This window comes from Lathyrus oleraceus, chromosome 6, assembly GCF_024323335.1.
Source record: "Lathyrus oleraceus cultivar Zhongwan6 chromosome 6, CAAS_Psat_ZW6_1.0, whole genome shotgun sequence".
Classification (NCBI taxonomy): domain Eukaryota; kingdom Viridiplantae; phylum Streptophyta; class Magnoliopsida; order Fabales; family Fabaceae; genus Lathyrus; species Lathyrus oleraceus.
The window spans coordinates 415,113,144-415,185,232 of record NC_066584.1 but is presented as its reverse complement, the minus strand read 5'-3'; the positions used below and the strand labels follow the sequence as shown (position 1 = coordinate 415,185,232).

Sequence of the window (72,089 nt, the reverse complement as noted above, 5' to 3'; positions counted from 1 at the left end):
ATTCAAGGAGTATGTCATCTGATACATGGGGTAGATTATGAAGAATATTATGAAGTTACTAGCTTGGATATGGCTATCTTTATTTGATGCCTTGCTCTTCATCTTGCTATTTGTGTATTGATATTGCTTGATCCTAAAGTCCAAGGGAAAATGGGTTTCTATATGACATTCTTGTCTATTGGATTGCATCCCATTGGTAAGATCTTTTAAACTCTTAACTTTTAAATTTTTGCTTAGGATTGGTCTCTTCATCTCTTCCACCTTATTAAATTTCAAATCTCTCCCTCTCTTCAAAATCTTCTTTTCTTGTGATTTCTAAACTTAGACTCTTTATTACAAATTAGAAACTTTGGCCTTATGTCATTGCATTTTTAAAATCCTTTCTTAAATCAAACTTGTAAATGGACTTAACCATATTGACTTAAACTCTCAAAAGACAAAAAGAACTAACACTCATTCAAACTCTTCTAGGCCTTTTGTGCCTCTTTCAAACTTAAATTTTTTTTAAAAGTAATTCATTCACTTTGAAATTGATACCACGAACTACGAGGTTTTGATCCCTCATTTTTATGTTGGTACGTAGGCACAAGTTTGAAGGTCTTGTCAAACACAAAAATATAATCAATGAATTCTTTTCTCATCCCCACACTCCATTTTTTCTCAAACATCATTTTATACCAAAAAAATACATACACACATAAAAAAGGGCTCCCTAGGAGTACCTAGAACACTTTGGGTGCTAACACCTTCCCTCTGTGTAACCAACCCCCTTACCTGTAATCTCAGGCATTTTATTAGTTTTGATTTGAAAACTTCTTATCTTTGGGTTTTGTTCGTACTTTTCCCTTTTCCTTTGGAAACAATAAAAGCGCGGTGGCGACTCTGGTTTTATTGACGTTAAGTTTATCCATAGCTTAATGGTCATGAATTTACCGCTACACCTTCTGAAAAAGATATGTACTTTTTTTCAAGCAACTGTTGAACCTTGGCTTTGAAAGCATTATAGTCTTCAGTCGAGTGCCCTATTGATCCAGCATGGTATCCACATTGTACATCGGGATCATACCCAGGTGGGTATGGTTCCGGCAGTGGCCTGAGAGACTTGGGCTCCACCAGCGAGCTTTGAATCAGACATGGCAGAAGTTGACTGTATGCAATAGGGATTGAATCGAGAGGAGCATTCCTTCTTTCCAGATTGTTTCGAGGCCTGGATTGGTTCAAATGCTGATTTTGATATCCTCGACCATGAGATCGTTGATTTGCAAAAGGAGCAGTCCATGGTTTCTTGAATGGTGCTCTAGGCGTTGCTGGTTGCCCAACATCTGTTATGACTGCATTGGTTTCATCCTCGTCTTCCTTTTGGGAATTGCTGAGGGATTCTATCTCGCTAGCTTGGCTGCTTGAGGCGCCTTGGATTCTTCCGCTTTTTAGGACACTCTCGATGCGTTCTCCAATTGTCACTAAGTGGGCGAAGTCTGATAACGCATTGCCTACCATCCTTTCAAAGTAAGGACTCTGCAAGGTATCCATAAACAAGTCAACTAATTCCTTATCCAAGAGTGGTGGTTGCACTTGGGCTTCCAAATCTCTCCATCTTTGTGCATATGCTTTGAAAGATTCGTTGCTCTTTTGGGATAAGCTTTGCAGTTGCCTTCGGTATGGAGCCATGCCCAAGTTGTAGTTGTACTACTTCAAAAAAGCATTGGATAAGTCCTCCCATGACTGAATATGGCTTCTTGTCAATTTCATATACCATCTCAACGACGCTCCAATCAAACTGTCCTGAAAACAGTGAATCATCAGCTTGTCACCGTGAGTATATGATGTCATTTTTTGGAAGAACATCACCAAATGATGCCTTGGACAAATATCCCCTTTGTAATTCTCGAAGTTGGGGAATTTGAATTTTGGAGGGATCATTAGGCTTGGCACTAAGCACATATCGAGCCTAAGATTATCATGTACCTCCATTGCTCGTACTCTCTCTTCAAGGGCACAAAGTCTTTCAACATCAGGATTGCTCAATGGTATTAACTGGGGTTGAGTAGGAGTGTTCACTTGTGGAGGATTATAGTCAGGCAGGGGGTCATACATTGGGTTGGTAATTATAGTAAAGCCTGATGAGGAACCAACATTCTTTGTGACGCCATGTTGAAGATTGTTCTTTGACTGAGCTAGCATAACTTCCAACGTTTGGTCTACCTTGCCTTTCATGTTGCTCATATCTTTTCTCAGCTCAACTTAATTATGTTCCAAGTGCTACCTTGTCTTTTAGTAGCTCTCAAGGGTTCAATACAGATGTCGGGTAATCAGCCTGCTCGTAATGGACAAGAGAATGAGATGAGTTTTTTTTTTGTATTTGGAAAATGATATGCATGCTAATGGAATGCGGATACATGAAATGTGACGCAATGTTTAGAATCACAGGAATAAGTAAGTTTGTAGGTTAATTAACAGAACAACGAGTAAATAGCCTGGTATCTCTGATTAATGGGACTCCATAGGTAGGTTCTACAGTTGGTAGGTTCCCAGAGTCATGGATCCTTTTTGAGAACGTCACTGCCGTGATGAAGGCTCGTCGGGCAGAAATGCCCTTAGATGATCTCGTCTAGGTGAGGTCTTCGTATTGTCCCAACAAGAAAGGCTCCTTGGGGGATTCTAATACACAACTCTTGAGTCCAAGGTTCTAACAAGGTTCTCCGAGTCATAGATCGAGGTTGGAAATATTACTATACAGTAATAATACATCAAAGGGATCTCATCTGATTGGGGCTTTCGTATTAACCCAACAAGTCTGAAACTTCGTAGGTTAATACTACATAACCACCGGATATAGGGGGTTCAAAGGTCCCTATAGTCATTGATCCAACTTGAAAATACTATCGTCGTGACGAAGGCTCGTCGGACAATGATATCTCAAGAGAATTTACTCTAGGCAGGGTCTTTGTATCGTCCCAACAAGGAAGGCTCCTTGTGGGACTCTACTACACAACCACCAACTTAATCCTATGGTTTTTCTCAGACTCAGGTAGAGAGCCTATCTCACGAAGTGCCAATAATCAGAGAGCCCCAATAGCAATAATGAGAATAAACAGCTGATTACAAATAACAATTATACAATGAGATCAAGAAAAGAAGATAGAAGAAAGCAAGTGAACAAATCTAACATTCATCACAAATCAAACTAAATTAGGCTTAACTCTCTCTTTCTTGGAGCATATGTCCCTAGCAGAATCGTCATCTGTCGCATCTCAAAAAATATGATTCTTCGCGATGGTCGTGGGAAAAAATAGTTCGAACAAAGTCACCACCGAACTTTATTTATCCCAATTAAGGAATAGGAAAATAACGATAAAACCTTTTAAATAGAGAATAATGGTCGTCGCAACCATATTCGGGTTCGGGAGTCGATTACGCAAGGGGAAGGTATTAACACCCCTCACGTCCGTTGTACTCAACGGGAACCTTTTAGTTTAATTTGTGATTTGAATGTTAGCTAATGCTTTTTTTTATTTGAGTGATAAAAATATTGAAAAGAGATGGATGGAAATCTCATAAGGGAGGAAATGGAGGTTTTTTATTAGTGTGCTCGCCAAGATCTCGCATCTCGTGCCTACGTATCCTTATAGGGCAATAAGGAAGTCAGAGCATTCGTAGTTCGGGGAACTACGGTTGGTTGGTGTCTTTTAGTGAACAACTGTTTAGATCGTATTCTAAAGGCTAAACATTGGCTTGTTTACTCTCGGCGGAGGCTTAAGCACTAGTTTATTACACGCGTTAGAAAGGGTTAAATAGGGTTCTTTCTGAAAAGTGCTTTGATCACACGAGGGTGATAAATTGAGTTAATATGTTGAGTGTTTTGTTTGATAGGTTTCGAACGCATGTGGGCGAGGAAAGAGATTTTATGTGTTGAGATATTTTGTTGGATGGCGATTACTCGGATAGTTGAGTAAGGCAACTCGTATGCTAATAGTCGAGGAGAGGAATCGAAGGCTCTAGACCATCTCCCTTTTCATCCTTAATTATAAAAGGATTTGATAATAGTTAAGGTATTTTGAATGGATGAATAATACTCGGATAGTCGAGTAAGGAAACTCGTATCCTAATAGTCGGGAAAGGGAATAGAAGGCTCTAGACCACTTTCTTTTTCATCTGAGTGATTATGAAAATAAGCTTGTGTATGGTTGATGTGTTTCTAGAATAAACGACAAATACTCGAATGACTGAGTGAGGCAACTCATATCCGGGTATTTGAGGAGACGAATCGAAGGCTCAAGACCATCTCCCTTTCCATTCAAGTTATTCTGAAAATGACTGTTTTAATCGGGTTTAGCAGTTTTTAAAGGAATGATAATTGTCTAACTAACTCAGTAAGAAAACTCATATTCAAACAATCGAGGAGAGGAGTTGAAGGCTCAAAACTATTTCCCTTTTCATTTCTTATTACAAAAATGATTTGATTTAATTATGTTTAGGCGGATGGAAATGACAATTATTTGACTAACCGAGTAAGAGAACTTGTTTCAAATAATCGAGGTGAGGAGTTGAAGGCTCAAAATCATCTCCCTTTTCATTTCTACATGGCATTTTAATTGTAATTAGGTATTTTAATTTAATTTGAATGAAAATGCTCGATGTTGGATCGAGGTTTGAAATTTGTGTTTGCGAATAAATTGGATTATTTTGGTGAATCAGTCATCTACTTGATTAATTAAAATCGAATAGGTCTCATTGTAAGAAAGCCCAAGAGTAAGCTATGTGAGGTTGATGACAATGCTAAAAGCGATCGACTTACAAAGGTATGGAAAATGATCTCAGCATTGAATCGAGAGTTGTGTGATTTTAATGGTTTAACATGGTTTTGAATCGATGAAATCGAATAAAATCAAGTTTGTTTTATGAAATAATATTGAAAGATGATGGTGAAATTGTGAAGTCGGTCAACTTCTAGTTAGCAAAATTAATTTATTAAAATTTGATTAAATTGTCTAATTAAGGTAATTAAAAGTAATTATCCAAATTATTTGATTAAAAATTAATATACTCAAATAGTTAAGTTAATTAAAATTAATTGACAAAATTATCTAATTAATCAACACTTTAATTAATTAATTGATTTAAAAAGAAATAAGTGACAATATTGAATGTTAACTAATTGAATTGAATCGGCCGTCATGTGCTCATAAACTGGTTTATACATAACGACAATGGAGTTGGAGTGTCGTATTTAAGGATCGAAACACGGTGAAAATACACAATCGATATATAGAAACTTGGGGCGGCATATTGGTATGAAATTGCCAAATCCGTTGGATAGAAAGAATCCGATAAAAATGCAATGGTAAAAAGTAGCAACCAAAACATTATTACAAATTTATTAAAATATGGGGTGCAAATAGGATATGGAAGAGCAAAGTGAAATGGACTCTAAATTTTCTACTTTTCATCCTAATAACCATAAATCCCTTTATCCTAATTTAATTAATATAGGTAATAAAATCATGAATTTGTCATACCTCATAACTAATAAGAAATTAAGACAAACTAAATTAAAAATAAGATGAGGAAGCCAACGCCCCTTCTTCATCTTTTTCTTGAATTTGTCCCATAAATCAGTTCCGCTGTGACACATGGACATGTTATTTGAAATCATAAAAGTAAAAAAAAATTAAAATGAAAGAGAAGGGAAATAAACACGAGACTCGTTCAATCACCCATAACCTTCCAGTCAACAAAAATAAATTTATTTGTGATATTTCCAAAACAACAAGCAACCGAAAATAAACACGATTTTGCAACAAATACTCACATGTGCAAACGAATCAACTCATTTTTAAGCTATTGGTCTGAGTTTGCCGCAAAATGAAAACGCGGTATTTGCAACTTGTTTCCGATCCTGCGTGAGTGAGTTCAATTGTTGTGTTACCGAGTTTGAGTTGTAACCGCATTTTGTTGTCGGAGCGGATTTAAGCAAGGAGTTGTTGTTGATGAGTGGGAGGCGATTCCGGAAGGGATGGTGGTGTCGACAATGTCGTGGCCGGATCTGAAGCAGGTTTGGAAATATTGGCGAAATGAGTGAGTTAATCGATATGGTGTTGGAGTTATTTTACCGGATCGAAGGATGTTGGGTGATTCATAAAGGGTCGTGGATGATGGTGGTTCAATGGCGGATACGGTGGTTGTGTGGATCACGACTGAGTTGGTGGTGGTACGGTGGTGATGCAGTATTTAAGTGGTGGCGAGTGGATGCATGGAGAAGAAGACAGAGGGATTTCGGTTTGGAAGCAAGGTTATTTTGGTGAGAGGGATAAGAAGATTTAGTGGTATGTGAGGGTTTACGCCGTTTGTTGGTGGTGGAAGTTAGGAAGGAGGTTTCGCCGGCGACAGTTGGGTTGAGAGAGGAAGGAGATGCGGTGAGTATGAGGGAAAGAAGAAGACGATTTTTGGGGAGATGAATTGGTAATGGATTCTCCCAGCGGGTTTTGTAAGGAATAAGATGATCGCCCTGTGAGAGAAGGGCGAGAGTGATTTTTTTTCTTTTTTCTAAGAGAGGGTCATTTTTGGGAAGACGAAGAGGTTGGCATGTGGGATATTGTTGGTTTTTTTACGGTGGCATTTTAAGTTGTTGTTGTTCAACTTCAATGTTGAGGTAGTGATGTTGTTTGCATCACCGATAGAGGAAGTTTGGGGAAGTATAAGAAGTTGTAAAATGGTTGTTGGTGGTTTATGGCAGTAGTGTTTAGGTGTCTCACGGTGGTGGTTTAATGGAGGAGAAAGTGGTGAGTGAAGGAAGAAGAAGGTTAAATGGAGGTGCGAGTGGAGTTTAGACAGAAAAGAAGAAGAAGGATTTTTGTGAGATGGTTTACGATTTAGTGGATATGGGAAGGTGAGAGGAAATCCTTTTTGTTTCTTTTTTCTTTTCGGAAGAAGGGAAAAGCCTCCTTTTTGACAACTCCTCATTGACTGTCATTTTCTCTCTTCTTTTATTACCGTTAGGAAAAAAAAGGGAGCGTGTCTTTGGATCCCCACGCCTTTTTCTAGTGGACACATGAGCAAAACAAACAATTTTTCATTTTATGGGTGGGCCACACGTTTCATTCCAAATGGGGGAGAGAGATTTTAATTTTTCTGATTTTCTTTAATAATATTATTAATTAAATCCCAATTTTGATTGGACAAATGGAAAAAGTGTGGATAACTAACATGAGCCATTGATTAGTTTGAATCGATGATTCAGATTAAATCAAAGAAGCACAAAAAATTCAAAATGGCAAAGTTACCTCTTCTAGATGATTTAATTGATTTAAAATAATTTAAACCAATTAAATCAAATAGAATTCACAACTTCTAAAATGAATATGATAAAAATAAAATAAGAACATGAAAAATTCTATTTAAATAATTCGAATATTTTGACGAAAGAAATAAAATAAAATGACTGATTATGAATAAAAGTCGGGCAAAAATTTGCTCAAAAAATTAAATCGGACGCACTAAAATGATCAGCACGAAATAAACTTATTGAAAAAAATACATTGTTTCTTTTAATTCTGAAATAAATTTTGACCGGTTAAAAGGCTCAGGCGGACCAAAATGCAACTGAAAAAGTCGCCGAAAAATATAACGAGCACACCAGTTTAAACTATGTGAACCGTAGATTAATAAAACTGACGTCTGCAAGCTTGACTTCGAAACTTTTTACCTGTTGATTTTGCACGTGCTTGAGGAATGATTTAACCAATTTGTCTGTATATTCCAGAATTTATTCCGACTGATATTTTAGGTATTATTCAGGATGAAATGCATGTCATGTTATGCATATGATGCAAACTGACATTAAAATCGATTTTATGAAAATTTTGAATATGCCTAGACAAAATTGGGGTATGACAGGGAATCATAATAATTCTTTGTTTAGTTCATGAGTTGCCATTGAAGAAAAACTCTCTTTTGGGTTCATGAAGAATAACCAGTGAAAAATCTTCACAATAACTCTTAAGCTCAACTCGATCAAAATCTCTATTGGTTTGAGATCATTCTGGTATAAAATCATACTTGGTGTCTGAGTTCAAAATGTGTAAAAGCTCAGTAGGTACGAGATCATTCCAAGAAAAATCTCTGTTTGATTCATGGTCACCCCATGTAAAACCTCGATTCAGTTTGAAGGATAGCCAATTCAAAACTCCATCTTGGTTCGAGATCAGTCTGTACAAAATCTATGTTTGTCTTAGAGACTAACCGATATAAGTTATGTTCAATGTTTGGTTTGGAGACTAACTGCTTCAAGCCTTAGGTTGTTGTTTGGTTGGAAGTTAGCCGGAAAATTCATTTTCTATATATGGGGGTTCGTGGACTTAACCTTATAAAATCTCTCAAGCAATAGCGGATACTCTCAAAATCAGTTCTTAGATAAATGAGTAGCTCACTTCATTAGACCTAACCTCTACAAATCTCTAGTGTTGTTCTCTATTCCCTTATCTCTTTCGCTTTCTGTTTAATTTATTTGATTTTAATTTCTGTTACATATTCAAATGTTTTTGTTAAATATTTTCAAACTCAGATTTAGAAAATGATTTTATTTTGAATCATCTATTTCCAAACCTCTACAATTCACCCCACATGTTCAACAACTACAAGGGATTGTGAGAATTAAAAACCCATATTCATGGTCATTTAATCATGGGAAAAAAGGGATAATCTGCTCACATCAAAAGACTTAATAAGAAATTTGATGGTAATTTGGAAAGATCTCGTACCTTAGGGACTAGTACCACTTGGCATGGGTTTCTATGAATTTCGTTTGTGATCAACAAAAGGCTTATTTTGTAGGTTCATAGAATTTATAGTCGGGTTTGCTTAGGTTATCATAGTGGGAACATGACTTTAATCCATACATCCAAATATAAATGTGTGTTCAATCATGGGTGATATTTTAGAACCTACCTTAAGAATATTTGAGGTTTCAAAACCTATTTGAAACTACCGGTGGAATTTGTTCACCATTGATGAGAGATGAAGTAAAAAAGAAACGGTATTTCAATCATTATGAGTGAGTCTTGGTGGACTTAGATCTATCACATTGTATCTTCCATGAGATAATGGTGGAACTGAACATGTTTGCATTCTAAGTCGATGTTGTTTATGAGAGTTCCAGTTTTCTTCACCATTGTTTCACCATTGGCTACTCGATCAACGTCTCTATCAAATTACAGAAAAAGTAACCATCATATAAGGAAGAAGCTACTATTAAGACACAAAATACGAGGGTGACTCACTTTGTGGAATATCAAGATATTGTTGTAGATAACATGGGAAACAGTAATACAACACAAAATTAAAATACTGTTGCATATAACACGGGAACACGAGTGTCGACTATAATTGGGGAACACTAAGATACTGTTGCAGATAACATGGGAAGCACTAATACAACACCAAATACAAATATGGTTGCAGATAACACGAGAATACGAGTACTAACTATAATTACGTGGCGAAAATACTCTCAAGAGAACAACACGAGAAACATGTATGCAACATAAATTGTTATGCAAAATAAAAGTGGAATGACTAAAATTGTGGATCAGAGGGATGCTCTGAGAATAACACGGAAAATAATAATGTAGATCCATATAATTTTTCAAATATACATATGATGGATAAATTTGTGGAACACATTTATATTGATGAGGACAATGCAAAAAACACTGATGCAGAACTGAATAGTGCAAGTGTAACTCATACACACATTGACAAACGAAACATGAGGTAAACCATATATAACATTATAAAAAACGGAATTGATTTAGATTGTTGATCATGTTGAGAATATTGAGGGAATAAATACATTTGAAAAGTAAGAAGTTGTGCGTTAGAAAAGATTTCCAAGTCTCGATTCTTCCTCTGAGTGAGTGGAGTGGGTGACGGGGATTAAAGGATTGCCAAAAATACAGGAAGACATGAGGAAGGTGAGTAACCAACCTATTAACAATAGAAACTTGTCTGAATTTGTCCCAGATACCCTTGAATATGTAAGAATATTCATGATTAACACCCAAAACAATCCACTTCTTAAGGTAATGCAAAAAGACTAACAAATTATAACTAATGCATAGGAATATGAGATAGAAAGGGAACAAGAATACACACAAGTATCCATGCAGAATAATAATAATAATAGGAAAGTATCAAGGAATACTCGATTATCTTCCAATACATGAGTATCTTCTCAAACTTCCTTCCCATAATCACTACTACCTATGAAAAACTTAAAAAAGGGTGCTAAAGTGACCTCTTTTTCCGAAGGTTTCTCTTGTTATATCTCAACTCATAAATAGGAAAAGGCTTGTTTAACAACACAAGACTTCCAAGCTCTTGTGAATTTCGTCATTAATGGTTTTTCATGATGAATCACTAGAAACCCCACCAATGACTCTATGACAAGTTTTGCTTGTTTATGGGAAATTAGAATTTTGAGAAACTTTGAGCTTGCACATGGGCAGGTTTTTCTTGTTTAATGGCTCAAGTTTGTATGGGAAAGAACTTGATTGAAAGACCATTTACATTTAAATTGAATTAAAAATCATATGAGTGGTAGTGATATCGTTGGTAGGTGCATCCTGTTAGAACTTGGAACCACAAAATTAGTGAATAATGGAGAAATTATAGTATGTAGAGGGAAAGAGGAATTGAGAGAGAGAGAGAGAGAGAGAGAGAGATAGAGAGAGAAATAATTGAGGGTGAGAATATTGACCCATAAAAGTATGAAAGGTCTTTGAACCATTCATATAATAAGCATAAATTTGTCAAAAAAGACTCAAATAGGAAAAGCACGTCTCCTCAAAACTTATCTTGTCACTATTGTTGCAAGAAAGGTCATACTATTGAAAAATGAAAGTTTAGGAAACTTTTTGTTCCTAAAGGAGATTTTCAATGTTTCCCAGATGCAACCTTGATTTCACTCACTCTCAAGGACCCAATGAAAATTGGGTACCTGTTTCCCTTGTTTAATTATACAGGTTGAATGTCTTGACTCTACGGAGAAGATGTGGTTTCTCGATAGTGAATGCTCAAGACATATGACAAGTGACATATCTCTATTAATTGGATTTGTGCCAAAGAAGAAGGGTTATGTTACTTATGGAGATAACTACACAAGAGAAATACTTGGAAAAGGTAGTGTAGGTGATCCCCCGTCTACTACTATCTCCAATGTTATGTTAGTCGATGATCTTAAAGATAACCTCTTTAACATTAGTCAACTATGTGATAAGGGATTTAAAGTTACTTTTACAAAATCCTATTGCTTGTTTGAACATAATGAAAATAAGGATTGTATTTTTAAAAGCTTGAAGGTTAATAACATTTATATGCTTAACTTCGATGATGTATCGTTGGTTAGAACTAAGTGTCTAATGACCACGAGTGAAAGCTCTTGGTTATGGCATAGACGCCTAGCTCATGTCAACTTTGATTTACTAAACAAAGTGACTTCAAAATATTTAGTAATCGGTCTACCAAAAATAAAGTTTTCAAAAGACCATTTATGCGATGCATGACAAATGGGCAAGCAAATGAGAGTCTCATTTAAATCGAAAAACAGTTTTTACTTCGAGATCTCTTGAGCTTCTTCATATGGATTTATTTGGTCCCTCAAGTACCAAAACTATAAGTGGTAACTATCATGGTTTTATGATAGTGGACGATTACTCGAGATTTTGTTGGGTCATGTTTTTGTATAGTAAAAACAAGATTTTATTAGCTTTCAAACAATTTGCTAGATTATCCCAAAATAAAATGAATTTGAAAATTGTTGCTATCTGAAGCGATCAAAGAGGTGAGTTTGAAAATCATCTCTTTGAGAAGTATTGTGATAAACATGGCATTAAGCATAACTTCTCTGCTCCTAGAACTCCATAACAAAATGGTATTGTGGAGCGGAAAATTCGTGTTTTAGAGGAGTTATCTAGAACTATGCTCAATGAAGGTAATCTACTTAAGTATTTATGAGCTGATGCCATTAGCACAACATGTTATGTCTTGAATAGGGTACTAATACGTCCTATCTTATACAAAACTCCCTATGAATTTCTTAAGGGTAGAAAGCCTAATTTGTTACACCTTCATGTTTTTGGATGCAAATGTTTTGTTTTGAACAATGGAAAGGATAATCTAGGTAAGTTTGATGCAAATCCGATGAGGGTATCTTCCACTAATACTCACAATCTAGAAAAGATTATATGGTTTATAACAAAAGATTACTTATTGTTGAAGAGTCGGTTCATGTTACTTTTGATGAGTCTTACCCGAAAAATGTTAGGAAATATGTTTCTTTTCATGATGTAGGTGTATCTTCACAAGATATTCTCAACGATCTCGAAAAAGTAATTGATCAGCCTAAAGTGGTGGAATATAAGAAATAAGAAGATAACGATTGTGAAGAGGAGAAGTTTGAAAGTCCAGCTGCAGTGGACGGTCTACCTTTAGCTTAGAGAACATCCAAAGATCATCCTATCGACAACATACTTGGAGATATTACAAAACTCGTGGCAACACGCTCCAAGATATGTAACTTTTGTTATCACTTTGTGTTTGTTTCACAAGTTAAACCTAAAAATGCTAAAGATTCATTACTTGATGAGCATTGGCTTATGGCCATGCAAGATGGACTAAACCAATTTAACAAATATGATGTTTGGGACCTTGTCCCTCATCCCAAAAGTCATTAAGTAATTGGCACTAGATGTATCTTTAGAAACAAACTTGACGAAAACAGAGCGATAACTCAGAATAAAGCCCGACCAATGGCTCAAGGTTATAACCAAGAGAAGGGCATTGACTATGAGGAGATTTATTCTCTGGTTGCTCGCCTCGAGGCTATACACCCTCTACTATCTTATGCTTGCTCCAAAGATTTAAAATTATTTCAAATGGGCGTGAAAGATGCATTCCTTAATAGCTATATTAATTATGAAGTATATGTAGATCAACCTCCCGGTTTTGACAATCACGAGTATCCTAATCATGTTTAGAAACTAAAGTGAGCTTTGTATGGTCCCAAACAAGCATCAGTGCTTGGTATGAGCGACTTAGTAAGTTTTTAATCAATAAAGGATACTCTAGGGCAAAGGTAGATACTTCACTTTTCATTAAGCGTCAAGGAAAGCATACTCTTCTAGTTTAAGTTTATGTTTTGATGATATCATTTTTGGATCCACTAACATGCAACTTGTCAAGGAGTTTTCTAAGCTTATGAAGGGTGAGTTTGAGATGAGTCTTATGTGGGAGTTTAATTACTTCCTTGGGCTTAATAAGGCAACTCAATGAAGGGACCTTTGTGTGTCAAACCAAATATTGCAACAAACTACAAAAGATATTTGGTATGGAAGATGCAAATTCGATTGATACCTCAATGCCTACTAATGGAAACTTGGAAAGGAATGAAAATGGTAAGGATGTTGATATGAAGAATTATATAGGTATGATTGGTTCTCTTCTATATCTCATTGCATCTAGGCCGAATATTATGTTTAGCATGTGTATGTGCACTCGTTATCAATCGACTCCTAAGAAATCTCATTTAAAATCCATAAAACACATTCTTAGGCATCTTCATGGTACTTCTAAGTATGGGGTTTGGTATTCTAAGGGAAGCGATTGTAATTTGGTTGGTTATACCGATTCCGATTTTTTCGGTTGCAAATCAGATAGGAAGAGTACTTGTGGAACTTGTCACATCTTTTCAAATTCCTTAGTAACTTGCCATTGCAAGAAACATGTTTTCATTGCTTTGTCAACTGTTGAGGCGAAATACGTAGCGGTTTGTATTTGTTGTGCTCAAATTTTGTGTCTCAAACAACAACTACTCGATTTTGATATTAAACTACAACGTATTCCTATTATGTGCGACAACACTAGTGCTATTAATCTAACCAAAAATCTGGTGCTACACTCTCGAACTTAGCATATTGAGATCCGTCACCACTTCCTACATGATCATGTTGAGAAAGGAGATGTCGTATTTGAGCATGTTGGTAGAAAAAATCAACTTGCGGATATCTTTATAAAACCTCTTGTGAACGAACCATTTTTCAATATTCGAAGGGAATTAGGGATACTTGATATCTCAAATCTTGCCTAAATATGATTTATTGCATGCATTTTATATACTTTTACTCTAACTTTCCTTGGTAGTTCAATTACATAAGAGTGCATCCGTCATCAATTCATTACCGAGGTAATATTGTTCCATTTTCCTTTTTCCCTTTTGTAAGTAAGCTTTTACTTTTGCATGTTGTTTATATTCCAAATGATTGATATTCTTGATGTACGAAATAATACATGCATGTTCAAATATGCTCTTTGTGCATTGGCTTGTTATATTCCAAAAATTTATACTGATGTATGTCAATTTATATGCTTATAGTGACTTTGTGTTATTCTCTCTTCATGCTTTAAATATGTTCTTGGTGCATTGGCTTGTTATCTATTCTTGCATGAAATGTGGTTGAACATGTTATAATATTAGAAAAACTCTTATTGTGTGTCATTTTATGATAACATTTCAGTTTTTGGTTCGAGTGATGGTAAATCTATATATCTCCTTGCTAGAGCACATGCGTGTGTAGTATTTCGGGAGCACCAAAGGCATATGTCACGTAATTGTGTTGTTTTTGTAGCAACTCAAGAGTTTTTTATTACATTGTATATTTCATCTTTCATGTTTGTGTTATGTTATTTGGCATAAATTGTGGCAATCATATTATATTGTTGCTTTATATGCTTTTATTTATGTTTAGGCATTCTTTTTTAATATGTACATCATTCTATGTGAGTGATATGGTATTGATGTTCTTATCTTTGCAAATCTTCTGTGTGTGTTATATTGGTTTATGTGTGATTTAAGATACTTCTCGTGGATTATTTTGCTTCTTTTTGATATTGTCAAAGGGGGAAAACAAGATGAAGTTGGGATGCATACATTCAGAGGGAGCCTTTCATTGAAAATTCGAAATGTACCGTCTCAAGTTTTTCCATAATAAAAAAGGGGGAGTATGTGAGTGCAACTTTCCATTAGATGTGTTTTGTATGATGTCAAAAGTATGATACTTTAGTGTTAATGTATATTGGACGGTATCCTTTGATTCTCAATATACATATTAGCATTAGAAAGCATAAAAGTATTTAGAAATAAGTTGAAAAAGGTTTCATGCATAAAAAATGCATTAAAACAATTTTTGTGGAAAAAATGAACTATAGGTCGACACATGCATATTACAGGTCGACACATAGAAGAATTCTTTTCTGTGTGTTGACATATCCGCTATATAGATTGTCTCATTTACTGCATTATTAAAGCCTATAGGCTCTGTCAGATGTACCGCTTGTACAAGTCGGCACATAGGCAGCACATGACCTTTACAGGTCAACGCATGGCCTATACAGGACGACCTATGCGTCGAACATGTCGGTACATGGCTTTCACACGTCGACCTATGCAACAAAATTTTCCAAAAATTCATAATTTTCTCAAATCTTTTGCATTCCTTTTGCCTCCAACCATGCATACATATAAATACTTCATACATGCATCATTTTCTAGCAAGGTTTCTAGAGAGTAAAACCTATAAGAAACCAGGACTACAAAGCATCATCATCATCTTCAACCTTTTCTATGCATACACAATAAAACTACACATAATCATTTTTTGATTGAGTTCCATCTAGATTATGATTGATAATGTCCAATTTAGGTTTGTTGTATTGTAAATTGGGTTGAGAACTTTGAGGGTTCCAAATCAGAAAACTGAGTTAGGGTTTTCCGTCAAGATCGTTTAGGGTTTGGAGGTTTTAGACAAGATTACGCAATCTATATCTGATCGAGTGAAGTCTTTGAAGAATGAGGGGATCTTGCAAAGGAAGAGCGTGGAACGGTGGATCACATTGGTAAATCTTGGGTTTCAACAAGTGCACATTTTGGATTCAATCAAGTGAAAGATTTGAAGAATAAAGGGTTTCTTGCAAAGAAATAGCGTGAGACAGTGAATCGACGCGATGTTTTTGGTTACTTGATCAAGTTTTGATCAAGGGAAGAGAAGGTGTCAGAATCAACATCAGACTTAGGGTTTGTATGGTTGGACTACTACATCTCTCTTATATACATACATTTGCAAAGTAAGATATATTACACTATCTCAATTTGCATTTGAATTGAGGACAGACGTACCAATAGAAAGTTCAATTGGGGAACTACCTAAACAAATTCTTGTGTACTCTCTCTCTTTCTCTCTCTCTCTCTCTCTCTCTCTCTCTCTCTATCTATCTATCTATCTATCTATCTATCTATCTATCTATCTATCTATCTCTCTTATTTTCGGCTTGTAAATTGTCGATTTCATTGATCGTGCGATCAAATTGTTTGGATAATAATTTTGAACACAATTTGAAATTGGTGTTGTTAAGTTTATCACAGCTCCTTAGGTTGTGATCCAGTTTTAAGATCAACAATAGCACACAAAATTCCAAACAATATTTATTGCACACTAGGTGTTTGACAAACTGATTCAGTTGATTTTTTGTGTGAATTATTATTGGAAGTAGACTTTCTCTATTGCTTTGCATTCAACTAGCGGTATTTAATTGTATTCGATCAATTGGTTATTCATTATCATACCATTGTCACTATTACGCATATCCGAGCTTTTTGATAGTGGGATCGATTAGACGATTTTGATCTGAGATATTTTAAACTTGCTTCCATGTCATAAATTTTTCAAATCTATTTTTGTCAAAGTTTTAACTCGGGATTTATTCACCCCCTCTAGATCTAAGTCTATTGTCTATCACACTTGATCCACTAATCAAGTGATTCTTGTTATGAAATTGTTTATTGTCTAATTTTCTTCCATTTGAATCAATTCAAGTTGACGCTTCTGAGTTTGTAACCTCATCACCTTCTCCTTGTCAGCCCATGCGTACGCCTTCCCCATGATTTCTCGTGTTTCCTTTGATAATTCGCAATCACTAACTTTCTCAAAGTTGTCACCATCCACACATTGACGGATCAAAAACAACGCCTTGAAGTCTTTCTTCTTCTCTTCCTTACGAGTTGCTTGTTGTGCATCTGTTGCACCTTGGATAAGGGGATTCACCTCGTTCTTGATCACTTCAAGAACATCTTAGTAGACAAATAACACTTTCATTTATTTGCATCATTTTTCGTAGTTCTTCGCATCTATGATGGATAGGTTTGTAGAGATTCTTTCATTGGAGACAAAATTCATGTTGCACACTAGGTGTTTGTGGATCAGAACCGAACTCTTGATTCCAAATGTTAGAACTTGGAACCATAAGATTAATGAATAATGGAGAAATTAGAGTGTGGAGAGAGAGAGAGAGAGAGAGAGAGAGAGAGAGAGAGTATTTTCATTAGCAATAGATGAGGATGCCTCCAAGGCATTTATACAAGTATTATACACAATGATTTAGACACGTTTTACATAAGTCAAATAATAGAAAAATCAAAAACTCGAGTCTGTAATCGATTACACAAAACCTGTAATCGGTTATAGCTAAAACAAACTGAAATTAATTAACAGGGATAACCGGTTACTACGAATGCGTGACCGGTTACACCAACCTCACAAGCACTATTCTGCTCTTTATTTGACTTATTCTGACACCTATAACTGATTACACCCCCCGTATTAACCGGTTTCAGCATTTGAATTACTAAAAAAAACTCTTTTAAGACATCCATAAAAAAAAATCTAGGGGTCAAGTTCAAATCCTCTTGATTCAAAATATTTCTTTTGAAAATTTTAAATAATTAATTTAAAAAACAATTAATTAAATTATTAATTTATTCGATTAAAAAAATATTAAAATAAATGCAATGATAACTATTTGTCTTTTTTTATTTTTAAAACTAGAATGTCAGTTATCCTTTGTTTTGCTGTGAAGATCCATGAAACTCACACAAATTGAGAGGACACAAACATATTCCAACCCCCATTCAAACACTCATACATACAAATTTACAAAGTTGTTGCACTATGCTACATTAGATTATGTATATAAACATATTCTCCTACTACCATTATTTAACTTTGTAGTGCAATTTCAAGAGATACATAAAAGCACAGCAGAAAAAACAAAAATGGAGTCTAAAGCTCCCACTCGAATCCTCCTTGTATCTTATCCAGCACAAGGACACATAAACCCTCTTCTTAGACTAGCAAAGTGTCTTGCTGCAAAGGGTTCCTCCGTCATTTTCACCACCACAAAGAAAGCTGGCAGTGAAATGCAAACTGTTAGCAACATCACTGACAAAACCGTCACTAAAATCGGTGACGATTCACTCAGTTTCGACTTCTTTGACGACGGTTTGAATGACGATGATCCCATGAGAGAAAACCTGAGTGACTACACATCACAGCTTGAGCATGTTGGGAAACAATATGTTTCGCAATTGATCAAAAATCAGGCTGAGTCAGAAACACCAATTTCATGTATCATAAACAACATTTTCATTTCATGGGTTTGTGATGTAGCCACAGAAAATGAAATTCCTTTTGCTATTTTGTGGAGTGAATCTAGTGCTGTTTTAACTATTTACTATAACTATTTCCACAAACTTGTAGCTTTTCCTTCAAAAACAGAACCTTATATCGATGTTCATTTGCCTTCTGTTATCCTTAAACACAATGAAATTCCTGATCTTTTGCATCCTTTTAATGGATATCATTTTAGGACAGTTCTAGTGACACTCATTTTAGGACAAATTAAAAACTTGTCGAAAGCGTTGTGTGTGTTAGTGGATACCTATGAAGAACTAGAGCATGATTTCATCGATTATATTTCGAAAAAATCAGTCATCATAAGACCCATTGGTCCTTTGTTTAAGAACCTAAAAACTAAAGGTGATTTCGTTAAGAGTGATGATTCTTCTGATATTATAGAGTGGCTAAACTCAAAGCCAGAAGATTCTGTGGTTTATATTTCATTTGGGACTATTGTGCATCTTCCACAAGGACAAGTGAATGAAATTGCATATGGGCTATTGGATTCTCAAGTCTCGTTTTTGTGGGCATTGCGGCAACAAGATGATTTACCTAATGGTTTCTTGGAGGAAACAAATGGGAGAGGAAAAGTTGTGAAGTGGTGTCCACAAGTACAAGTACTTTCTAATCCTTCAGTGGCATGTTTCATAACACATTGTGGTTGGAATTCATCAATGGAAGCACTTGCTTCAGGAGTTCCGGTGTTGACATTTCCAGATGTGGGCGATCAAATCACGAATGCAAAGTTCTTGGTTGATTTTTTTCGTGTAGGGATTAGATTGGGTTACACTCGAGCTGAAAAGAAATTGGTAACAAGAGATGATGTGAAAAAGTGCTTATTGGAAGCAATGGAAGGGCCAAAAGCAGAAGAGTTGAAGCAAAATGCGATGAAGTGGAAGAAGGCGGCAAATGGTGCGGTGGTGGCAGGTGCTGGATCTTCTGATCGGAGTCTTGATGCATTTTTGGAAGATATTAAGAGTTGTGGTGCTGTCAATATTCAAAACATATGATAAAGTCCTTTGATTGTGTGCTTTTTGTTATTGTACGAATTAAGGGCCATCAAACCCTTTCTGTTTTTGCTTTGCTTTATGAAATTTTCTATTTTATGTACTTTGAATAATTTGATTCAATGAAGTGTGTTTGTTTTTTCCTTTCTAAATGTCTGTGTTTACATATTGAAATTTCTGCCTTACATTTTTATCTATCTTTTTTATTATGATAAATACTTTCAAGAGAAGTAGAGTATATAGGGAGAGTTTAATCACTTCAATTATATATCTGTTTGTTTCTTTTACCCGAAAAATGCATTTTTATTATAGAAAAGGAGTAGAATGTAGATCTATGTTTGAAGACAAATATATATATATATATATATATATATATATATATATATATATATATATATATATATATATATATATATATATATCTATGCAAGACTTATTATTATTACTATTATATTATAACCTATCTATTTATATATATTAAATTTAATATATTTCAAACAATTTTGTGACATTTAGCACCGACTTCTTCGTTCATGTCATCCTATTAATTTATGTTTACACTTTTTACAAAATCATCAATCAAAACACCACTATCTTTCAAGACCTATTCTTTCATTTTTTTCTCTATCAAAATCCTCTTTTCATCTTCCCTAATTCTTCAATACCACATTATAATAATGAATATTGAATGATAATATATTAACTAAAAATAAGAACTCATTTTTAAGTATTTTTAAAATCACTTACTCATGATTTTTAGTTGTTATGATGAATCATAATTTATTTAATTTATATTATTAATATTATAGAAAAATATAATTTTATATATTTTAACATCACAAAAGACCATAACAAAAAAAAATACAGCATTTACTTATATATTAATATTATTATAAATATTCATATAATTCTTTTTAAATATAAATAGGAAACAACCAATATGAAAATAAATAAAAAAGATCATTTTTATATATTTTTTATTCATCTTAATAATTAATTATATTTAAATTATAAATAATAAACATGGATATTAAATGCATATTACATTATATTCAATAAAAACTGAGCATTTTATATTATTATGATAATTAAATTTTACACCTTTAAAAATTAGAAGCATAGGAATATGTACAATGTAATATATATATATATATATATATATATATATATATATATATATATATATATATATATATATATATATATATATATATATATATATATATCATTATTTCAAATACTAATAGAAGTACACGTATTAAAAAATTATTAAGATAAATATTCAATAAAAACAAACTTTTAATTTGGAAAAAATAATTAATTTTAGTCTCTTAAAAAAATAAAGTTTCTTTGTCACTAATAATAGAAAAAAAGCAACTATTTTAAAGACAAACGTCATAAATTATTGTAAAAGTTTTATTCAAAACATTAGTGTCATAAAATTTAATATCATCATTAAAAAAATTGAATGTTGATAACATATTTACAAAAAATATATATTTAAAATTGCTCTCAATTAAATGCAATTACAAATATAATAAATATTTAAATTTTGTATTATTATCATTATAACTGAAAATTAAAAAACTAATTGAATTTTACTATATTATACTTTTGACTATCCATATATCTATAATTTAATTTAATTTTTAACTTTTATTACTAAACAATCAAATCACATCAAATTTATAACTATTTATTTCATAATGACAATAAAAAATTATCAATTTCATTTATGAACTGAATTGAAATATTTATTAATAATAAAAATTTAATTAAAACTTTAATAAAAATTATAATGAAATAATTATACTACACTTCCTTTTAATCATTAACATTATCATTTTAATATACTATATTATTTATCAAAAAAGTATAAATAATGAATATAATGTCATTAAAAATGTCATACAAATTAAATTATAAATATAATAAATAATTAAAGTTTGCATTGTTAACATTATTATTGAAAATTGAAAAATGCATATGAATAATAAATAGATTATTTTATTTCTAAACACTAATAAAATCAATACTTATAATATTTTGTCCTAAATATTAATAGCAAATAATAAAATGTTACACAAACAAAGTGTACCGCAAATAATAATAAATAATATTTTGTGATACTAATCGACATAGTCTTGAGTATGCATCGAAGGTGTACCGCCATAGCTAAGTTCACGACCCATGTCAGAGTAGTTGGGTTGTGTTTGACTTATTGGTGGGTGACCGGGACGGTTGAAGGGAGACATGAGTGTGAATGATGCGTCGAGGAAAGGTTGGAAAGATTGTTGGGGTGTTTGGTAGAGATAGGGTTGTTGAAGATTTTGATTTTGTGAGGTTTGGGCTTCTTGGCTATTGTAGGAGGGGGCGGTTGGTGTTGAATGATCGTTGAGTGTTCTGGCTAAGGCGACTTTGGTAGGGTGATGTGTTGGGTGCGAAGCGATGTTGGGTCTCTGGTTGATGATCTATTTGTTGTTGGTGGTACGAGGTATGCTCTTGGTATTGTGGTTGGGTGTATGACATGTTATGGTTGTATGTTTGTGTGTTTGTGGAACGAAAAGTTTGACGGATAGGGGGTTGTGTGTAGTCGGGCTGACAATGTTGTTGGGGGTTAGATGTTGAGACGTCTAGTGTGTAAGTTTGTTGGCGTGAATCGTATAGATACATATCCTCGGCGATGAACTCAAAATCAACCGATCTGTACCAAGCCATATAAGTACGACTTGGTTTTTCTTCATTTGGCATCACTGCGTCAGTTAAGACATGGTCATGGCAGTGCTTCCATTTGCGACACTCAGATCTTGCAAAGCTTTGCCATGGATTGAAGTTCCATTGGTCGTTAACTTTGCGCAGATGCCATTCTCCTAGGCTTACTGGGGGATTTGGGATGTGTTGAAGCATACCGAACTGCAACTTCACACGATCACTGTTGTGCATCTCCACAGTTGTGAATCTTATTATCGGTGTGCATGCAGTCCATACGGCTGCATCTTCAGCGTTGACTTCATGGTCATGATCCAAATTTAGGTATGGACGCCAAATAAACTGAAATGTGAAAGTAACTTGGATTATAAACTTGGTAGAAGAAGTTAACAAATTATAACGAAATAATAAGGTTATTATCCATACGTCTGTCGGTCGAAGGTGATCCAAGAGATTGCGATACTATGTAATACAATGTCTAAGACATCTGTTATAACTCATACCACGTACCGACCATCTGCACCAAAAAGGTAAAAATATTAGTTAGAGATAGTAATCGTTAAAGAAGTAAGTAAATATATATAGCAATTTAAACAACTTATTTTTGTGCATACGGGAATGTGAAATGGGTGTTGTTGACGGGTGCTAGGGACGGTAGTCTTGACCACCCCCATGCTTTGAGCAAGACAGCAGAAAAGGTAGATGTATCTTTGTGTGAATTTTTACACAAAGAACTATAAAGATAGGCCAGACAAGCGGATCCCTAACTATAACTTCCTATTCTATCTACATGTCTTAGTAAAGGTAAATACATGACATGCATACTAGAACCACTACCTTCGGGAAATAAAAAAGAACATATTAAAAGCATAATGTAACACCTAGTTTTTATTATTCGAGCCTCTTCTGTAGAATGCTCATCTAAATGCAAACTATTATAATATGACTTAAGGCGTGAAAGGAGTATACCTTGACCTATTGAGTTATCATCTAACAAATCAGTATCCAAGAGGTCCATGCAAATTGAATTCGCATAGTTGGTTTTACCATTTACAACTTTACCTTCAATAGACAGTCCCAAAAGCATGTAGACGTCTTCTAACGTCACAATACACTCATTGGTTGGGAACCAAAATGTGTGTGTCTCGGGACACCATCTTTCGCATAAAGCAAGAATAAATTTATTATCCACCGACCAAGACATAATTTTGCTTATATGTCCAAAACCGGGCGAGTTCGACTTAAGATTGAATCATCGGGTCCATGTGGACATATTCATGGACCCGAGTACGGAACCTTGAGACATCCTATAAAAGAAAGAACAAAAAACTTTACTAAGTTGATATGTTATTAAAAGGTACTTTATTAAAACAAATAACAAAACAATAAAACGCTTACATAAGTTGTTATGTTTGCAACTGTTCCTCTGTGTGATTCGTCCATTGTGAGGATAGACATCTTGTTGGAGATGAAAGCGGTTGGTGCAGATGAGAGATTTGATGTTGTAGAAGGAGTAGTGAGTGGTGGTGTGGAAGAAGTGTTGATGGTATGGATGCATTTAGAGGCAAAAGTTTGGAGCATATAAAAATGTGTTTGCATGTGGTAGCCAAATGAATTGGCGCCCATGTGCATTTTGTACATGGTGTCGCCATTCAAATTGGCGCCTCCATAGATACATGCATGACACACCTAGGTCTGAATGATTGATTACGAGGTTTGCATGCATGCAAGACATGGTGTCTCCAAATGGATTGGCGCCCATGTGCAAGGATTGTAAGGAGGCACCAATTTATTTAGAGTGTGTGCTTGAATGTGTGACACGTGGCTTTCCTCTCTCTTGCATGCTGGACATGTCACTTTAGAGTAGCTTGCATGTTTGACACATCATTTCTGACTAGCTTGCATGTGTGACACATCACTTCGAACTAGCTTGCATGTGAGACAAATCACTTACCTATTTAAGTGTCTTACTATCAACATCCAACACTCAACACACATTCATCTGCAACAAGAAAATAATTTTCATTTGTACCAGAAATATTACAATGTCATCTTCACAAAAATATAGTGTCAATGTTCACTGTAATGGTGAAACATACGAGTCTGAGAAATGCAACCTTCTTGCATTTGAAAAAAAGAATACAATCTTGTATAGGATCGGGTATTGTGTCAAAGATCACGTATCAAAATCCAATGGTTTTTTAGAACGGTCGATGCAAGTTTTTCCCGCTTAAGGTACGAGATGATGAAGATGTTGAATACATGTTTGTTAGTCATGAACATTCAGGCTGCAATTATATTGAGTTGTATATTACTCTTCAACCATGTATACCATCTCAACAGTCTCAAATAACCAGTCAGGATGAATCTGGTGAATTTGATCCACAATGCTCAGATGACATCAACCCAGAAGTAGAAGCAGAAGTGAACATCATTGATGAAGAAGAAGAGGAGACTGAGATACAGGTCTGTTGAACAACGACATTGAAGATGATGATCAACCACCGACAATACCTCCTAGTCATGTCTATAATCCGCCTCAACATATGACAAACATGCATCTGCATGACGATGAAACATCCAACTGTGTTTTCTATAACCCGTATCCACGATCAAAAGGCGAGTTAAAGGTGGGAGACATGTTCCGCACCAAAGAAGAATGTGTGCGAGCTATCAAAAAATTCCACATGAACAACTCTGCTGATTTTACAGTGAAACACACTGATTCGAGAAGGCATGTCATCGAATGTCGTAACATCCTTTGTAAGTTTCAGTTGGCTGCATCTTACAAAAAGAAAAACGACTCTTGGGAGATAGCTTCAATAGACCTACCTCACAGTTGCATTGCAACTAACGTTGAACAAGATCACCGTAAATTAAGGGCTACATTGATATGTTAAGACATTCTGTCGTTGGTTAACAAAAACCCATCAGTGAAGGTGAGTATAATTATATACCATATCAGAACAAGATATAATTATACTCCATCTTACAAGAAAGTCTGGATTGCAAGGACAAAGACTGTTGAACATGTATTCGACAACTGAGAGGATTCATACAAAGAATTGCCACGGTTTTTATGGGCACTAAAAACATATGTCCCAGGAACTGTGGCAATTATGGAGACATTGCCAGCAATGATGCCAGAGGGAACCTGTGTTACAGGTAATAAAATCTTTCACTGTCTCTTTTGGACGTTTGACCCATGCATCAAAGGTTTCGCATTCTGCAAACCTATTATTCAAATTGATGGCACTTGGTTATACGACAAATACAAGGGCGCTTTGCTTATGGCGGTTTCACAAGACGGCAACAACAATGTCTTTCCCATTGCCTTTGCTTTGGTTGAAGGTGAACCGGACGGTGGATGGGGTTTCTTTCTTCAACATCTCACAATGCATGTGGCTCCACAAGCCAATCTCTGTTTGATTTCTGATAGACATGCTGCCATTGAGAGTGCCTACAACAACCATGACAATGGATGGCATGGTCCTCCTTCTACCCATGTCTATTGCATTAGACATATTACACAAAACTTCATACGTGCAATAAAAGATAAGAATCTTCGCAAGAATGTGGTGAATGTTGGGTATGCTCTAACTTAGCCGTCATTTCAATATTATCGTGATGAAATTAGACTGTCTAATGAAGACGCAAGAAGATGGCTGAATAACATACCAGTAGAGCAGTGGACAAGGGCATTTGACGGAGGTTGTCGATGGGGACACATGACAACAAACCTTATGGAATGCATGAACGGGGTATTCAAAGGAATTAGAAATCTGCCAATAACCGCCTTGGTAAGATCGACCTATTATAGGTTGGCTTCTACGTTCGTAACCAGAGGTGAAAGATGGAGTGCGGTGTTAATGTCTGGGCAAGTATTTAATGAGTGTTGCATGAAAGTCATGAAAGAGGAGAGCATCAAAGCTAGCACACACGCTGTAACAGTCTTTGACCGTCATAAGCAAATTTTCAGCGTCCAGGAAACAATGGACCACAACGAGGGGAGACCAAATTTAGCCCATGCTGTTAGACTAAACAGAAGTTGGTGTGCCTGTGGAAAATTCCAGGTCTTCCATATTCCTTGCTCCCATGTCATTACATCATGCGCATATACTCGTCAAGACGCTTACAACCATTTATCTGATGTGTACAAGGTCGTCACCGTCATGAATGTATATGATAAAAGCTTCTCGGCGCTACCAATGGAGGAATACTGGCCTCCATACGAAGGTGATATAGTTTGGCACAACAACGAGATGCATAGAAAGAAAAAAGGAAGGCCAAACAACACACGTATCAGGACAAAAATAGATTCGACAGATAAAATGATAAGATTATGTAGTATCTGTCGTCAACCAGGACACAATAAGAACAACTTTCCCAATCGAGGAGCATCATCTGGGTCATAAACTTTTTGTAACATTGTATTTTTGTAACCTTCAATTATTATATATCATAAAATTTTTGTTACAACGAGGTTCACAACAAACATCAGTACAAAATAAGCTAACTCGAAATACAAATATTTTAAACTGATTACAAGAATCAAAGTGATGTCATCTCGACTGAACATCATCTCCCTAACATCCTTATCAGTTTTCATTCGCACCCAACCAAAGATACTGTCGAGTCTCTCAATACTTCTAATTTTTCCCCTTCTGGTATTTTCCCATCTAACCAACGAATCATCTCCCTCTTCAGCTGATCGAACGTAGTGATGTTCTAGAATAACATCAACATCTGAGGTTTGTCTCTCGCATAAATCACCTTTCCGTATCGGCAACGAACACCAAACATGATTGCCAAATGATGAAATGAGATGTGGAAAAATGATTCACACAACACCTCTATTTATAACATTCAATTGGCGCCTCCACTCTATTTTTAAGAGGAATCATCAGTTGGATTGACACCTTCTCCTAAAAATGAAGTACTTTGAGATTTTTTTTGAAATCAGGATTATTTTGGAATTTTTTTTTAAAAATTGAGTTATTTTGCTAAAAAGATTCTCTAAAGACACGTTGGATATTTTAGTTTGGATTTAAAAAAAAAACATGAACACTTTTCTTTTTCTCTTCCTTTTTTAAACCCATTGATACTAATGAGGTAGGTTTTTAGACCGAATAATAACCAGCGCAATTGAAATATTAAACTGCACTGAGTTTGAAAAGCTGAAAATTATCGACGAAAGCTGCACTAACTAAACTCGTCACTAGCACTCGCTCTACAAGCATGGGGACGCAGGTGAGCGATGGTGATTACGTGGCCAGCTTGCAAGCCAGGGTCAAGGTAGATACTACTTTCTTTCTTCTCCTTTTCAATCAATTTTCTCATGCTAAGCTTTGAATTCTTTGAAATTTTGGATATGATAAACTTCATTCAAAAAACCCTAGATTCACTGGAAATGATACACTCATTGATAGCATATCAATGTAGGCATTAAGATTATGCAATATGTTACATACTGCTTGCAATTAATGTATTATGTATTACTGTTAATTGCTTGTTTATATCTGTTATTTAATTATATAGGGTTTAGGGTTTTTAACTGTAATTCAATTATTTGTTCAAATTTTGCTGTTATTGTGTTTTTATACTGAAATTTTGCTCATACCGCCAGGAATTAGAAGCTGAGAATGCAAATCTTTTATCTCGACTTGCTCATTGTCACTGCTCTCAGGTTAGCTACTTTTCATACTTCTTTAGCTTTTTTCGTGCTATGTTAGTTTTGTCTTCTTGGCCATTGAGTATTGTGATAGCTTTCAGCCAAGAATCACTAACCAATGTAAAGAAAAGGGAAGGGGTGAAAAAGGGTTTTGTCTGCAATTTTCACTCAATAAATATATATTACTCTGTAATGCAGGATGATCAAATATTATATGGTCCCGATTATAAAGATGCGAAAGTGACCGAACCGAAAAAATCCAATGGGGAATCACAAAGGAAGATAAGGAATAAGCCAGGTTTGTTTTTCTCATAATTTTCTTTAGGGGACTAGTAGTAGTGACACATGTGATGTAGATGTTAAGAGAGAATACTATTTTTATTTTGAACACATGATGCCATGACAACTGTCTCTCTAAATTTTTTAAAAATTAAGCCTCACTTTCTGCTCTTCAGTAGTAACTTCATGTTGTGTTTGCTGTGTTTATTTCCGGGATTTCTTGATTTGTATGATTACCTTGTTTATTTTTTTCAGCTACGTTGGTCATTTTCCCCCCTCGTTTTTATGTGCCTACTGTTCTGTGTACATTGGCCTCCCATTTTATACCTTCTAATGAAATTCAAAAGACGGGGGAACATAATTTATTTTTAATCTCTGTTTTGCAGAACCAATCAACATATTTAAATTAGCTTCTACTTTGTGATACAGGCTATAGCACAGCGTTTCTGAGTCATCACAGCAAGAGATATGTAGCTTTAAAAGTAATGTACTTTGGAAAAAGGTATATACTGTCACTACTTTATCTTGCTTTGTTTTCTGTCTTCACAAATTGCCCCATAGACTCTGAGTTATCCTGAGTTCGAGTTTAAGTTTCTCACCATAGCCCCTAGTATGTATTTCCTCATCTAGTGGTAAAAATATTTTATCATCGTATCTTACCTTAACAATATTGACGGAGGTGTTGATCTACGCCGAATTGTATATTTCATGTAAATTATTTTCTTTCATAAACACCCAGAAATGGAGATGGAATTGTGATATTTCGAGATCGGATTATAGTCTATCAATCTTAGGTTCTATTTTAAGTTTAACACGTGTTTATAAAACTTCAGAGCTTGCTTTGGATGTTACATTTGATATATCCTTAATAATCTGAAAATTCCCATGACCATTTAATTTCTCTTTTAATTGAATTAGAAGTTTTTTGTGTTTTTCTTACATTCCTATTATTTTCCTGTTTTGTGTCTTTATTCTTTTGGTATTTGTTGAGTTATATGAATTCAATGTGATAAGGAAAGGCTTTCTGACTACTTGCTGAATACAGGTTCTATGGTTTTTCTGCCGAGGCACAAATGGAACCATCTGTTGAGGTTTGCTTTTTCCCAAAGTTGAACATGCTAATAATTCTCAAAACTTGAATAAATTGGTCATGAGTACCACTAAGCATGTAATTTTGCATAATCATAAAGAATAATTGTCTGTGCTGGATGAAGTATTCTGGCTGTCAACTGTGAGGGAAATCACCACAAACAGTCTATGTGGATGCCTCAGTTTTATTTATCATGTATCATTTTGTTGCAGTCTGAAATTTTTAAAGCTCTTAAGACAACAAGGCTATTGGTTGGTGATAAGAAGGATTCGCAGTATTCGAGATGTGGTAGAACAGACAAAGGAGTTTCCTCTGTTGGACAAGTAAGTTGATGGAGAAAAGGTGAAAAGAAAAGAAACAGAATACTAGTTCATATTTTAGCAGTTACTGATACATCACATGATTATAAATGCTGATATGACAAATTGATCCTTTTTTTAACATTTTAGTGTTAATATATACCCCCTTTGATGATTATTGCGCTGCTGAAGACGCATGGCAAATGGCAAGGCCAGCGGAGGTACTTCTGCAGAGTGCCTCAAGTTAACATGTTTAGTTTACTGTTGAAAAAATGCAAACATACCTTTAAACTCAATATATCTATAGAGTTCTTTTGAGACAAACATGCGTCTGAACAAAAATGTACGCTTGCAACAGAAATCCAAACATATTAACATTTCGGGCTGTTTAGTCTTATATCTTTTCATTGTAGTTTCGGTTTGGAGGATATGTATACTCCACGTTGCATCCTTGTACTCTTTTCCTCTAATAGATTTTCCTTTCATCTAAAAAAGCAATAAAGCCCAAAAGACAATAGTAGTTTTGCATGCAATCCTTAACAACTTATACTGTTTGGAATCTATTTGTAGGAATTTCTTTTGGAAAGTTATTTATTTGTATGAAGAGTGGTTAGGTTATTTATCAGCATCATATGATTTGTTATTTATCAGCATCATATGATTTGTTATTTAACTGGTTCTGATGATGAAAACATTTCAAAGCAGGTGATAGCTCTTTTTCTTAGATCAAAGCTCAAAATATCTGGAGTAAATAATGGAAGTTCTGGAGAATATGTTTTTGAAGAGAAACACGGTTAGCAAAAAAATTAACTTCAGCTTTTATTTGTTGCTTCTTCTTTTCGCTGTGTGCATTGACTTAATATTTTTTTTGACTAAATGTGCATTGACTTAATATTGTTTGCCAATATCATGGTTTTTTATTAGTCATATGTTGGTCAGTATTTATTAAGAGGCTTTGAGAAAAAATTAAGAGATTTGTGAAATGCTCGAGTGATTTGCAGATTTTGCACTCAGCTGATCCATCATTTATACACATACTATTAGAAATAAATGCAATTTACATTTACAAGGAGATTAATAATAATGCTACTTCCTAGGGGCATGACTGATATTTCCTAGATACATGATTAGCTAGATTACTACAACTTTGAATATTAATACTTGCTACTAATTTCAACATTCTAATACTAATAATTGCTAGTTGATCATTTGAGGTAACAAATACAGTGATGACCAGTGTTGTCGATGGCGGTCCATGGCGGAGAGCCAAAATCCCGCCATACCGGCTGCTTTGCGGCGTCGTTATTGCGGATTATGATGGAAAAACCCGCAATAGCGGCTGATATTTACCATTGCGGCGATTCCAAAAACCGCCATGTATATCAGCCATAGTGGCCATGGCGGGGCAATTTGATAACATTGGTGATGAATTATGTAGAAAGAACTTTCTCATGGACAAAAATGACAATTAATTTCAATATGTTTAGTTCTCTAATGGAATACTAGATTGGAGGCTATACGTAGAGTTCATTATTATTACAATATAGTTTCATCAATTGAGTATCTCCATACTTCAACTCTTGAAGAAAATATTTAATCCAGATAAGTTCACAAGTGGTTGTGGTTGTAGCCATAACTCTATTCAACCTTTGCGCTGGACCTTGCAACCACATTTTGCTTCTTGCTCTTCCAAGAGACAAAATTTCCACCAATAGAAGCACAATATCTTGAAGGGGGGCGGACGCCAATCAATAGGCGAACTTATCCAATATGCATCACAAACTCCAACTATTTGAGTGTCACCTCTGTCTTCATAAAGTAGTCCCCATCCTAGTGTCCTTTTAATTTCTTTAGAATTCGAGTCATTGCATCTCATTGTTCATTATGCAAACACTGCATGAATTGACTTACTACATCAACCGCAAAGGAAATATCTGGTCTCGATATAGCGAGATAAATGAGTTTTTCAACCAATCTCTGTAATCTTTCTAGATTAGAACAAGGCTCCCCTTGACTGGGAAGTAATTTTACATTCGGATCTGATTCATGAGACTGCAGCTCATGGTAGTCAAAATCGCGATCCTACTCGTAGGATCGTACGATTTTGCGATCTTGCAACCCCCCACCGTGCCGGAGAATGACCAGAATCACTTTTTGGTAGACGCGGCCGGAATCACTTGTTGCTTTTCATTGATTTGCTACTCTCCATATATAGTCCGCAAGCCATTAATAACATTAATGATACAAATATTTTAATTCCTATAATTTATATATAATTATGGACAACCTAACATATATTTAGAAGTAATATAAATTGTAGCAATAACAAAATCACAAGTAGGAATGATATAATTGGAGTATTCCTTATTTACAGCCTCTCACATTGATGTGGTTGGTAATTTGCTGATGAGAGACTGATGTCGAGGCCGAGGTACAACCTTAGTGAAGATATCCGCAAGTTGAAGTTGTGATGTGACATGGGGAAGAGATGTAACATGATTGACCAATGCTTCCCGAAATGAATGACAATCCACCTCAATATGCTTGGTGCATTAATGAAAAACTGGATTAGTAGCAATTTGAATAGCATTGGTTTTGGAAAAGAATGGTGTGGTCGTATGTTGAGAAAAATCGAGCTCGGCCAAAAGTCCACGAAGCCATTGAATTTCAAAACAAGTCGTAGCCATAGCTCGATACTCGGATTTAAATGGAAACTTCGAGATACGAGACTGTTTTTTACTCTTTTTCCAAGAAATCAACGTAGGACCAAGAAGCATGCACAACCAGCTGCTCTTGGTGTCGGGACAACCAGTTGGAAAACATGGACCATGGGTAAATGTGCCTTTCAAGTAGTGAATGATGCAACTTACGACAACCAAGTGAAGATGGTGAAGAGTGTGCATAAACTAACTCACTTGCAAAGGACTATCAGTTGTATAATAGAGGAATTATTGGGAAAATTCCAAGTTCCACATTAGTTAAAGATAGAGCTCACAAAGGATTTATATAGAGTGACACCCCTCACTTTACAAGCCGGTTTTGTAGGGTTGAGTTAGGCCTAATCACATTTCTTAACATAGTATCACAAGCCTATCAATTCGGGCCACCCACCATTTATATATGTGCACCAAAACCAAAAAAATGTTGGACGCAAGGGAGTGTATTGTAAAAACCAAGTCCCAAATATCAATAACGCAGGCCACCCACTATTTATATCCACACACCAAGCCCAATAGTGCTGAGTGTGAGGGGGTGTATTGGAAAAAACCCAAGTCCCACATTGATTAAAGATAGAGTACACAAAGGATTTATATAGAGTGACACCCTTCACTTTACAAGCCGATTTTGTAGGGCTGAGTTAGGCCCAACCATATTTCTTAACAGGAATAGGAATAGACAACAATTCACCCTCATCAAAACGATATTAAACATTATCCTCAAGAGGAGTATCCATTAGAGGGCCTGAAGTTAGACCCATCAAAGAAATCAAGTATTCAATATATATATATATATATATATATATATATATATATATATATATATATATATATATATATATATATATATATATATATATATATATATATATATATATATATATATATATAATATATATATATATATATATATATATATATATATATATATATATATATATATATATATATTTATGTTGATGGAGAAAAATTCCTATAAGAAATATATTTTGTATTTCATACATTTGTAAGATAGTACATAAGAGGTATTCATACACCTGATTTGTACCACGTTCTTGTATAGTAAACGAACTTGCATAAAAGGTTTCTTAGCAGTTTTGAGAGCGGGTAAGTTGGCGGCTAAGGGAGATCAAATTAAAAGGGCAACCAGGCATAAACAAAACATAATTTTAAGTTATAGTGATTGAAACATGACTGATTCCTTTGGCAGTGACCTTAGAAGTTAGAACCATCTGCTAGAGTTATGAAGTGAGGAAGTTTGGGAGATGATATGGAAGAAAATAAGGAATGATTACTAGCAATATGATCAAAGGCACCTGAATCAATCATCCAAAGATTTTTATTGTTACAAGATTGAGATATGAAGGCCGCGGAAGCATGAACACCAATGGCAGTCAATCTATGAGATAATTTTTCCAGAAAACCATGGAGAGAGTAACATGTCTTTTGAGTGTAATCATTCTCGCAATATGTACATTGAGGACGATCCATTTTCATCAAAAACTTAGTAGACCAGCAAACAACAACCAGAGATGGAGATCAGAAAATGAAGATAACAATAACTTTTAAACCGGAGAAGTACAATTTGGACCTTCTTTCTTGTTTATTTACAAACAAGGAAGATTTGAGGGTTCTGCTGGACCAGAGGTTGAAACCCTTAACAGACATATAAACACCTGCTCTGAATCATCATTTCCTAATTTTCTCCCCAAAATTTACATAATCCAAATCATATTTGTATTACTCTAAAAGCATCACACTTGATGTATAATTAAAAGTTTGTGTTTTGACTTTTGAGGCTGTAAAAGTGGTTTCTTAGTGATAAATATTCAATCTTTTTTTGGGTTAACAAATTTTACCTTCATTTATAAATTATAAGGCACGTTGTGATATTCAGTTGTGGAATGCTACTATAACAATATCGACTACCCTATGTAGATATCAAAAGGATTACTTGCTAGGTAGATTTATTTCCATAAGTTTGGGGGCTAAGTAGGTAATAGGGGCATTGATTGCTCTGACATGGCCATTGAGTTGTATATTGCTGATGCGAAATGATGATGGCATCAAATGGTTTTTGCTAATTATTAATGTAAATACAATTTCTAATAGTGTTTGTTTTGCAGTTTTATAATCATAAAAGCCAAGCTTGTGACTTTTAATATGTCCTTAATATCATTTACATTTATTTGGGTGGAACATGATGCATATTTTATTTCTTCCTTTTCTTAAATTCTGCCATGTTTTGCATAGAAGGGGAGCTTGATTATGTGAGGGTAATAAATCGAGAGCTTCCAAATGACATTCGAGTTCTGGGCTGGTGTCCTGTTCCTGTTGATTTCCATGCAAGGTCTGTATCCATTCTTTAAAATCTTACTTAATAATATGTCGATCAAATTATATAAAGACTGATGGTAATGGGCAACACTAGACAAGGGAACTACTTAATCCTTTCCCAGTAAGGAACTACTTAATACTTTCCCAGTCTCTTACACAGTGGGAGGGAAGCACGGGAAACACTGGATTTTGACAAGGATAAATTATTTTGGCTGCAGTGGGTCACTGCTACAAGATCTAAGCTTTCCCCCTCATAAATTTGAAACAACTTAACCAGAATACATATGCTCAAAAATATTAATGCCTATATATGCTGACTGATATGGTTTTTTAAGAGGGATCACAATATTACATGTATTCTTACAATTAGAGTAGCCAACTTTTGCTTGTGGTATCGCAATTGGTGTTTGATGTATTATCAAGTATAAACGGAAGGTCCTTTTAGTGATTGATAACTATCATATTAGAAAATGTTTATGTGTGTGGATGGAGAGAGAAAAGGAGGGAGAGTCATTTGACACCAAGTGTCAATAATGGAATAATCATACTTTCAATAATTTTTCGTGGAGTGTGAAACTAACTAATTCAACTATTCAATTATCTTAGAATTTGGGTTAGACCTAACTCAACCTTACAAATCAGGCTTGTAAGATAAGGATTTCTCTCACTTATAAGCTTATGTTCATGCTAAATATTATCCAATGTGAGGCTCTTAACAGTCCCTCTCATGCCCAACACCATTGAGCATGGTGCGTAGATATAAATGGTGGGTGGTTCGATAGCAGAAACCTGATAGGATTTGGCCAATGGATTTTGAAGTAGGCTATGATACCATCTTATAATATGGGTTGAGCATAACTCAACCTTACAAAACTAACTTGTAAGGTGAGGATTGCCCCTATTTGTAAACGTATCTAGAGGGCATATATTACCCTATCCTGTGCGATACTATTAACGTATTATCTTAATGATCACTTATACAAAATTAATTCGGACATTTGTAGAAATGTAATTTAATGGTTAATATTTACTGGCACTAACATAAAGTGAGGAGATGACTATGATACTACTAAGAAAGGAATGATTAGATACAATAATATCCTAATGGATACTACTAATAAAAACAATAGATATTAATAATAAAAACAATACCTCAACATCTTGTTATAAATTAAATTAATTTCTAATTAATGAAATGAAGTTTGATATCTTAAATTATTCTATTTTGCTTACATGTTTCTCATTTGCCTTACCAACACAGGTTCAGCTGTTTAAGCAGGGAGTATAAATATTTCTTTTGGAAAGAAAACTTGAATATCCTGGTAGGAAAATCATTTTCGTTACAGTTTCTATAAATTCTTGAACCTTGATTTTCTTTCTTCTCTTCTCTATTTCAAATGTTGTCAAAGATTTGAGATGCCTGTGGATTGTAATAATTCTCATTGGTTGATGTCCCACTAGGCTATGAAGACTGCTGGAACAAAACTTTTAGGAGAACATGACTTTAGAAACTTCTGTAAAATGGATGCAGCAAATGTGCACACCTACATGCGGTGCATCTCAATGTTTGACATTTCTCCAACAGATGTGAGGTTAAGATTGGTAGACAATTTTTCTTACCCATATATGCGTGTTTTGCTGAGTGCGTAGTTGGTGGCAAAATCATGTTGGAAGCGAACACTTGAAATTAGACTGCAGTAGCTTATAACAATGTTCTAGACACCTTGTACTCTTTGAGGTTAAGATTGATTGAGTTCTGTATATGCCCTGGGTGCATGATACTTGATATTTATTAGTTTTACAATGCTTGAGTCTGATTTTTTATTCTACTTCATCCTCGTGGGACTCAAAGGAACCAAATGCTGTTGGCCCGAACCCAGGTCCAGTTGTTTATAGCTAATAAATGGTGATCTTTTTTTGGTGCATGAAACATTTGGATGTTCTTTCCGCTGTTTCTGCACAACAAGGTAAAACTAGACAAAAACAAAAATTCCTGTAGAAGAGAGACAAATCTAATGAGTCAATGACAATATACAGGTGGAAAGCATACACAAGATTTCTTTTGACAAAACAGCTAAAAATATGAGGTTATTAAGTTTGAATGAAACATAATTCTCAATAGATTAGGATGAACATACTCATTATCTGTACTTCATATATTTCAGGTAATAGCTGCTTGCTTAACATTTGAGTCTTCAATCTAAGATGCCTAGAAAAATGGAACTCTTTGTTTCGTTTCAGAATTTAGAGTTGTTTGTTAAAGAATTTACATAGCTGAATCTGCCTGATGAAAAAATTCAATTTGCTGTTTGGTAGCTTTTAGGCTTAAAATCTGAACAGGTTTTCCATTTTCCTGCAGTTATGATGGTAATCAACTCTGGGTAATTAAATTCAGAGGTAGGGCTTTTCTATGGCATCAGGTTCGCTGCATGGTTGCTGTTCTCTTCTTGGTTGGCCAAGGTCTTGAATCTCCGGATGTGCGTATCTAACACCCTCATATAATCATTTTAAAAAATTGTTTATCTGTTGTGTTGCCTTGTAAATCCATTTTTTCATGGTAAGAGTGTGCCACAGACAGATACAGTCTTCTGTACTGTGAAGACAGGATGCATTGTACGGAATGTTTGGCAAGTTTATTTCCCAAAGCCAGTTTTATTAAAGAAAGAAACTCATGTTCACATTATTTAAGTTAAATAATATGTGTTTTGGTTCGTTAAGTCAGCCCAATTGGTAGTTGTGCAGGGACATCCAACTGCAGGGGCGCGAGTTCGAACCTACGACATCTCACTTATTCACCTTTAAGAGGTGAAATTTCAGCCACTAGGCTACTAGACCTAAAAATAAATAAAATGATAATAGGTGTTTTGCTGGCCTAATAGCCGTAACTCTCACTGAATGGCTGTGTTCTCTGTTGGCTGCAACATGCTAATTACTGTTACTATTGTAGAACATAATTACTTTTTATCATCTTGAATCTTAATATTGTAATTGAAGTTTTGTTACTCCTTTTAAGTAACTGCAGTCAAATGTAAACCACTTCAACATTTGCACAAACAAACCATAGGAAGAGTCCTTTTCTGTTGAAAGTATTTCCAACTGCCATTCATGTTTCTCTGTTTTTGTTTTAGCAACATGCTGTAAGATTAAATCCTAAATCTAATTCATCTCTATAGATTGAATTGTTATTCTGTAGGTTGAGTTAATCCATTAATGTGTTTTATACTCAAATTTCTAGGTGATTGACATACTACTGGACACTAACAGGATCCCCAGGAAACCTCAGTACGTTATGGCTTCAGAAGCTCCTTTGGTTCTTCAATCATGTGAATTTGAAAATCTCAAGTTTATGTGTTCACCAGGTATATCCGATTTGTAAAATTTCAAATATGGTGTCTAATTTTCTTTCTTTGCATATTGTGGTATTTACGTGGAGGAGTTTGATAACTTGAATTTATTCATGTGATTGCATATCTAGATTCGGGAAAGGCACTGCGCGCACACCTGGTTAATGAATGCCAAATTTACCAGCTTGAAACTGCAATTTTTGGTGAAGCTATTCTTAATTGCGTGCCTCAACTGCACGGTGCTGCAAACACGTTTAACTCAATTAATTTCCAATCACATTGCTTAATTTAGTTTATAGTGATCTATTGTACTGATAACAGTTCCTTGCTCAGATCAAAGCTTGCCACCAAGTCAAGGATTCAAGAAGAAAGGCTCCCATATCCCTCTCTTATCCCGACCAACTGAGCGTGAGTTCTTACACCGAAGTTCTATAATGCTTGTTATACATGGAACTATGGAAGTGAATGCTTTGTTTTTTTCTAGGCATTACACTAAATTATTTTCAAATGATATGCTTCCTGGTCCTAGTATCCCCCATTATTTTACTGACCGGATTTTTATTCTTGTTATATTGAACCAGCATCTTACGAAGAACGGCGTGCCAAACTCAGCTCATGCACATGATGATTTCACTGGTCATCTCCATTATTTAGACCTTCTATGGAGGTTGTATTATTAAAGGGTAGTTTTTTATTTTAATATTTTCTAGAGTTCAAATTTGACGGGATCACTATTTTAAAACAGACAAAAGCAATTGCTCAATACAGTACTTTGCTTGTCCATGCCTCCAACATGGGGTGTCCCTTTAAACAAACTCCTCCTAACCTAGCAATCAGCATGTGGAAAAAAGTAGAATCACATAAACTCAAACCTTTTTCTCTGTGATGGTGGGTTAATAATGGTTGGTTCTATGCTTGTTATCATGTCTGTGGATAGGCATGGTACCTAACTATTCTTCATGCCAAAAATATAATCAATTAGTATGAAGAATGATTGGTTAGTGGTACCCACCTCCACCCAAAAGTTTATGTTTGGTATTCGAGTGACAATAATTATATAATACATCTATTTTTTTTCTTCTGGTGAATGATAATTATATAATTTAGCTAACACCAGTTAAATACATAAGTTTGATCATACGGCTCTTTGAGGAAAGTTTACAACACTAAATAAGTGGTCACTTAAGGCAGACTATTGTCATTGATTTTGAGTTTGTCAAGGTTAAATTATAATTAAATGGGTTAAATCTTGATTAAATAGGAGCTTATTATTTTGAGCTATGCTATCATGAAATGCTTTTTCTACACCATTCAATTTACACCATATATATATATATATATATATATATATATATATATATATATATATATATATATATATATATATATATATATATATATATATAATTTACGGTGTAAGTGTACAATGTGGTGTCATAATATCACTCCTGTATTATTTTTTCATGATTAAATTATAGTTACAATATACATGGTTCAAAAACTTGAGTGTTTTTAAAATTTTGAGACCGCTTTGCATAAAATGTAATTTTATTCCAAATGGAGAAGTTGAAGAATAACTTTTGTGGGGAAAAAGCGAGTGTTGAAGAGGACAGAGACGAGCACAATGATATTATGAACACTCGAGAAAAGAACATGTTTTGTTCAGAATACTGTTCTTGCATGTGGCAGATAATCCAACAAAAAAATCATTATTATATCTGAGAACCATGATAAGTAAGATATGCATTGGAGATGTTCAAGTTTTTTATTAGTTGAGTGTAATGGACACAATAAAAAATCAATAATTTGTCAAATTTTTAAAATTGAAGTATGATTTGATGGAATACGAATTTTATAGTATACATATCATTTTTTCTCTTATTAGTTTTAACAAGAAAAATCTATCTTTTGAAAAACACTTTAGTCATCCTTTAATTGAGTAATCTTAAATTGTTATATAAAAACTCTGCTTAGTTTTCATTGGTTTGGGAATCCAATGATCTACATGGTAGCTTAAAAAGATTAGATTCTTTAAACTAACTGTGTGTTACATTCATAGTTTCCATTTTTAATATCCAATCATACTTTTAGCAAATTAACATTACTTTTTGTCAAACAAAAATTTCCCACTTGTCAAGCGTAAAGATAATGAGAAAAAATTGTGCAGATTTTAATTATAAAAATTTCATATATTAATACAAAAATAATAAGATAAATCAATTTTAAAAAATTAAATATTACTATTGAAAATTTTCATCTTCTAAATGCACATGTTTTAGAAGTATTCTTTTGGAACATATAAAACATTCACGACTCACCATTTTTCTCATACATTCTAAGACTTATAACTTTTTACAAATTATCAAATAAACCATATGTCTAAATTTATGTATTTGTTATTTACATAATTTCATGTAATCTTTTATTATGTTTAGTCATTATTTTATTACTCTGTTTTATCTTTAAATTTATATTGAATTTGTTTAATCTTTTATTATCTTTGCATAATAAATTTAGTAAAATTTTTTTTTGCAAGTTTATTAACTACTGAAGTATACAAAAATTTAGGAATATCTTCTTATTAATATGATGTTTGGAAAAGAATTAACTTGTTTTGTATATCGGAGAAAGTCAAAGAAATGACCCAAAAAAGAATGCGATGAATGTCAAAAGAATTTACAATGTCTATTTTTCAGCATTTTTTACATCATAATATATGTGTGGTATTTTGATCACGTATAAAACATCAAAACATCGATTGACGTGTGACAAATGACAAAAAAAGCTAACATCAAGAGGTATAAATGATAATCTGACATTTTTCTTCTCTAGCAATATGGGTCTCCAACGCATCTAGAAAACTAGTCAATGTCCATATGGGTATGGGCACATCCAAAAGCATTTAGACGCGACCCAAACGCCCCATAAATGTCTCGTATGCCCCATAAGCGTTTTGTATGCCCATACATGCTTTCACCGTTTGGATGCCCAGACGCCCCCATACATGTATGACATCATCCAAACATCAAAAATTCGTATTTAAATGAAAGAAACTTGATTTTCTTAAAAAACTCTTGAATTTGGATGACAAAATATCATCTTGGAGTAAGACAAACTTGATCTTTATTCTGTTATGATTTTTTTATTTGTTCTTAATGCTTTTTGCTTTCTGATCAATTATGAATTGTTCTACGGTTATTTGTTAGAAAGGAATTTCAACAGGTAACGATTGATAAAAATGTTTTAGATTACATATCGCTTAGACATAAGGATGTCATCTAGAAACTGCTTTGTTCTTGATAATTACATGTTTTGGTTCATTTGTAATTTATTAATAGTCATAGAAATTGATTTGAATAACCAAAGGCTTATTTGCTAAGGAATTAGGAATAAATAATTTTAAGAACCAATAATTTGTAAAGCTAAACTTAATCGTTACAAGATCAATTTAGGATATCGAACAAATTCAAGATCAAACTCTCATCTTTGTCATATTTTTCTCATTATTTTCTACTCTGATAAATTTATTTTAATTTAACCTTTTGCAAAGAACCAATATCCAACCCCTAAAATACCTTTTTGGTTACCTGAATTAAAATACAAAACTCATAATATCACGCAATCCTTGATATCTATATTTCGTGATTTTCCGATATTATTACATTGACATATTAGTACATTTGTTAATTTACCGATCATGTTTTAGGCATCATTGTTGGGGACTGCCAAAGATTATAGATTTTACCATTTCATTTTTATTTGAAATTTTATTGCTCTGTGGCCAAAAAAAAAATTTATTTTTTATTTTTACAACTAACCAGTTTTTTTAGTATTTGTATTCGAGGAGAATCCTCAGCTAATTTTCTTTTCGATACAAAAATCGAGAGAATCTTACGCGCTTAGTTGAGGAAAGCTCAGTTGCAAAAGTCGGAAGAACAAGAAGAGACAAGTTCTCATCCGTCACACACATAATCAGAAAAAGAAATTGAGGAACCAATGGCTGAAAATCAACCAGCTTCTGAAAGACTACTAGGAGACTATGGAAGCGCAAATGCACCGGGAGGTAAAATAACCATAATAAATCAACTAGTGAATGTGCCTAACTTTCAATTACACCCTAAAATCATCCTCTAGTTAGAGAAAATGCATTTCATAGGTAAAATCAATGAAGATGCCAACAAATATTTACAGAAGAATGAGTACAACTTTGAAGATAGAAGGGCATACACAAGAAATCCAAAAACTAGGAATATTTCCTTTTACTCTAGCATAAGATATGAAAGAATGGTTTTAATCACTTCCAGCAGATAACGTTACCACTTAGGAAGAGATGGAGACAACTTTTCTGAATGAATATTTTTCTACTTAAATTTTCCTTAGAAAATGATATGAAATCATAAATTTTAAATAGAAGGAAGGTGAATCATTTAGAGATGCATACAAAATATTCAAAAAATTGTTGGTTGTGTGTCATACACACAATCTATATCAAATAAAACATATGCTTATTTTTATTAATGGGCTCAGGCTGAAGACTAAACAATTTATTGATACAACTGATGGTGGCTCATCAAACTTTACAACCGCCACAAGCAATAAGAAGGTTATTTAAGTCAGCATTGCAAATGAACATCTTGAATTGTATGATAAATGCACTAACAAGCTAGAAATAGTTATTGATTTGAAACTAAAAACTCAGAGTATAATGTTAGAATATCAAGTTGCAGTCAAAGTTTAAAAGAGACTTAAGGCACTAAATATAGGTACTCGGCAGTTAGGTCAAGTCCAACAGACACCAGCATTTAATTATCTTAAGCAGAACAACCCTTATTCCAACACGTATAATCTAGGGTAGAAAAATCATCCAAACTTTTCCTGGAAAAATCAGAAATGGGGTATTTCGAGCTAAGGTCCAATGCAATACTAGAACCAACAATAAAAGTTCACCTCATTTCAACAGCCTAATCAACAATTCCAACAATAACAACAACCTTTTCCTAAGAAAGCAGATTAGAAGAAAGCTCTTGAGAAGGTTATTGCTCATAATTCCTAATTCCAAGAAGAGACATGGGATAACCTCATAAACATTATTACTCAGAATGTCCATTTTCAAGAAGAGACCATGAATAATCTAATGAACACTACAACATCTATAAAAAATCTAGAGGTTCAGGTGGGACAAATAGCTCGACAACTTTCCCAACAAGTTCAAGGTAATCTCCCAAGAAACACCAACAATAATCCTAGAAATCATGAAAGTGTCAATATTGGTACTATCATAGCTCAAAATGAAAACTTCCAAAACCAGAAATCAAACTGCCTTATCCATAAAGATTAAAAGGGGGAGTGATTAAAAAAGAAATACATGTTTCACATAAAGCACATGAGAGTAATCCGAGCACCACAATCACAATTCCCATAAATCATATCAATGTTACTATTGACATAACAAGAAGTTAGAAGGTTGTTGAAGATGAAGAAAAGACGATAACAAATTATTATCATTTTATAAAGGTAGATACGGAAGTGAATGAGAACAAGAAAGAACCAGAAGAATTATGTTCGCTAAAAAGCCAACTAGAGAGAAGAATAAAAATGATATCAAACCGGTGATTAGGCTACCTTATCTTCAAAGGACAGAGAAAAATGATCAAAACAATAATCATTTTGAGAAATTTCTTGAAATGTTCAGAAAGTTAGAGATCAATATTCCTTTCTTTGAAACACTCGAGAAATTGCCCATGTACCAAAAATTCATGAAAGAGATAATTTCAAAAAAGACAACATTGGGAGATGAGCCAGTAATCTTAAATGATAAGTGTAATGCAATATCATAAGGTAGGAGAATCCCCATCAAACGAAAAGATCTTAGATTTGTCACAATCCCATGCATTATAGAAGACAAAACTTTCAAGAAGGTTCTAGTTGATTTGGGAGCTAGTGTGAGCTTGATGCCATTGTCAATCTATGAAAAGCTTGGTATTCGAAAAATTAGCGATACAATGATGAATGTAAAATTTGTAAATCACATCACGAAGCATTCATATGGGATAACAGAAGATGTGCTAGTTAAAATAGACAAATATAGCTTTCCGTTTGACTTTGCAATCGCAGACATGCCTGAAGACGAAAGGATACCTCTCATTCTTGGTCGATTGTTTTTGCTTACAAGTCAATGTGATATTAATTTAGAAAAAGACACAATCACTTTAAAGGTTTATGATGATGAAATAACATTGAATGTGCTTGAAAACAGGAAGCAAAAGGAAGAAAAAAAGAATCACTACCAAGTATGCATATGATCAAAACATGCGTGGAAAGTCAAATTCAAAGACTACCACCAGAAAAAGTCTCAAGAATAACATCTCAAATGGCGTCATCTCCACCAGCATCCCCAAGTAGAAAGACTCAAAAATTCATTCCAAAAGCCAAGAGAAAAAAGAAAAAGCGACATCAAAGTAATGCTATGAAAATATGGAGTAACCGACTGCACAAAGTGGTATCTGTTTTTGGAAAAAATGATTTATTTGTCTCGAAAAAGAAAAGAAACAATGTTTGGAAAATGAAGTATCCACCCTAACATGGATAATGATGCGTTAAGCTAATGACGTTAAATTAGTGATGCTTTGGAGGAAACCTAAGAGAGGTAGTCTTACCTTATATTTATTTTAGTTTATTTTATGGTTTTACATTTATAAGTAAATTCTTAGTTTTGTTTCATTTTTGTTGGTTTATTTTATGTTTGTTTACTTTCATATGGTTATTTAATATTTCGTAGTAAAATAATGGCTGTCTAATAATCAACAAGTATAGCTAATTTTAGTTCTCGTGCATACCAACTCGTAAAATATTATCTATGTACTTTTGAATGTTCTAATGTGGTTTAATTGAGCATTGCTGAAAACTAAGTCGATTTATTGTTGTTCCTAATGGATTGGTCTTTTGGATTTGATGCATTTAACAAAATAACACCTTGGAGAAATGTCCAAGTGTTCAAGATTGGTCTAACTTGATAAAGTTGTATGGAACTGTAAAAGGGATACATGTTAGATGTGATGCTCCAGTATGTTGGTACGACATATGAACCTAGTGCAACAGGCGCCAAATTGCTGCAGTTTTAACAAAACCTTTTGAGAAGATTCAGTTATGTTTTATTGCTATTGGTTTAGTAATATGATTATATAATTTTTTGGACAGTTGTGAAGATCAAATCAGATTTAAATTTGACTTTATAACAAACTAAATCATATTTTTTTGTTTTAGATATTCAAGGAGCGAATCAAATATCCAACAAATTATACAAAGATTCTGGACGAAAATAATTGCAAATCCAAAAGGAAAAAGCCCAGAGTTATTTTTATATATAAGAAGCTCAAACCTACATTGGAAAGCAAGCATTCCCAATGGATATCTTCGAGTGACAACTTTTGTGTTGTGTATTCCATGCTTATGCCCTAATAGGATTATTGTAGAATCTTTATGTATAACTCTATGTTTCAGTAACTTAGCATAAATGGTTTGTCTAGTTGAGTTGTAATATTCAACATTATTTCATCTTGTTAAGATTGAAGTTGATCAATAGGGTTTAGTGAGTGTTTGCCCCTATCACGAGTTGTGTGACAGATAAGAAAGTGGGTAGGTTCTCATGTTTAGGGAGATGCTCTAAATATAAATTCGTCGGGTAGTGTTAGGAAGAGGCATTGGGCAACATATAGTTTTTTGTTGCTTCTAAGGCTAATTTTACTAAACTAAGTGATTTTCCTTTCTTAGGTTGGGACTCAACCCCCTAGACGTAGGTGTAATTTCAATGAACTGGGTAAACAATTGACTGTGTTGTTTATTGCTTTTTTGCTCAATCATCTAGTAATTGTTATTGTAGTGGTTCTGGTGTATCTTGTAGAGCCTGTTGTTGGAGCATCATATTCGACATTTTTCCTATGAGGAACATAATTTCAATTGGATTCAGAGCATGCACTCTAGCCTATTGGGTGAGCTCCAATAAAGATAAGTTCTACTCAAATGGAGACAATGAAAGATTCATGGTTGGTCAACAAACCACTTGTTTTGGATGGCACAAACTATGATTATTGGAAGGTAATAATGGTTGCATTTCTCAAATCCTTGGGAAATAAGTCATGGAAAGTTGTATTAAAAAGGTGGAAACAACCAGTAATTACTATTGAATATGGCACAACCAGTCTAAAACCAGAAGTTGATTGGTCAAAAGTTGAAGGTGACGAATCTCTTGATAATTATATAACATTGAATGCTATATTCAATGGTTTTGACAAGAATATGTTTAGACTAATCAACACTTGTACTAAAGAAAAAAAGCATGGAAGATTCTCAATACTGCTCATGTAGGCACGTCAAGGTTATGATGTGAAGGATGCAGATCTTCAAAACCAAGTTTGAAAATATGAGAATGATGGAAGATGAATCCATATCTAATTTTAACATTCGTTTACGTGACATAGCCAACAATTCTTTTGCTTTGGGAGAAAAGATATCAAAATAAAAGGTGGTTAGAAATATTCTCAAATATTTACCTCTAAAGTTTGATTTGAAGGTAAAAGCTATTGAAGAAGATCAAGACTTAAGCACCTTGAAGGTTGATGAACTCATTGGTTCCTTTTAAACCTTTTAAGTTTTTATAAGTGGAAGATCATAAAAAAGAGCAAATGTGTAGCTTTTGTATCCAATACTCAAGTGAGGGAAGATCAAGGTGATAAGGATACTAGAGAAAGTTTTTCAGACACTATAACCCTTAATGGGAGAAAGTTTAATAGGCATTTAAAAAAGCTGGACGAAAACTGGAGAACAAATGTCCCAGACAAGAGGTCAGGCATCAGTCCCCTAAATAAGAGCAAAGATGATTTCAAAGACAATAAAGGCAAATAAGCTCAATGTTTCAAATGTGAAGGTTTTGGTCACATTAAAACAGGATGTACTACTCTTCTAAAGAAACAGTAAAATGGATTATCTATCACCTGATATGAATATGATGATAAAAGTAAAGGAGAAATAGATAATAAATTGATGTCATTTACTGGGAAATACAAATCTTGTACTGAGGCCAGTGATGAAGAGATGTCAGTAGAAGAAATTCATGAAAGTTATAGAGAGAAGACAAATAAAAGAAGACCATAAGTGTTATACTCCTTTAAAAAGAGAATCTTGGCTCAACGATTACATGTCTGGAAGAAGAAATCACATTGTTAAAGACCAAACTTGAAAATATGCCAGAATCTGTACATTTGAAGAATAATTTATATATGTTGAATGATGTCTTGGAACGGAATATGAAGGTTGTGGGGTTTGACTACACTTCCATGAACAAAAAGATTAAAGTCCCACCTAAGAAGAAGATTGAGTTTCAGATGGTGGACCACACGTCTCATCATCGTGCTCGACATGTGTACCCTCAATATAGGGGTTACAAGAACTCTACAAAGAGATGTCACTGTTGTGGTAGATATGGTCATTTAAGACCTTTTTTCTATAAACTATATGGATATCCTCAGTATTATAGTCATCAAAAGTCCAAAGGAAAGAAAAGGAAGAAAACTCAAGCTAAGAAAGTGTGGAAACCCAAGGAAACTGTCAAATGTCTCTTAGCTCATGTTTCTCCTAGAGTTTATTCTAGAAGTGATTGTTATGATAGTGGATGTTCACAGCATATGACCGGTGAAAGGAGTTATATTGAAGAATTAAAACCTTGTTCTAATAGTTATGTCATGGTTGGTGATAAAACTAGAGGAAACATCAAGGGGATAAGCAAGCTAGTGAGTCTAGATTTACCATGCCTTGATGATATGCTGCTAGTAGAAGGATTAACTACTAACTTGATCAACGTAAGTTAACTGTGTGATCAAGGTCTGAATGTTACCTATAACAAGTCAACATGTATTGTCTATAGCAAAGATAAAGTTATGTTAATGAAGGGTTCAAGATCCAAAGACAATTGTTATATGTGGACCTCTCATCCCTCATCCAAAGTAAAGAGCATGAAGGAGATCATATCTGAAGATGGTGTCAAGGGGTTGCCAAAACTCAAGATTTAAGAAGGTAAAATGAATGACGTGTGTCAAGATGAGAAACAAACTAAGATGTCATTCAAGATGGTCCAACATCTTACTCATTCTTTTAATTTACCACATATGGACTTTATGAGACTCAAATAAGGAGTTTTAATTGAAAGGAAGGTTAATGGTCAGGCTGGAGGTCCTTCCAACATTGAACAACCACTAGTGGTTCAGAAGAAAGAGTTGAAGAAGAATAGGAATTATGGCATTCCTTCTCATATGTCTGGAGCTTTTTTTAACCAAAAACATGTATGCGTCTTTGGTAAAACTGGAATTGATGTTACTCTTGATATCTTGAAGTCCAACCACATGCTATTTGACAATAAATTTGTTCCAAATATTGCTCTCCATAACTTTTCACAGGCTGATGAGACTGATCTAGTTACTTGAGGAATTGTGATGAGAAATCATCATCTCATTCACATGTCTGTTAGTGAAGAATCCCGTGAATCAAATCTTAGAAATCAAGATTTTAATAAAATATGCCAGACATCTTATCCAACATATTGACAAAGTCTCAAAAGCTTAAGGAGAATGATGATCATATTTATGACGATGTTGAGGTTGATTATGCTAAGACTGATGGTGGTGGTGTTGATACACATGATCATGTGGAGACATTGCATGAATATATGATAAGTGAGGATGAACGTTTATGTGTAGTTTGTGTTATAAATAACAAGGTGTGTTGATTGTTTACCAAGGGCACACAACCTATAGATGGTATGACTCCCCATAAGGATGAATTTTGTAATCTCAGTGATCTTGTTATGGAGAAATTTGTTATTGTCTTACCAATAAACATTTTATTACATGCTAAAGAAAATAAGAGTGTTTGTGATGCTGATACATTTGGAACCATCAGTTTGAGACCAAGATTGTCTTGTATCCTGAAGCTCAAACCTATCCAGATGAATGAACAAAGTACCTTCCTCAATAGGAACTTGAGTGGGAAAGTTGAAGATTTTCCTTTTGTCAACATGTTGAAGAAGATTATGACCAAGTCTCGTGACAAGGCTACTCATGAAAATAATCATAAAGGGAATGCCAACATTGATGATGTTGTCAATGATTATGCCAATTCTATACATACGAACAAGGAAGCTCATGATGGGTCTGAAATAGTCAATGAAGGTGTTATTAGCGGTATTGAGATTTGTAACGTGTCTCTCCTTTATGATTCTATTGTGATGAGGTGGAAGTATTTAGCCCATGAAAGGATGCTGCCAAAATAGGCTTTGACATTTGAAGAGGATGCTCAAATGTTACTGGAAGTCATTCTGAAAGACAATGAGAATTTTAAGAGAGCTCTTATGTGTATTGATGACTTGTCATACAACATGATGAAGCATGTTGTTCATCAATTGAAGTCTAAATTGGATTTGAGCAAGGTAGAAGATCTAAGTTGCTTTCCCAATTTTCAAGTGAAAAACTACGACTGTGATTCTCAAGATACTTATGCTGGTAGAAATTGCACTCAATAGTTGTGTAACAACCAAATGATTAATGATGTCATCAAAAAGGGTAATAAATATGTCAACCAGGATGTACCAGACAACATGTGTGACATGTTGATGATTGAGTTTCAAACTCAGAGGAAGGATGAACAAGTTTCCCTTGTTAAGACTGAAATGGATAAAAAGCTTGTGCAAACGAGGGATTCTGGGATAAATGCTGAAGGAACAGTCCATAACAACGTGTCCACCTTAAGAAGAAAGGTTGGAGAAAAGAGACTTCATATTGATGTCTCATTTACTCACATGGATAATGCGTCTTCCCATTCTAAAACAAATGTTAAAAAAATTGAAGTATGTTCTTCAAAGATGGACTGCCACTATAAGAGAGTTAGGAGAAGAAGCTCTTGATTGTAAATGATTTATAAAAGCTAACGAGCTAATGAATAACATTACTAATGATGGTCCTAGCTATGATAAACTGGCCAAGGAGATGAGTAAAATGTTTGATAGAGGAAAGTTTGTGAAACTTTCATCATTAAATTTCAATTGATTGGACAAAATCAAGGTTCCCTTTATTGATAAAATTGTGAGAAAGGGAACTATGTAAGAAGGAGAATCTGCAAATAAGATTGAAGTAGAATTTTTTAGGCACTGATGTATAATGGGCTTATGAAGCTTCATAATGATGATCAGTTGTTGAAAACAATGTTGAAGTTTGTAGAAGATTAAGGTTAAGGATGATGGTATTCCTATTGGGTAGCTACATGTGTCTTTTGACTCCATGCTACTATTTTATACTGCTCTGGGATTGAATGTTATTCTGATATTTGAAGATAGTTGTTATTTCCATTCCTTTTCCAAATTATGGAAAAAAGGGGAGTAATAAAATGTTGTTAAATGCTAAAGTAACACTGTTTTTTTGTATTAACCATCTATGGTAAGTGCTAATATTGTAATTCATGATGCAGTATCGAGTAAGACATCTAGTCTTGGTTCTTGTATATGTAAAAACAGATATATTTATGTTAGTAGTATTCATTACATATTATGATATCAACTACTAATTAATTGTGTATGTATGACTAAGTATGTGAATGATTTCATACTGATATATGTTTGTTAGTAGTCATGTACGCTACTAACTATGTGATACTTGATTCATGCATGGTTAAGTCTATGAACTATTGCTTGATTGTCTGTTTGGTTTGGAGCAGCGGTATGCAATTGCAATAGGGACACATGTTGGGTGCGATACTCCATCATGTTCATACAACATCTGAGCCTAGTGCAACAAGTGCCAAATTAATGCGTTTTTAATAGAATCTTTTGAGAATATTCAATTATGTTTTATTGCTATTAGTTTATCAATATGATCATATAAAATATTTTGTACTTTTGTGAAGTTCAAATCAGATTTAAAAGAGTTTTCATATCTTTTTGTTTGAGATATTCAAGGAGAGAATCAAATATCCAACAAATTGTGCAAAGATTCTGGACAAAAATAACTGCAGACCCACAAGGAAAAAGCTCAGAGTTGTTTTGCTATATAATAAGCCCAAACCTACATTGGAAAGAAATCATTCCCATTGAAGATCTTATAGTATTAGGTTTTGTGTCGTGTATTCCATGATAATGCCCTATTAGGATTAATGTAGAATCTTTATGTACACATCTATACTTTAGTAACTTGGCATAAAAGGTTTATCTATTTGAGTTGTAATATTTAACTTTCTTTCATCTTGTTAAGATTGAAGTTGATTATTGGGGTTTAGTGAATGTTTTCCCCTGTCACAAATTGAGTATGTTCTCATGTTTATGGAGAGACTCTAAATAGAAAGTTATCAGGCAATGTTAGGAAAAGGCATTGGACAACATATGGTTTGTTATTGCTTGTAATAATAATTATACTAAACTACTAATAAGTGATTTTCCTTTCTTGGGTTATGGACCCAATCCCCCAGACGTAGGTGTAGTTTCATCGAACCGTGTAAACAATTTATTGTGTTGTTTATTGTTTTTCTACTCCATCTTCTAGAAATTTTCATTGTAGTAGTTCTGGTGTATTTTGTTGAACCTGTTTCCGGAGCATCACGTTTGACATCTGTCCCCTGAGGAATAAAATTTCATTTACCATAAATGACAGTGACGCCGCATAAAACAAGATGCAATGTGTAGGTTATTCATCTCTAATTAACATCGCGAGTAACAGAAAAAGCCAAACACTTTTTTTCATCATGAGAGAGTATTGAGGTATGTACTCATTATTCAGAACTTGCATATTTCTTCATTGATTTCAGTTGCATTGCTTACACACATTGAGACACATTTTTTTATTTTTAACCCAGAGCCTTTCAACCTCTTTCGGCCATCTTGTTTCATTGTATATATCATTTTCTAAAGTATTTGATTACTTTATCATTTTCTTTTTGTTTTTATTCCCGCAATATAAACCATTGGCCTAAACACACTCCTACCCTCTTTGGAGTTAGAAGGTTGATGTCTCAAAATTTTATCTAATTTAAGTTTGGGGTTGTTGTTTGAATATCATCCTCTAAGTTTAGGGTATTTATTCAAAAAGTTAAGAAACTGGAAAAATTGAATCGATATGATTAAAACCTATTATAGAAAATAAAAAACAGAAAGTTGAAAAGAAAGAAAAAAATACGAAGAAAAAATGATAACACGTTACTCAAGAAGAAGTTGAAAATCAAATAGAATAGAAAAGATTGATAAAATTGAAAACTTTCAGCTAAGCCAAAGAGTACTCAGTAAATAAAGTATCCCCAAAGTAGTTCTTTAGTTTAGACATAGTGATGAGAATATTCCAACTGACTTTGAGAATTAGTACAATATCCAAATATATCGTACCCAAGCCCTAGCCATATAAGAACCTTAAAGATCTAAAAAAGTGTATGTATCATTGCATCTTGTTATCTTATTAGAATTTATTTAAGTCTATGATATAATGTTGCATATTGTGATTTTGAGCAAATAAACACATAAATACTTGAGATATTTGGTGAGAATGTGTAGAGAGATGATAGGTGAAGCAATATCATCAAGTTAGAATGTGGAAGATCAATTAAACTTGGTAAAAATTGTGAAGCTCAAGATATTGGCAAGAGAAGATCACAATGGAACAAGGAGGTATAACATTTTTAACTCCTGACTTTATTTGAGTTGGTATGAAAAAAAAATTCTTTTAAAAATTGCTTGAGGACAAGCAACAAACTAAGTTTGGGGTTGTGATTAGTCATAATTTTACTATATTTTATCCTTAAGTTTACATTGAATTTGTTAATCTTATATTATGTTTTTTTAATAATAAACATAATAAGTTTTGCAAGTTTATCAACAAATGATATTTATAATAATTTAGGAATATATTCTTGATAATATGATATTTTGGGAAAGGATTAACGTGTTTTGTAGGTCGAAGGAAGTAAAAAAAAAGATAAAAGAAAGGAACATGACGAATGTTAGAAGGATTCGGAAAATATATTTTTTTGCACATTTTACATCATGGTGTATGTGTGGTATTTTGGTCATATCTAGAGTGTCGTAACTCTCATTGATGTACGACCAGCTGGAAAAGAAAGCTAACAAGAAGAGCTACAACTATTATGAAGACACCAAAGGCTAGTTCTACCATTTTCTCGTCTAGCCATACGCGTCTAGAAAATAAGCCAATGTCCATACACATATAGGCACATCCAAACGCACCCAGACGCGTCCCAGACGCACCATACATGTTATGTATGCCACATATGCATCTCATACGCGTCCTGTATGCCCCATACGCATTTTCAGACACATGTTCATCATTTGGACGCTCATATCTCGTCCAAATGTCCCCCATATGCATTTGTCATCATCCAAACACCCAAAGTTCGTATTTAAATGAAGGAAACCTTTTTTTTAACTATTGAACTTGGACAATAAAATATCATCTTCGAGCAAGGCAAATATAATAGTAACAATGAGAAACACCAAATTTAACAGATTCCTCCTTTGAAGCTACCTCTTTTTGTGATTATTGTGTAATTTTTATGACTTTTATGATGCCTTTTGTTTATGTTATGAGTAGCTAAATTCCCTAATGCTATGGATGAGTCATTGTTCTTGATGAAACTTGTAATTTCAAATTGATCTGTAATGAATTAGTATTTTATTATGATATGATTTATTTTATTTGTTCTTAATGTTTTTTCCCTAATCAATTGTGAGTTGTTCTACAGTTATAGTTATCTGTTAGAAAGAAATTTCAACATGTAATGCTTGATAAAAGTATTTTAGATTAGATATCACCTAGGTGTAGAGATACCATTTAGAAACTGATTTGTTCTCGATAATTACATGATTGGGTTCATTTTAAATTTACTAATAGTCATAAGAATTGATTTAAATAGTCAAAAGGTTTATTCGTTAAGAAATTAGAAATATGTAATCTTAAGAACTAGTAGTTTGTATGAGTTAAACTTAGTTGTTACAAAATCAATTTAGGATATCAAACAGATTCAAGATCAAACACTCATCCCTTACATGCTTTTTTCATATTATTTTCTACTATGTTAAATTTATTTAATTTTACCTTTTGCAAACAACCAATCTCAAACCCCCAAAATACTTTTTTGTTCAACTGATAAAATGCGAACCCTATAATATAACACAGTCCTTGAGATCGATATTCCAATATTTCCCGATATTACTACATTGACAAATTCATACACTTGATAATTTATCGATAAAGCTATTAAATACAGATAAATATTTTTTTGGAATTAGAATCGTGATTTTGTGCGGTGCCCACGAATGCAAGTACACCAGTGTGTCAGTGATTGGTGCACCCTTACTAGATTATACCTATCTTTAGGCCCGTTTGCGAGTCGATAACACAACAATTTCAACGACTGCTCCATTGAATTCTTGGACCCTTTATTGCCTTGTCATTTCTATGTTAAACATTATAAACTTACTTAATATTTTTTACACTATAAAACCTCTCTTTTCAAAAGGCATGTGTATGTTTTTGGGCATAACCATGTTCGTTGTCGTTCAACAACAATTTTATTCTCTTCAACATCTAAATGGCCGACAATCAGATAACCTGATAACTTGCGATCAAATTTTTGATTATTTACACCGCAAACCATATTAAATTTGCAAACATTTATCGCCATATAGTACTCACGCAACCTAAAAGAAAATCCACATTTCCTTGATATGGTGTCATCACATTTCATCTTTCAATTTATTTCTTTATACTCATCACTTATTTCATAACTCATCAAACATTAGTTTTTCTTTTATAAGAACCTGAATTAGACCCCACGATAATTACACTAAAATTTAACTTAACAACTTTCACACTGACCCATTTGTGTAATGATTACCTAACGTTTGTTTTGTGATAAAATATTTTTCAACGTCAACTTTAGCAACATTAAATTCATGAATACTTAGTTCGCCAATCTCTAATATAATAACATATAAACCAATAACATCTTATTCTTTGAGAAACCGGTGGACAACATCAAAGAACATCATATCTATATTCATTTAACGTAAAAAAACATAATCAAACAAACATTTATATTGATCTCAAAGAATCTTTCAGATAAATTTTGAAAGGCTTCAAAGATGATGTTAACATAAATCCCACCTCTAATTTACTTACATTTTTTTTAACTCAATCTCTTTAAATATCAGAAATGAGTTGAAAAAAAAATTGAGTTGTTTTTTTATAGATTTATATGCTTTTGAATGGGTTTTGATATAATCATTTCACTCCTTTTGTGATTTATTTTTCTTTAAATATGTGACCCCATTATAAGAAAATGGTAATAATACGATTATTTATATAATTAATAATTTATATATGATCCTTTTTATGCTATTTTTTAAAATGTATAATCTCTTTATTCAAAAATGTTAATAATATGATTATAATTTAAATTTATTTAATAGATCAGATTACATTTTTGAAATAAATAATTTTAATTGAAGTGCGTGTAGTTAGTATATATATATATATATATATATATATATATATAATTGAAACAACAGTTTAAAGTGATATCTACAGAAGAATTACAAGGGCATTGAGTTAAAAAAAAAGAGGTATAATAATGACATCAACTAGAGAAGTCAAAAATAAATATTTTGCATCAATTGTTTTTTAAAAAGTGTTGTATTTTATTGTTTGAGCAATAATAAAAAAATAAAAACTGAACATGATTATGAGAGATAGAAGGTGGAGGGAAATTCGGATAAAAGGCCAATAGAAGAAAACCAAACAACAGTTTCTCTCTCTGAATTGTTTGAATTGAAAGAAAGAAAAAATAGAGAGAGAAAGAAAGAAAGAAATGGAAGCTGCGATGGGACTGATGCGGAGGATTCCACCCAAACACACCGAAACAGCTCTCTCTGCGCTTCTCAGTCTTATGCCCAACAACTCTTCCGATCTCCTCTCTCAAGTCGATCAACCACTCCAGGTCTATCCCTCAATCTCTACATTTTTTCTTTCAATTCTATTCTTCTTGCTCAACGGGAAAATTCAACCTTTTTGTTTATTTCTATGAAATTGTTGGTGACAAAACAGGTTTTGTGCGATGTGGACTGTGGGAAGGAGTTCATTTTGTGTGAATATAACAGAGATGCAGACTCTTACAGGTTACCGATGTTTTCTCTATCTAATCAACAAACCCTTACTTGAAGCAAAATAATACATTCGCTTTATGAATTTCAAAAACATTGGTTTTTTAATGGAATTATAGATGCAGTATGAATGTAACAACTATGTTTGGTGCAGTTTTAGACTTTACAACACTGACGTGAGTTATAATAAACTGGCTAGTTATACTAGGAACAAGGCCGTTTTAAGTTTTTAGAGGCTCGTGTTGGTTGGTTATGGTTAAGTTGTCAAAACAATATGGACTCTATTTAGTCATGGTTTAACCATGGCAGATCTATTCTGGGACCCTATTTAGCCACAATTTTATACTGACAAATTTGAGGGGCCTGTGTTGTAGCCCATCTTGTATACCCTCAATGATGACCCTGACTAGGAAGCTTTGGAATTTAGCAGATTTTAAGGCATGGGATTTTCATTACATGAAATTGATTTGATTTTTATTGGGGTGATCAATTAATGGAATTTGTATGTATGCTTTAAAGACTAATAGATCAGAGCAATGAAAAAAGACAGGGTTTTCATTGATCTGAACAAGATGTATGTAATTCCTAGAGAGGTTTTGTGAAAGGATCTAGAGAAGAAAAGAGTTCGGATTGCTTAATTTCTTTTGAAGGATGAGGCATTTATGAAGGGGTGTGTCATGGGTCAGTTTGAGCTCTTCTCTTTTTATTTTGATTCTAGTCGTGCTTATTGAACATATTTAACAGACAGTGTTTACATATTTTTATATGAATAATATAGTCTTAGTTGCAAGAGAATAAGTTAATGATATGGAGACAATACTTGGAAATATGTATAGTCACATATACAACAGAGTATATAGAATGCAAGTTTAGCAAGCAATGGACAAATCCTAGCTTGTCGGTGAAAATTAGAGAATAAACAATGCAACAAGTCTCATGTACATAGTGCGTCGGATTCATCATAAAAGATGACTGAGATAGAGGGAGATGTCAACAATAGGATCTGAGCAGATTGGATGAAATGGAGGAATAACCACTCAAACTTAGAGGGTTTGAGCATCTAGAGAGAAGACATGTGGATTATGTAGTAAGGAGAGTAGATCACAGTGAAGGGTAGACAAACCGTTAGAGGTAGAGGAAGACCTAAAAAAACTATAAGAGAAACTATTAAGAAAGATCTCGAGATTAATGAATTGGATAGAAATATGATATTTGATAGAACATTATGACGTCGTTTGATCCATGTAGCCAACCCCACTTAGTGAAACAAGGTTTGGTTGTTGTTGTATTATAAGAATTGCAAGCTGCCATTTGTATGAAACAAAATGTTGGGTAGTAAAAGCCAAGAAAGTAGACTCGGTGTTGTAGAGCCAAAAATAAGAATATCACGATAGATGAGTGATTACACAAGATAAGATTGGAAATATCATTCTTTTGTGAATTGAGCTAGCTCTTATAGTAAAAATTATGGTTGATTCTCATCTTAGGGATCGAACCCTGGACTTAAATGTAATACTCCTTCGATGTCCTAACCCATACCATTGGGCCACTCCTTCGATGTCCTAACCCATACCATTGGGCCACTCCTTCGAGTACCATATGGAAAAATCCAATATTTATTTCTTAAGCCTGTCCCATTTATTTCCCTGTTGTAATTTATTTTAGTATTTAAGGAAATACAAGATTAACTTATTATATTATTGTATCTTTCTACAGATCACCCTGGTCGAATAAATACCATCCACCATTAGAAGATGGATCGCTTCCTTCTTCAGAGTTGAGGAAGCTTGAAATTGAAGCAAATGAAATATTTGCTATATATCGTGACCAGTGAGGTTCTTTACTTACTTTATCTTTTGAGCTTTGCTTATGTACATTTTTAGATGTCTAGCAAGGGAACTTTTCTACCTAGTGCTTTATTGCAGAATTTGTTTTATTTCAAAGAAAATGACTTGATGATTGACCATCCTTTGTTTTCTTCTAGCTATCTAAATGAATATAATTATTAGCTATTTAGTTAAGACAATATGTAACCATTAATGAATAATGTCACAGGTATTATGAAGGTGGCATTTCATCAGTTTATATGTGGGAAGATGAAAATGAAGGTTTCGTAGCTTGCTTCTTGATAAAGAAAGGTAAACTTGCTATTTGAGTATATACTATAACCGATAACACTTCTCATCTTTTTTACCTTTTCTCTGATCATGGGATTGTTTCCAATTTCATGATTAAAGATGGCTCAAAGACAGGGCAAGGTAGACGAGGATATTTAGAGGAAGGAGCATGGGATGCCATACATGTTATAGAGGTAAAACACCTTCGTTTTTAAGGCTAGGCATTGTAAAATTAGCAGCATAATGATCTTTAATCAATTGGAAAACTATAACACACTTTAGTTCTAGTGTAGCTTCTTTTCTTGCATTGATTTAAAAAATTCTTATCATGCTCCTTAATGTCAAATTAGGTTGGGCCAGAGGAAGAAGAAAACACCAATTACCGGTTAACCAGTACAGTCATGTTGACTTTAACTACAAACAACGAGTCATCGGGAACCTTCAGTTTGTCTGGATCAATTAGACGTCAGGTGCTTTCTTTGAGAATTCTCGTATCTTGAAACTTAGATCGTTAGATTAGCAATTTATGCTAAGTTTGATTTTCTTTCTCAAGAAGGTGCATCTTGAACAATGCAACTTCATTGAATAAATCATATGGTTGTCCAATGTATTACACCATTAGAAGAAAGACTCAACTAACTTCACTTAGTTGAAGTCCATCTATAACTAACTCTAGGTTAACTTTACTCCTTACAATAACAAATGAAGTCTAAGCCTATATAAAGACCCTTCCCCCTCATAATTATAATTGAATTTTAGAATCAATAATATTCAGTTAGAAACTCTCTTTCTCTTTCTCAATCTATGTTCTCAAAAGCTGAAAATTACAGAAATCTAACATGGTACCAGAGTCAGGCTCTGACCCATTAACCATTTATATTTACGCTCCGGGTTCAATAGTGTTAGACCTGGGGGAGTGTATTCGAAAAAATCTCAAGTCCCACAAAGAATAAAGACAAAGACTACAATGAGTTTATAATGAATGACACACTTCACCTTACAAACCATTTTTGTAAGAATCTTCAATAGGGCTGTTCTGTAAGCCCAGTAAGTCTAACTGAAAATTTTGGTATATGTTGGTCATTCAAGAAATAAGTGCCTCTAAACACTGGTCAGCCTTAAAACTTCATTTGGCGTTAGAGGTGAAATCTTTGAAGCTTGTCCAATCAAATAAAAATGTTCAATAAATCCTAAATAGAAGGCTAACCAAATGCTTTATACCCATTAACTTAAACACTCCTTAGTACTCATAATCATGTGCCAACTGCTAAGTATTAATCAAGTCTCCCTGCATTTAAGATTTTCCGGCAGGTTTTCAACTTTGTCAAAGTGTGTATCATTTTATTTTACCAGTTTAAGTAGGTCACCGATATTTATTGACACAAGCTATACATTGTTTGTCTGGAGGAACGTGCACTATATAGATAGTGTTTCTTTAGCATGTCAGCTACTCAACATATTTAGTAAAGATGCCAGCATCTTAGTAAAAGTGATTTATGATAACAATTGCAGATGTTTCCAACATAACTGTAGAATCAATTAGCATGCTATCAGAATTTGAATTTTTAATCAAATAAAATTCTGAAGGAAACATTAACTCTACTGTACATTCATTCAAAAGATGGAATGGTAAAGAGAAACTGAGAAACTGCTTTATCTATCCAAGCAAATATGTCTCCCTCTAAACAGAAGTCTCAGCAGTAAGTTTTTTCTGTAAGCCACTAACCCTTACTAATTCTTATTCATTACCAATGTAATAGTCTACTTAAAAGTGAACAATATTCTCCATTAATTGATCTGTTGAAGTGTGAACATTGGGTAAACTGTTTCCTCAGTACAATTTTATTTAGTAGAGATATATATGTCTGATATTGATAGCTTGAAGAATGGTTGAGGACTGGGGAGATGTACCTTAAGTACCAAAAATGTTAGCTTTAAGTGAAATAGACATCTATTGTTTCGGGCAATGCCGTCTTTTGACATTTAAATATGTGCTTGAAAGAGCAACAGTGAACATACTGAGTAATTATAAATCAGAAAGCTTCTTACCGATAATTAAGGGCCACTTTATGGCAATATTTACAAAATCCCATCTACCATTGAATCCTTAATATGACTATTAAGTTTATGCACGATATGTTTGGTTGCTCCCTGGTCGTTTTAATCCTAAATAACATTTTCCTGATATATTAGATGAGTATGAAGCTATCAGTTGCTGATGGACATCTTTGTAACATGGGAAGGATGATTGAAGAAATGGAGAGTAAGCTGAGGAACTCACTTGATCAGGTACTTCTTGTTTATAGGATTCACATTTCTATAGACGAATTAGGTTGGGTTGGGACCAGATTGTCTTCTTCCAAGTTATCAAATTTAGTAATTAGTTCCTTCATAATAACTATGCCATTTCAAACTAGAAGAAAATGTACTTCATCTTGTCAACAATCTGTATGTTATTGCGTATTTTACAGGTATACTTTGGGAAAACAAGAGAAATGGTTTGCACACTAAGACCACCATCTGAAGTGGTGCAGTTGAGAATCCCTGAGAGCTGATCGCGTTAAGCCGTGTGCCGGAGACAATTTTAGTTTGTTTTCTTCATATGTTTTAGCATATTGGCTGGTAATTTGTGTTACAGTATTTTAAAATAGGCAGTTCACATGGATTGGTGATTCTTCTGATGGCGTTTGTCTTACTGAGGTAGTTCTGCTTGTTGTTTGATGATTGTAAACTGTTGTGTTCTGTAGTGGATAGCAGTATAGCACCATGTTTGTTGTTTTCTTGTTGATTCAACAGAACAGTGTAACTCAAAAATAGCTTATGGGAATTCCTGAACCTAAGCAATTTATGGTGGATTATTATTTTATTTTTTGTTTCATGTCACATCAAAAAATTTATAATGGTTGAGTTCTTGACTTTTCAACTCTCAAAGGATCATTTTGAGTAACATCACACTATTCAAACTTCTCTATTATAATCTTCTACTACTACTGTTTTCTTTTATTCTTATTATTATATTTGATTTATTATGCTATTAACACAATCTTTTCTACTTATATTTGTTATATTGATTGAAAATCATGTAAACCTCTCACCAAACTTATGAGGCAACCACATGATTTAGCCTGTTGTTATATATAATTTGAATAATCTTTTTTTATAATTAAAATATCATTTTTACTGATTTTAATTGTGTTTATTTAAACTTTTTAAACTAATCAATATATATATATATATATATATATATATATATATATATATATATATATATATATATATATATATATATATATATATATAATTTATTTATTTTAAATTGGGAAAGGGAGAAACTGTCATTGATTATAAAGTGATATTTATAGTCATATATATTTGTTCTCGAGATAATTTGAACTATGTTTTGAAATTTGAAAGTCTGATTATATGGGTGTAGGTGTAGTAGACAAGTGAGAATAATTTAAAAGTGATTTTCACACAAATTTTTTAAAAATATTATTTAAATTAATTTATCTTAAACAAATGGACTCTTATTGAGACTCATTTAAAAAAAGTTCTTAATACTATTTAATATTTCACGTTAATTTAAAAAAATTATCAAACAAGCAATTTAAATTTTTGTCATAATATTTTATCTAATAGTATGTTTCTATCCAATTTGTTAATTTTAAATTTTTGTAAAATAATTTCTCCATAGTTTTTTTTAGGTCTTCGTCTATCTCTTTTATTTTTTATCTTATCTCGTATAATCTTAACTATACATCTAGTTCAATATCTTTATTTTAGATGCACTTGCTTTTTTTCATGATGATTTTTAACAACCCAACATTTTGTCGCATATAACATCATGTCTCATAACATCATGGATCTTACCATTGTCCGAGAAAAATTTTCCCTCAGCTTGACGGATATTTTATGTCTTTAAAAACTCCAGTCCCTCTTCCATTTCAACCAATCAATTTGAATTGGATGGTCTATATCCTCTTTTATTTTTCAATCATTTTGTATTACAGATCAAAGACATTACTTGTGGGAGTGATATGATCTCAAACTTTCAGATATAGGTTAAAAACGCGTATCATTGTATTAAACTTACATTTCATAAGACTTCTCTCTACGTCTTCAATCTCTCATTTAAATCCTCCTTTAACTTTTCAAATATGACTACATCATCTGTAAAAAAAAAACATACATATCAATGTTAGTATTTTGATGTGTTTTGTGAGTACATAAAAAATTAAAATAAAAAAAATAGGAGCTTAACATTAAAACTTGATTGAATCCTATTGTAATAAGAAAATTGTATGACCGGCCATCTTTTGTTTGCATCCTACTCAATACTCCTTCGTATATATTTTGAATAACTTGAATAAATTCCTAACCATAAATCCTAAGAGCATCCTCAATAGTGTTATATCTGCCGCATCTTTAAAACAACTCATCTATTTTTTGAAAATCTCATAACAGGCTCCATAATAATTGAACAAATGGCTAATCAAACAAAAATAATACATCATTTAATTGTGAAATGTTTCAAAGTATGCTGCTCCGTGAAGCAACCGTAATGCCACATGTCATTGTTAATTTTTCACTCCAATGGTAAATTGCTAAAGAACTTCAATGTCACCCTCGAGCACTGAAGCAAAAAATCTTTATTGGAGGAGGTGCTCTAACTTCTTTCTTTTCTTAAAATTTTCCATAAAATCTTTTCTGACCCTCCATCATCAGCCTTTTTCAAAGTAATGAAAATAAAGTGTAAATTTTATTGATCGATCTAATACCAATTTATCAGATATCGGAGTAGATAAATCATTATATGATCGACCTCAGATACGAATGTATAAATGAAAAGATAATACATTTGTATATACTAATAATTATGAAATATTGATGTATTTGTCTAATTAAGATGACTCTATTAATAGGTGCACAAAGACGTTTGCAGAGATTCAAATTCACATTATCTCACTTCTTCACCTTTCACTCCACATAAAATATGACATGAGAGAAAATTGAAAGAAAAAAAACTAGTTCTCTCTAATTTTCTAAATATTTTTTTCTTGGCTAGTCATTATTCTTATTCATCTTTAAGAGGTAAAATTTTAATCAATAAATTATTATTGTAAAACAAATTAATATATTTAATATAAAAAATAGAAGCTATTGAATTAAAAGTAATGTATATGATATTAATTATATGATATAATTAAAAATATTATTTTTAATATTGAAAATTTAGAAGGTAAAAAGAATTTATTTTTTTTAAAATACGTCAACTATTATAGAACAGAGAAAGTAAAAGAAAGCTAAAACAAGTGTGCTAGATAAGATAACGTATCATTACTTTAAATCTTAAACATAAAAAAAGGAAGCTAAGAGTCAATTTTATAATCTACTATTAAATCTAAAACATGGTGCTGCTATCAATGGTTTTGTATAAAAATGAAATATTCTCCTTTCACAACTTTTGAATTGACCACTTTTTATAGTTTTCCTTCACTGTCATAACTTTTACTATTGTAGCTTTATTTTTATTTAACTAAAAGACTATTATTACCTTAAAACAGCTCTATTAATAATGGTATAAAGACATCAGATGAAGGAATACATAATCAATACGAAGGAATACATAATCCATAATTGTATAAAAACATCAGGTGAAGGGATGCAGATTCAAACCCGCTCCATCTCACTTATTTATCTTGAGTTCAGCCATTAAACTACTTTTAAAAAATCATGTTTTCCTTTAATATCCCATTTGCCTCACTTTTAAAGCCACATTAACTTTTAAAGTTGTCATATAGGAAAACAAATTGCTGTATAGTATTCACTATAACTAGAAAATCTTACATTTAATAAGGAATAATTAGATTTTTGGAAAAAAAATACCTACAATCATATTTTGTAGTGCCTGTTCAGACTTCAGAGACATCATCCAATGAAGCCTTAAATTCGGAATAGTACAAATAGTGATAGCAATAGTAATAAAAATAGTAACAAATATGGTAGCTAAAACACCTTATACTCTTTAGGAACTTACACCTTAAAAAATGTTTTTTTAAGTACATCATAAAAATGAAAACCACCACAACATTGTTATGCTACACAAGGTGGTTTGACAAACCTACTGTAACAAGATGATGATCTAAACATTGTCAAACCACCCAATAAAACCAGTAAGCTCTAATCAACTCCAGAAATGTCTGCAGCTAAGCCTCCGGTTCCATGGAAAAATCGCAAATTGCATTGTAACAATTACAGTGTAACTAGTCCTTTGCAGGCCTTGCTTCAAAACCCCCTTCGGCTCGCTTAACAAGACTGAAAGGCATGTATGTTCCAAGAAGTTTATCCCATATTGGAAAGAACGGTTGCGAATAATTGTATTTCAGTCCTTGTAGTTGATGATGAATGTCATGATACGCCGTGTTATTCTGGAAAAATAAATGGAAGATGTTCCCGGGCAACCATAGTCCACAGTGGTCGTCCACGGTTTTCACTACTGCAAAGCAGAAGAATACAACGGCCGTTCTCGCAGTCATTCCTGAGACAAGAAATGAGATGGCTCCACCAACGGTGTCGAGTAGAAGACCCTCGATAGGGTGATTGTAAAGGGCTCCTATTGCGTATGGAACAACGAGTCTGTGATGCTGGGAGTGAATATGGCGGTACAGAAACTTGTTCTGATGCATGTACCGGTGCACAAAGTACTGCCATGTATCCATCACAAACATTGCAATAACAATCTGAATAATTTGCTTGGTGATAGAAGGCTGCACTGTAATCCCAGATGCATTTGATGTTGTAGTCAACTGCAGAATTATACCAAACATATTAATCATTCGGCTACACAAAAATTATTTGGTTTGGTTTACAACACAATAACTGTTGTTTCTCTATCCGACATTTTCATAATGATATGACAGCAATAACTTTTATTGTAGCGCTTCGTTAAACTATATAGTGTTCAATTCAGTATTAGAAGCAGTAACCAGGTCTATTAAATAACTGCACCTATGCATACAAATTTTCAATTCACTAGGTTGTTCATTTTAAGTGGATAGAAGTCAGAAATATAATTAACTTCTGTGGTATGTTCATCAGTTTGCCAAACCAAACAGAAAAATGACTCGTGTTTTAGATACAATGAAATGCTATCACCTCAACTGAGACAAATATTTATATCTACAACTGCTTAGCACAAGGACGACAAAAATTCAGGATTCTAATTATGGGTCGATCAAAATTCGGGGTCCATTTAAAAAGAGAGCTTATTGGTCAACAGACTAAAAGAGAAGCTATGAAGAAAGATCTCGAGATTAATAATTTGGATAGTAACATGGTCTTGGATAGAGCATAATGGCAGGTGTTGATCCATGTAGCCAACCCCACTTAGTGGGATAAGGCTTGGTCGTTGTTGTTGTTGTATTGGTCACCAGACTATGTAAAACGGGTTCAATTTCAAATAAAAATACATTTCATTTCCCATAGAGTTCAAGGATAACCAAAGAATTCAGCATGAACAACACATAAAAGATGAATATTATAGTTCAAGGGCTCAACAAACCATGCCTAGTTTATTACGGAATATCTGAGTATCAAGTTAAGAAACAAGTTGAAAGCCCATCTTTTATGACAAAGTCCAATTTTGGCAGCTCTATGGTGGATATGGTCAAAATGTTTATCCCCGAAACCTGTTATGTGACTATTGTACTAAAATGGCTTCTCTACGGAGCTATACTCGGGGTTGTTTCAAGGGAATTTCTAATTGAAAAGAGATTGAATTGAACAGCTTCTTAACACAGAATACACAGAAAAGCAATCAAGTAACACAGAATGCTCTTAACTAAAAGTGCTTTCAACAAGAAACCAGAATAAGATTTTCAACTATGATAAACTCTATCAACTACAAATTTGAACGAATATCATTACTAGAGATTAACTCAAATGTAGAAACGACTAACCAAGATGAGTGCAACAATTGCCTGAACAAGCTGCTGAAGCAAAACACCTTTCACAACATCTTTAAAAGGCACCAAATTCTTCTCTCCCTCATCTCTCATAGTATGCAACCGATACTTATCTAAAGGCGGAAGCAAATGATAAAATCCAGCATATATCCAATAAACGACAATAGGAGCAAACGTTCCCATCACTTCATCACTCACATACCCTTCCCAGAAAACCATTATACAAACTCAAACCAGTGGAAAAAACAGCTCAATTTTAAGCAAAAAAACAACCCAACCCAGAAAAACAAAAGCAGCAAGTCAAAGCTGCATTATACACCTAAAGATCTCAACTTTAACAAGTTCCTTCAAACCCTGAAAAGGAAATAAAAAAATAAACAAAAAGTTAAGGTTGTTTTGTTTAGCACACAGAATAAGAAAGAAAAGAAAACAACTCAAAAGAGTAAAAGACAGGCATAGCCTCCATCGTTTGTTTGCAACTACATAATAGTAATTCTTAAACTTTGGAAACAACAAAAACAAACCTAAAAACTTCAAATTTTGTTACTTTCACAAAAACAAAAACTAAAAGAATCGAACTTCACAAGTATGTAGAAGAAACCCAGAAGAGAATCAGGTATAATTCGTTACCCAAGATTATGAAAAGGGTTTTGAACCTTTTTGAGCTGGAAAAAAGCAGAAATCTCGATCAGATCTAGGAGTATATAATCGTAATGGAAAAAGAGTGGTGACAGTTGTGAGATTCGGAATCCAAAAGTTTGAATTGTAATTTGGAAGTTGAATTATTGGTTTTATTGGGTAATTGGTTTTGTTACCCTAATATTGTATCTCACTTGGCGTTTTCTCCCCCCAAATGTGTTTGGGAGAAGGGAAAGTGCTTGAACCATTTTGGATTAAAATGTTGTGAATTTTGTGTTGAGAAAATATTTTTTTTAAGTTTTTGAAAATTTTAATATTTAATTATGTAGTTCTCTAACAAGTTCTTTAGTATATTATATATATATATATATATATATATATATATATATATATATATATATATATATATATATATATATATATATATATATATATATATATATATATATATATATATATATATATATACACGAAGTGATAATAACTACTAAAAATTCACACATATAATTTTGAATGTCATCATTTAAATTTTAATGACGATGTTCAACCTATAAATATTGATTTCTATTGGTTGAATTAGGATCTACATGGCAAACTCAAATTATTTAGATGCGTATATTAACGTGTTTGCAACTAATTTTATACATAAAGAATGTTCCATAAATAATACTCTATCCATTTTAAAATGATTGTCATTATTTTTGCGCAGAGATTAAGGAATGCAATAATATTATCATAAGACATTACACTTTTATTAAATTGTTAAAGTATTAGAAGTATTGTATAAAGTAATAATTAAAAGACGCAATTGGAAAATTTATAATTATTGCTATATTGAAAAGTGAGAATGAGCGTCATTTTGAAACAAAATTCATTTGCTAAAACGACAGTGATTTTGAAATGGATAGAATACTTAAAATACAAAGTAAAGAAACCGTAACAATATTATTTACACTCTCATTTATTCTTAATATATTTTAATGAAATTTAAATTTTATATTTTTAAAATTGGATCTTAGTAATAAAGTGGTGACATCTACATGGATCTTACTCAATAAAGTAAGAGTTTAAAAAAGGCATCATAAGTTTAAATCTCTTTTATAGTTGTGTCAACTCTTTTGACTGCTTTTTAGGAGTGAGGATCCATAAAAGGTTTTTGTGTAGTAGGGGTGAAGGATAAATCTAAAATTTATTGTGTTAAGTGGTTTTATGTGGGTAAACCTAAGTCAATAGGTGGTCTGAGTGTCTGTGATCTTCGCTTGGTGAGTTTAGAATTAATAGGTAGTTTTATGCATGCTATGGTATGGACAAGGTTAAGTATTGGTCATGTTATTGATGTTGTTAGTCAATTTCTCTCAAATCATAGTAAAAACTATTGACAAGCGGTGAAATTGATTATCAGATATCTTAAAGGTACTTATAAAGTGTGCTTGTGTTTTAGAGGTGGTGATTACATGTTAGATGGTTACACAAATGTAGATATGGCTAATGATATTGGTTCTAGAAAATTTACTTTTGGTTACATGATGAATCTTGTATAAGGGAACAATGCTTTGACATTTAAGGTTATAAAAGTGAATTGCTTTATCTATTACTTAAGTTATATATATTATAGCAACTTAAGCATATAAGAGTGTTTATGGATGAAGAAATTCCTACAGGACTTAGTTATTCAGCAAGAGAAATTTGTGTTGTTTTTTGATAGTCAGAATGCAATTCATCTAGGCAAAAAATCAACGCTTCATTACAAGTTAAAGCACATTGGGGTGTGCTATCAATGTATACTTTATGTGTTGAAAAAGTAATTTTCACTTAAGAAGGTTCATACTAGTGATAATGATTCAAATATAATGACAAAGACCTTGCATGTGACGAGAATGATCAATTGCATAAAGAAACGGGCATGGTGGAGTAACTTATTTCCACTTGAATCGTAAGAGAGATATTTGTTCAATTGGTTCACTTCCAAGTGGGAATCATCCATTATTTAGAAAGAAAAAAGAATGAAATCAGGAAATAAAAGGTGTTAATAGCATTTGGGTTTAATTTCTTTTTGTTGGCCTGTGTGAGATTTAAAGGGATTTTAATCCCCTAGTTGTACAAGTAGAAGAACACAATAACAGAGAGAGCAAATACACAAAACAATTGCATGATTCTCGTTATGTGACATATTCTTAATTAGCTTTTTCACATTTGTATTAAACTTTGTTCTTATAGTACATCTAGTTAAGCATCTAATAACATTCTTGTTGTTCCTCTAAGTTCATGTGTAAAATGTTGTGCATGTGCCAAGTTATCAAAATTATGTGATGGACATCTTTTTATCATAAGCTTATACATTTTCCATGCATCGTAAAGAAATTTATGATGTCTTGCTGATCAAATATAATCTTTCCAAAAATAGTATCTCCAACTCCACCCAAATATTGATGACACCACTTTGTAATATTTTTATTCAATCTTCTTCTCTACTTGTAAGTGTTGATACGAACAATCTCAGCCTCTTTTGACTTTAATATATCCTTATTGGGTTGTAAATGTCTCCTTAAATATGGTCAGATACTCATAAGGCTCTATCAGTTCGCTTCTGTCAAACTGATAATCTCTCAAACCAACAATCACAAAATTATTATTTTCAAAAGAACATGGGTTCGCTAGTTGGAACCCATAAACTACCTCCTCTTTAGATAATTGTTGCCCAAGTTTTATAGAGTATGTTTAAGCATAATTTGTAGAAGTGATCTAAGTGGAGTTCTTTGAGGTGATCCATGTTGAGAATTGTGTTATGAAATATTTGTTGTTTCTTATTTTTATTTAGATAATCAATGTGTTTTTTGAGTTACTTTAGTGATTCTCTCTATTTTTTAATCAAATTATCAATTCTTTGAACATGTGTTCCATGTGCACTAAACAGACAAATATCTTTATTAGCACTTGAACAAATTGAAACAAATAATAAAAAATGAAAAAATCAAATCAAATCAAATATAATCTTCTAATATTATATGTTAAAATGATCAACAACTCCCTATAACAATGTCATTTTTAAAAACTTAAGAATAGAATATCCTATATGTAGTAATTTGTGTCAATAAAAACTTGCAAGTAGTGAGTGTAATTATTATATCCGATAGATTGTTGCTATTTGATTAAGACAAAGGAGATTGTACTTGATTTTTGGTAAATAAAAAGATATAATTTAAATTGGGGGCAGGGGTACACATAGCGTAATTAAAATGTTTGTTAGCTATGGTAAAAGTATATAAACTAAACTAAAAGTCACGAAAATTATAATGAAAAAATTGCGGTTTTGTGTGCTTAACAAGTAAAATAGGTTTTGATGATGACAAAGAGAATCAAAACAAAATAAGTTTTAATCAAATAAAAAATCAAGAAACTTTCTAATGATTGACTCAAAAGAGTAAAATGTTAAAGAACATCATCGAGAAATAGTTTCATCTGATAAAAGCTCGCATGTGATATTATGCTCTGTTGTTTTATTTCTTTATAGAATAAAAAATGCAATATTAAACGTGTTGCTCTAAATGTACTAAATAAATACAAACACATTCAAAATTATATTTTAAACTTCATCAGTTTCAAAACATGTTTAAAAAATACTTTGGATTCAGGACAAAATATTTTAAGCTGAAGTATAATCAATTGTGAAGTTTATATAATCAATTATATGGAAAAATTTGGCTTACAATTGACTATGATGCAAACTTGTTTAGTAATCAATTATGAAAGCCTTGTAACCTAGTATGTTTCAGATTCGACAAAACTTTCCATTTTTGCTAGGTCATAATCGATTATGACTGCAAGATCATCAATTATTAAGCGAATGTGAGCCTTCCAAAGTTTTCTTATTTGGATAAATGGTTTGCTATAAAAGGAGGATTTGTGTTTATTTCAAAACACAAAAGAATTATTAATATTATCTTCTTTTCTACTCATTCCTTACTCCAAATTTTCTTATACACTTAAAATATAATTTTAGTATTGAGAGAGCAAACACTTAGTATAATATTTCTTGGGTAACCGATGTTTCATCATTATAATCTCTAATTGTAAAACAGGAGAGGAATGTTTTGTTAAAATCTGAGAAGTTATAAAGGTTGTATGTTATACTTGTGATTAAAACTTGGTCTAAGAAAGTTGAGGTTTGAGCTTGTGTTAAAAGCTCAATGGTGGTGGAAATCTCAAGGCGTGATCGTTGGGAACTATAGTAGGCATCATGGTTCAGGGATGAACCAATATAAACTAAGGTTTGTTGTCGCAACCGGGGTGTCGGGAGCGAGGAATCGGACGGACTGAAAAAAAGAATGTCATCACTCTCAAAGAGAGAGAGAGAGAGAGAGAGAGGGGGGGGGCAAAATAGAAGAGTCGACACCGAATTTTATTGGATTTCCTATATGGGAGAGGAGATAGAAAATAGTCGATAAAAACCTCGAGAAAAAGAGATGCACACGAGAAATGCAATACGGATAAAGACTCGATCTCACAACCGACATTGGGTTCGGAAGTCTATTACACAAGGGGAATGTATTATCACCCCTCAAGTCCATGGTACTCCATGGGAACAATTTAGATTGTCTGCGTGTGTGGGTATTTATCTGCTTATTTCTACTTTATTTTTAAAAGAGTGAGAAAGAATGGTTTTTTTTTAATTATTATTGTGCTCACTAAGGATTATGCCCTTATGCCTACGTATCATTCATTGGGTGATGAAGAATCTGAGCTCCATAATTTGGAGTAAAAAATATTTATGTGTTGGTTGATTTTACCTTTGAGAAAAGGGTTTTCGGTGTGAAGCCCTAAGACACAAAAATGAGGTTTGATGGGTTGTGTTGATTTTACCTTGAAGAAGAGTTTATGAAAAAGTGTTTGTGATTAGATTTCACTAAAGTTTATGGACGGAGGTGAAAATTCTAGACAGATAAGTCAAACGTCTTATGTCCAAAATAATCAGAGTAAGGGTATGAAAGCTCAATTCTTACTCATTCTCCACTACTTAAGGCTCGTGGCGTACAATACAAATCATAGTTTTATTGTATTTTGAATTTGATTATGAAAATGTCACTTGATGTTGGGTAAAGGGTTTGTTGATTTGATTATGAAATTGGGTGATGGATGAATATATATAGAGTAACCAAA

General features: G+C 33.3%; 4 protein-coding genes across 8 annotated transcripts; 3 read left to right on the top strand and 1 right to left on the bottom strand.

Annotated features, from left to right (window-relative positions):
• Nucleotides 1–17,993: 17,993 nt before the first annotated feature.
• LOC127092697 (gallate 1-beta-glucosyltransferase 84A24) lies at nucleotides 17,994–19,719 on the top strand. The gene has a single exon (XM_051031577.1). It carries the CDS (start codon nucleotides 18,158–18,160, stop codon nucleotides 19,568–19,570), a length of 1,413 nt encoding a protein of 470 aa, XP_050887534.1. The 5' UTR covers nucleotides 17,994–18,157; the 3' UTR covers nucleotides 19,571–19,719.
• Nucleotides 19,720–27,354: 7,635 nt separating this feature from the next.
• LOC127093127 (uncharacterized) lies at nucleotides 27,355–39,090 on the top strand. Of its 3 annotated transcripts, XM_051032027.1 has the most exons (16): nucleotides 27,355–27,571; nucleotides 27,903–27,962; nucleotides 28,146–28,245; nucleotides 28,656–28,728; nucleotides 29,272–29,317; nucleotides 29,529–29,639; nucleotides 30,321–30,408; nucleotides 34,586–34,682; nucleotides 35,931–35,991; nucleotides 36,131–36,261; nucleotides 37,029–37,146; nucleotides 37,404–37,474; nucleotides 37,934–38,028; nucleotides 38,145–38,252; nucleotides 38,347–38,421; nucleotides 38,595–39,090. In XM_051032027.1, exons 1-16 carry the CDS (start codon nucleotides 27,515–27,517, stop codon nucleotides 38,636–38,638), a joined length of 1,335 nt encoding a protein of 444 aa, XP_050887984.1. In that variant the 5' UTR covers nucleotides 27,355–27,514; the 3' UTR covers nucleotides 38,639–39,090. The 3 variants fall into 3 exon arrangements, with proteins under 3 accessions (XP_050887984.1, XP_050887985.1, XP_050887987.1); XM_051032028.1 differs by lacking the exon at nucleotides 37,404–37,474 and having other exon boundaries at nucleotides 27,357–27,571; nucleotides 37,905–38,028; XM_051032030.1 differs by lacking the exon at nucleotides 27,355–27,571 and having other exon boundaries at nucleotides 28,613–28,728.
• A 16,711-nt stretch (nucleotides 39,091–55,801) lies between these two features.
• On the top strand, nucleotides 55,802–61,195 carry LOC127092489 (probable F-actin-capping protein subunit beta). Its single transcript, XM_051031369.1, has 8 exons — nucleotides 55,802–56,049; nucleotides 56,157–56,227; nucleotides 57,929–58,042; nucleotides 58,268–58,350; nucleotides 58,450–58,523; nucleotides 58,680–58,799; nucleotides 60,523–60,618; nucleotides 60,801–61,195. Exons 1-8 carry the CDS (start codon nucleotides 55,921–55,923, stop codon nucleotides 60,882–60,884), a joined length of 771 nt encoding a protein of 256 aa, XP_050887326.1. The 5' UTR covers nucleotides 55,802–55,920; the 3' UTR covers nucleotides 60,885–61,195.
• Nucleotides 61,196–64,329: 3,134 nt separating this feature from the next.
• On the bottom strand, nucleotides 64,330–67,193 carry LOC127091981 (very-long-chain aldehyde decarbonylase GL1-9). 3 transcript variants are annotated; one of them, XM_051030738.1, is made up of 3 exons: nucleotides 66,950–67,193; nucleotides 66,288–66,647; nucleotides 64,330–65,135 (listed from the first exon to the last, which is right to left on the bottom strand). In XM_051030738.1, exons 2-3 carry the CDS (start codon nucleotides 66,510–66,512, stop codon nucleotides 64,593–64,595), a joined length of 768 nt encoding a protein of 255 aa, XP_050886695.1. In that variant the 5' UTR covers nucleotides 66,513–66,647; nucleotides 66,950–67,193; the 3' UTR covers nucleotides 64,330–64,592. The 3 variants fall into 3 exon arrangements, with proteins under 3 accessions (XP_050886695.1, XP_050886696.1, XP_050886694.1); XM_051030739.1 differs by having other exon boundaries at nucleotides 66,818–67,189; XM_051030737.1 differs by having other exon boundaries at nucleotides 66,924–67,189.
• Between the last annotated feature and the right edge of the window lie 4,896 nt (nucleotides 67,194–72,089).

Coding starts and splice junctions, on each gene's coding strand:
- LOC127093127 (XM_051032027.1), top strand. CDS start 27,515: ATGGGGACGCAGGTGAGCGATGGTGATTACGTGGCCAGCTTGCAAGCC. Junction 30,409..34,585: donor TGTTTTTGAAGAGAAACACG/GTTAGCAAAAAA, acceptor TGTTTTGCATAG/AAGGGGAGCTTGATTATGTG. Junction 38,253..38,346: donor TTGCGTGCCTCAACTGCACG/GTGCTGCAAACA, acceptor TTCCTTGCTCAG/ATCAAAGCTTGCCACCAAGT.
- LOC127092489 (XM_051031369.1), top strand. CDS start 55,921: ATGGAAGCTGCGATGGGACTGATGCGGAGGATTCCACCCAAACACACC. Junction 56,228..57,928: donor AGAGATGCAGACTCTTACAG/GTTACCGATGTT, acceptor ATCTTTCTACAG/ATCACCCTGGTCGAATAAAT. Junction 60,619..60,800: donor TGAGGAACTCACTTGATCAG/GTACTTCTTGTT, acceptor CGTATTTTACAG/GTATACTTTGGGAAAACAAG.
- LOC127091981 (XM_051030738.1), bottom strand. CDS start 66,512: ATGGTTTTCTGGGAAGGGTATGTGAGTGATGAAGTGATGGGAACGTTT. Junction 65,136..66,287: donor CAATTGTTGCACTCATCTTG/GTTAGTCGTTTC, acceptor ATAATTCTGCAG/TTGACTACAACATCAAATGC.
- LOC127092697 (XM_051031577.1), top strand. CDS start 18,158: ATGGAGTCTAAAGCTCCCACTCGAATCCTCCTTGTATCTTATCCAGCA.